Consider the following 70,273-nt stretch of genomic DNA (forward strand, 5'->3'; position numbering starts at 1 on the left):
AACGGAGAGAATATACATATATTTTTTCAAAGAGGCCAGGAGCTCTGTCGGATCATCCAGGAGAAGACGTGAGCAGCCGCGCGACCGCACACGTTGGCTCCCGCCCGCACATGGGGAGCCAACCATCCGAGCTAATGCTCGGTCTCAACAAATATACATGCATGTATACTATTATTTTGGTAGCCATCCCCTATTTGGTAGCTAGGATAGTAAGGGTCCGAGACTGAGAAGGACAATCACTCGTAAATTGCTATGACAGCACGGCTGCATGTCATCTGAAAGGAGGAGATTTCAAATCAGTGATGGCTAGCTTATTACACATTAAAGGGCTAGTGATCAATAATAAGCCGCTGCCTAAATGCTTGTTCGGTTAATCCCCTCTATAAGAGGATCGAGGAAGATTTTGACTTGTTGAGGATTTGATCCCTTTCAACTCTCTCCAATATAATAGTATTCAATTCCCTTCAAACTGAACAAATTCTAAGATAATGGCTGTAGGATCACGTGCACAGCACAGGGATGGATTGGTTGCACGGATCACGCAACAAAAGGGGCGCGAGATCGACGGGGATGGCCGGCCGGCCGGCCGGGCCGGGGTATGCATGATGATGGCCTTATGATTCGAGCCCTAAAAGGGTGGACGCCCGGCCCCTGGCCTGGCCTTGGTCACTGTTTGCCCATCTTCTCTCGCTGTCCTCTCTTTTGTCTCTCGCAAAGCTCTCTGTAGCAAGGAATCCATCCAGCACTAGCTCTCGGAGCCTGTCTTGCATGCATGGACCATGCATGCCATGGCAGGCCCACTGTGGCCCAGTGAGCATCTGCCAGCAGCCAGCTCCTAGTATCCTCTCTCTCACACAGACACACACTACAAAGAAATAAAAAAATAAAGCTTTCTCGATCGCTCCCTTTTGACCCGAGATTTGTAGCGTTGGACCCTTCGTTCAATTCAGTAGTCGTCCTCTCTCTCTCGCCCCCCCTCCCCATTTGCGCGATCTGTCTGCTTGTCCTCCATGGCAATTGGTACATGCATGTGTGTTGTCTGGAATTATTTGTGGGCGGACAAAACGGTCTCCCACCAGCCACCCTACGTGAACTGGGCCGACATTTGTTGCTTTCTTCTCAACTGTTTACACACGAGTACGTACTGGATCGAGTAGTAAATTATTGAACGAAGGCGCGTGAGGAAGGGTACGGTTCTAGCCCATCCATCCGATGTATGCATGGGGATGGTTGTTTCGGCTAGATATTATCTTCTGAAAGGCAGATTGTGGGTTATGAAAATTTTGATTGTAAAAAGAAACTTGAGGTCCAAAATTTGGTAGCTATTTGACAAATCTAATTGTGGATTGTGGCATCTTTCCCTTTTTCCTCACTCTTATAGTTATACAGCTATACGTGGGTTATGCATGCTATCTTTTTCGTCCCATCTCGTCTATTTTTCTCCACATGTAGAGAAAAGCTAAGGTGGCCACCGCATGTAGGGATGAAAATAGAAACGGGGAACACAAACCTAAATACTACTAGCTAGCTAGGCACACCTTCTTTGAAAGGACTCACTGGTGCGCTTAGAGACATGTAACAAAAAAAACACAGAACAAAATGGCATTACTTAAAAAAATTGTAAACTTTTACCTGTCCCCAACAAATTCGTTCTTGTCTCTCTCATATAAATATTCATCTTATAGTAGTTACATCCCATGCGTGCACCGCACTCCTTCCATCATCGAACAAAAAAGCAAGAATACACCCCACAGGTATGGTCCTTGTCGTCCGTATCCATCGAGGCATGCATGTTGTCCCAATCCAGCTGGTGCCCTATTTGGATGCCGTGGTGGTGCGACAAAGAGGCGCCATGGGTGGTTGTGCGGTCCAGACTACAAGCGGCACTAGAGATGCGCAACTCATACCCCAACAGAGCATGGTCTTGGCCCCCTTTTTTTCGATAATGCATGGGTTTTGGCCTTTGAGCTAGGGTAGTCGGAGCCAATGCAAGGGGGTTGTTTTGGCAATCTCAAAACGATGACGACCAGTGGACGTGCATTACAGGCAGAAGCTCTGAATCCCGGTTTATGATCAGTGACCAACTGGCCATAGATCCTCTGATCTTGGTTTATCGCAATGATGAGTTTTCATGGTTTTAGCTCTGGTTTTCCTTATAAAACTACTCCTAGATCAACTCTCATGAAAGAAATGAGCAAGTGTCATTTTCATGAGAGAAATGAGCAACAAAACGGAGATTTCGTGCGAGAAGTGTCATTTTCATAAGAGAAATGAGCAACCCTCATGAAAATATTTATTTTCGTGAAGGTGAGAAAAATACTCTCACGAAAATATATTTTTGTGAACATGTCATATGAACCGTCATGAAAACGTTTATTTTTGTGTAGGTGAGCCCCACACTCTCACAAAAAATATGTATATTTCGTGAAGGTATTACATAACTCTCATAAAAATGATAGGCGAGCCAGTTTCATGAGAGGCGGATCATTTTCATGAGAGGAATAACAGCAGCTCTCACGAGAAGGTATCATAAACTCCTATTTAATGTTGGATTTTAAAGACAAAAAGTAGAAGCACATGGGATTTGAACCAAGGTCTCAAGTTCATATACAAATAACTTACCACTACACCATACATCCAATTGTGACAGCATCTTGTAATAGAAGCTTTTACAATATAAAGGCTCGTAATGAAAAGCAGATGAGTCCTACATCTTTCTTTTTTAATCCGAAATTAAAATTTACAATTGGTATTTCTCCCTCATAAGAACTCCAATTTGATGCCTTTTTCTATTTTTTTTCTAAAATTCATATCTTTCATTTAATGGCATTGTGTTTGTATATATATATCATTATTTCTTGGATCGTTTTCATATGGTTTATTTTCTTACACCTGAGTAGAGAATAGAAAAACAATATTTCTGCATAAAAATTGGTAATATAACTTTATATTTTCTAGTATTATGGTAAACATAAGCTTGAGTCTAAATTTGACGTGCATTCGAGTTTAAAAATATTATGAAGTACTCAAATCTCAAAGTTTCACTTGAGTTATAAGAAATTATGAGAGAGATGTATCCTTTTGTGAACAATGTATGGTCTAACTTTAATAAATTATTTATTTTTTATGGCAAGATTATTGAACAAAGATATGTTGTCATATCAATTTTAAATATAGATATTCTTGTAATTATTGTATGGTAATTTGGAGAAAGAAGTTTAAATTGTACATAGAAGATAATTTAATTTTCCATCTGTCTCCAAGACATAGTCTAGAATGTAATATATGAGTCTAAATATATTGTGACATCCCGGGCTAACAAAGATGAATTTGAGCCCACTAGTGGCCCAAGTGTGAGTGGCATGGCATGTGTGGAGAGTTGTCCCACCTTGCTAGTTGAGGGTGAGCCTCACCAACATATAAACCCAAGTGTCAAGTGCATTTCAACCCCTAGGTTAACCCTTTTAAGCGAAGTGAGGATGAAAGCGTAAGCGGAGTTGGTGCGAGTGTGTGTTTTACTCAATATGCAAGTAGAACTGAGCTATATTTGGAACTGGGGCGTTACATATATTTTGTTTGCAATTTTTTATATCTTTTTCGATGCACGTGTAGTTCAATTTGAAATTAATTTGGATAATTATGTATCCCTCATAAAGTAGCGACTCGTCAGGTTCGAACTGACTATCCGCTTGACCTTTTCTAAGCGGGAACAGAATGAAACGAATTCATTCAATATATAGAAAATATTAAATAAGTTTCTTTTTTGAAACTTCTACAAAAAAAATTTATATAGTCTATTACATATAAAAAATATATTCACATATATGAGATAATTATTTTCATATGTTACTTAATAATGGTGCAATAAATAAAAAAGAAAAACGTTTATCAGAGAAGGAATGAAACAAGGTCCATTTTAACCTAAATGGCCTAACTGCTTCTGGCCATCCAGCACCGATCCAACGACTATGATCGCATCCACATGATATAAAATCCTGCTTATTAAAAACCCTAACAGTTCTCTTCCCCCCTCAGCCCTCCTCCATCCCACTCTCTTCGTACACCGCCAGCCACCGGCTGCCCTTCCCTCCCTGGCTCCCCAGCCCTAGCCCTCACTAACGGCTCCACCAGTCGTCCGCCGCTACCCGTCAGCCGCCCTTTCCTCCCAGGCTTCCCATTCACCTCTCTCCCCCAAACTCCCTCCCCTCCTCAGATCCATGCAACGGCTCATGCTCCTGGCCTCCCGCACCACATTTCGCGGCTCACGCTGCCACCTGCCAGTGCGGCGTGGGGATGCAGGGCCGAGGAGCGGCATGGGCGAGGGGGCTGAGGAGCAGGGTGGGCGAGCGGGGTCCTTTGGCTTGGCAGTTTTTATTGACGGTCTGAATGCATTTCATGATGGTTTCTACTTGGAGAGGAAAATGAATTTTCATGAGGGTTATAGGCCTACACGAAAAATATTTGTGGCGGATTTTTTTGATGTTCATTCTCATAAAAACTATCATGGAGACCTGGTGGCACAATTATTTTCATGGAAATTGCCGCCACAAATTCCCGCCATGAAAAGAGATCCTAGCGGTTGACTCTAACGAAATTGTTATTTTCGTGATGTCTGATTTATGAGCGGACTACCATAAGAGTTAGACGTCACCGATCATTTTCATATCGGTTGTGGCTATTTTCACGAGTGTTTCCGGCTCTCACGAAATTTCCGTTTTCTGGTAGTATCTTCTTGTTGTTCCGGATCTTTTGGGGGAAAAACTAACTTGTAAAAGCAGCACCAGTGAAAATGAGGCGACATCTACACGGACGCAGCCACTTACGCACGCTCCCGCCCCACACGGCCACACCTCCGCTAGGGGGCAGATCGCATGCACACTGCGCTTGTCTGCCGCAGGTGCAAAAGCTGAGATACTCCATCTGCAGTTCACCGGGAAGCAATTTAAACCGCGACAGCAAGGACGACGAGCAACAGTCTTGCACAGCCTATTATTAGCAGCAACAGTTGCTGCTGCTTCAGGTGGCATGCGTTAGCTTGCTTCATCTTTCACGAGCCCAATTGGCTCGTACCCTTGAACGGCGCATCATCCAAGTTGAAAACACAACTGAGCTTGTTCTTGAGCTGGCGACGGGTGATCGTCGTTGGAGCTTGTCCCCTTATTCGATCCTATGGCTACACAATTGCTCATAAGGATAGGAATTTATGAAAACACACTAGGATTCCAGTAGAATAATAATAATAATATAATTTTGTTAATCTATCTGCTTTGAAGAACTATAGAGGTATCAGCTAGACGATTGTCTCTTTGTTCTCCAATTAGCTAGATTTACTACACTCACAAGTCACGTAGCTATAAGGTTTTTATTTCTGGCATTTTAGATAATAGCGACATGGTTGTAAGTTGTATATTCTTTCCTCAGGGCAAGTATAATTATGTTATTGCGGTCCCTGCATTGATACGCAATTTTAAAACAACTTAACATAGAAACTCTATAATACGTTGTTTCTAAGTTGTCTCATGGTGACTTATTAATATGCCAATCTGTGTATCGCAAGAGAAATCCTTGTGAGTTGCATAACAATAAAACTTGTATTACTGAAGCTACAGTATCTAGTCCGACAATTCAGTTTATCAATTAGTTGCCTCATGAAACGACCACTCTCTTTCGCATCCTTTTCTCTCCACATCATAAACAAACAGACTTATGTGTCCATTATTTACGAGAAAATGATAAGCAACCCATAATAGTCATCACCGTTGGTAACTGGTCTTTCACGAGCAAACCAGAGTAAAGACTACCAGCCCTCCTGGACCAGAAAACCTTCTGCCCAAACATAAGCTAGCTATTCAGGGGCGTTAACAGCAAATAGTGCAAATAGTGTGGCGCCATCATTATTATTTATCAAGTTACATGGTTCTCTCCCTCTCTCTGCCCTCGGCTCCAGAGCAGTGGTTTCCCTTAGCATGGGCCGGGTCTAAGGATGTGGTACAACGCGAGAACACCCCTTACAGAAGAGGTGGCAAAAGGAACACACACAAACATGAGGGGGGAACAGATGGTACTTGGGTGTGTTTTTTTTCTTCTAAAACTACTTGGGTGTTACAGAAGTAGTACAGGTTATGCACTATACAAACATTTCTTTGATCTACTATGGAAACAACCAAACTGTTCGTTTCCAGTGTACCTACTCCTTCAGTATCGACGGCCACCGCCAGTTGACAAGAGCACTCTAGTTGGTTTCTTCCCCTTCTTCCCAGCGCCATTTGCTTTCTGCATCTCCGAGTTGTTGTCGGTCGCTGTGGCAGCTCTACTGGAAGATATGATGCTGGCAAATGATAATGCAGGTGCCGCTGATGGCCCTGCATGAACAGAATATATTGTTACATGGAGGCTTAATTAGAAATTAAGTTCTGATATTCTGAGCAGTATTCTAGCTCCAAACAGGTATGGTACCTACCTTGGTCTCTTGCGCTATCATTTTTACCCCTTGCATCCCCAGTTTCAATTCGTAGGGGAGGCGAATCTTGGGCTGATGCAAAACCCAGACGTGTTACATCAGAGAAAAGCTTTCTTTCACTGGCTGGTGGACTCGTGGACGGCCCAGCATTGTTACCTAGAGCTTCAGTGGAAAGAGATGTCAATTCAGTACCAACAGGAAATATACCAAGATGCATGATAAAGCAGACAGGAAAATGGGACAGCAACCAGGTGCAAACAGAAAACTGTAATATAAGGATATCAACAACCAGCAGGGAACTTCCATCAAAGAATTCTGGAACTAAAGCAAGCAGTAAACATTGCAGGCATAGTGCTGCTGTCATTCCAGTTGCAAACTTACCTTCAAAGTCATCTAGAGAGAACATGACATCGTTGTGACTTTGTGAGAAATTTGTAAACTCAAACCGCATAGCTGATGCCTGCACAGCAGCAGCAACTTCAGCTTTCACTCTCTCACTTTCTTCCTACAAAAACACAAAGCAGGAGAGTGAAAAGGAGCCAAAACAAGCCTACTCATATTGTATTATAGTCCCATTTGCGACTAACTTTACAGAAAACGGCTGGGTGCAAAATAACCAATTAGGTCCACAATATGTTGGTAATAAGCATTGTGATTTAAAGTGGATACTGAGTTATCATCCCTGATGATTCTGCGCACTCATCCTTGCTAGACATATACTAGGTTTCATTTGTTTCATTGAAAACAGACAAAGCTGCTAAAAAACAGTTGACAGGGGCTTCACCAATTCCCAGCTGGGATACTTCCCATACACGATCCAGTCCTGCACTTGCCAGGTTACTTTTGGGAAAGAACCAACAAATAGTAAGATAAAAACTCAGCAATAACAGGATCGATTTGCATGTAGGTATTGTACAAACACCATTCTTAAGCAATGAGAAAACCAAGATCCAAACACAGAATCCATCAACTCACTCTTGATACTTTATACATTCAGGGTTTAATCTAGTGCTGGCAAATCCGGACATAAGGGCTTGATTGTTACATAGCGCAGCCAAATCAAAGTGGCATTCTTTTGAGCAGTTATCAATTCTGGATCCAGTTTTCCAAATCCTGACTGGTTTACTCCTAAACAGTTTTCCCATGCATTTACTAACCTGGCTTCTAATTGATGACCGTATTTCAAACACCAAGAAATTTGAATTTGGAATTTTGGTAAACAAAATCTGTAATCATCTGCCTTCCACCAGATAACCACTAACAACCTGGCGGTTTTGACCCCCAGTCTCTACAACCTTTTAATACACAGGATGGTTCTGAATGGTTCAACAAAATAATGTGCAATACAGCCAACAATCTCAGTACCTTCTTGGCAGTTCGTTTTCTTTGCTTCTCACGCTTCTTGATTTCATCCAAGAATGGAGCCAATGAACTAGGAGGCACTATATCACTCAGGTCGATTTCACAGAACTGAATAATGTGTAAAATGTGAGACATGGTCAAGAGCAGAACTTGATTTTCACAATCGATCTGAGTAGCTGTTAATTAGAACACCTAATAATTACCTGAAATGTGGTTGTTAATGAGAAGTGGCTCAAAAACCGATAGCGCTTCCTTATAGCCTCAGACTGTGTTACAGTTTCCAGCTCCAAAATTTTTCCAGTTATTCTGTGCACAAGTTAGCTAAATCAGTAAATTTAACATGATTCAAGCACTAATCAGAAACCACACCAGTATTACAGTGTCCAAGATATCAGCATGGTCATAGCATTTCGAACCATGTTCTTATTCGACGAAGTTTTATGGGGCCGCAACAGGAAAATCCAAGTAAAACTAGATGCTACATATGGTGCAGCACAGAAATTGGCCCTAACAGTTCCTTGGCAGCCAAGTACAAGGCTACAGCAAAATTAACTGGAAACAGGAATGATGGAATGAGAAATTTGATAATTGGCTTAAGACAACTAACATCATACATTCAGTTTAATGATTCACATGCCTTTTGTGAGAACCCTAAGCACAAAAAAAAATTATGACTGGACCAAATATCGCAAAGAGTTATGCAAGCGTCAAGCCCTCCCACTAAAAACTGAACTGTCACAGGTGAAGTGTATGCCGTACAGTATTCTTGGACTGGACATTTAGGTAAATTGGATTGCTAGACTCGATAAGTGCATTCCATGTTCAATATCTTGAGGTCATTGCTCAATTAGAATGAAAGTTACACTATCATACTAGAGTTGCACTTGTATGTAAATAATAGGGCTCAAACTTTCTGGGAATAAACAAAGATCACATTACCTAGGTGGGAGCATATCAGAACCTCCAAAATGGTTTAGAAGACATCTCATGTTTAGTGGATGAAGAATTAGGTGTTGGCCATCCGACACCTGCAACAAGATTTATAACCATCATGAACCCTGAATATATGAAGCTCCAAGCCTTCAACTTGGAAAAATCATTAGCACTAAAGAGTCTGAAAATCTCAGACCTGGTAAAATGTGTACAAGTCGTGTTCATTTGAATCAGTGGTGGTGGTACATTTCTCATTCATCTTGGATAATGCTCCTTTATCAGAGCTTTTGTTTGACTCAGGAGACATAGAGAGTGCCGAAATACCACTGACCATATCTCTATCTGAAACAGGGGAAATCTTGTGCCCATTGTTCTGGTGAGAAGTATTCACATCAAAAGAGTTTCTAGACTTGTAACTAGATCCAGGAGAGAAGCTATCTTTCAGTGGAGGGCTACAACCATAATTTCTGTACTCAGTCCAATATTTCATCCTTTCTTCCAGTTGTTCCAAAGCAGCAGAAACATATGGAAGTTTCTCCAGGTCATCAACCAGGCCCAAGTCGGCCATATGCAACCAATCAGTAAGATCTGATTTTGCCTCTCGAACAGATAACTCCACATCAGATGTCAAAATAAACTTTGAGAAAACATTACATTGAACTTCATCTGCTAAACAACATTCACTGGAGGTGCTTTTAATAGAAGGAGTGAGAGAATTTCTTGACCGGCTCAGAAGTGTAAATGTAGCAGTGTCACCAGCACGGAAATTCTGAACTTGAGTAATATGTATGGTATACAACTCCTTTGTTGACACCATCATGAAACACAGAGGACACTTCTTAAAGCATTCACCTTTGTAATCCTCTTTGCCCATTGTTAGATAACGTAAAATGCATGCAAAGCAGTATATATGTCCACATGATGTGATCTGTGGGCACAATGGGCTCTCCAAGCAAATAGGGCATTGTACCTCAGAAGGGCTATAGAATCTTACACAGATAATATCTTCCCACTGAAGCATCTTATCAGGATCCATTGATTCAATCTGGTAATTCCCAGTATCCAACACAACAAATTTATAGTTTGCTTGGAGGAACAGGTCTTTGTTGTAAGGTTTGATCTTCCTTTGTCTTCTGGGAGGATACGTTCTAGGGCCTCTAGTCTGTGGCCGAGAAATAGGATCATACTGGAAGTTCAGTAGATGATTAGCATTCACGGCTTGACTCTTCCTAGCAGCCATCTGAGTCCCATTACCCTGAAGTCCAGTAGAACCTGAAGCCAAATGGTCAGGCTGAAGAGATCCCACCATTTCGGTTCTCTCAGGATATGTCCTAACTGAGCTGACACTGTCTACAGGGAAACCCAAATTCCCCTGTTCAGAAGAGTGGCATTCTGAAATATTGCCAACCTCTTGAGTACATGTATCATTCTCTTCCCCAGAGATTCTAAATCCAACTACCTGAAAGTTAATGCATTTTATCGATAAGTTAAGAATGTCAACTGGAGTATTTAAAGCCAATATACACAGAAAAGAAGATGAAAATGGCAATAAGCTCCACAGGCACTTCACCTTTTCGGGAGCATTGATAGATTTTCTGATAGCTGGGTCTGCTGGGTCTGCAAAATATGAATTGCATTATAAAGGTTATTCTGGAAACAGGAGAGCTTAAAATTAGCAAGGAATCAACAATGAGAACAGAATATTACGACAAGTTATGCGTACAGCTTGTCTGACAAGCAGACAACGAAAATGATGATTTAAGATTTTAACAACAACCAAGTTGTTAAATTGAAATAACAGAGAAAGCATAATGAAATGCCCAGGAACCATAACAGCATGAATAAAACAACTTTAAAGGAAATTAACAAGCAAATTGAAGCCAAGTGTCTTCATTGTCATAGGAATATTCACAATCACTTCCACTATCAGTACTGCACTAGGTGATATCCATATGAAACAAACCGTTCAAAATTCAAAATGCTAACACTAAAGCTTCAGCAGCATATTGTTTCGCTAGCACTAAAAGAATCGACAGTAGGGTTAAAACCATATCGATTATAAGCCAATGTTGATCAAACCATAAGACAATCAATATGAGTTTGTAACTTGAATGAATCAGGTAAACATTGAATATGAATTTTAGCCAGCAGTGCGCTGATCTGCAAAATATGGTCAGACTTAGACCTCTATGATCTGTACATTAGGTAGACAATCTTATTGTTAGTGCAATGAATTGGATCATGGTCATACATAGAGTTAAGCTCACCAATCTTGACCATATGCATGAACATGAAATATCATGGAGAAACAATGGTTAATTTTCCATCATAAATCATATCTGCGATCATATTTTCTGCCGGATAAGATCGAGTTCCAATGAAAAATACTAACACCTGGGTGCCAGAATCTATCCTATCTTTCAACACAATAGACAGAAACTCAGCAATGTTTTGCATCCGAATTCCATCGAAGCTAGTAGTAGTAGTAACAATCTAGCAACTCTATTACTGTTACGTTTGGCCAAGCTTCCCGAGAGCATTTAGCCATTTAAGCATGCCAAAAAAAATTGGCTCCAGGCTATCAAACCATTCCCAGCTCAGTACGGAACCTAGAATTCATGTCACATGAGCTAAGCCACTGGAAACTCCAATCCCTAAGAATAAAAGAGAAATAGTAAACTTGCTAGGGGGCAAAAATTCCCTCCAAGCTTCAGTTCAGACAACGCACGGGCGGCACCAGCCACTCAACGGCACGTCATCAAACCAAACCCCCAGCAGAGCTGGTGGCTCCCAAACTAACCAACAGAACCTAGATCCAACCTCACCGGGCAATCCATCTGCGGGCGCAGGGGAACGAGAGAGCGAGGCCAGCTGCCCCCGAAGGAAAAGCTCACCGGAGCTCGCGCCACTGCCTCCGGCGCCGGGCGCCGCGGCGGCGCCGGGCGGCGAGACGGTTGCCGGAGGGGAGCGGCGGCCGTGGCGGCGTCGTTCGGTGCCATGCTGCGGGCTAGGGGTAGGGTTGGGCGCGCGCGGGTAATAGGATCCTCCGGTGCGTTCGCGTGGGGAGATGGACATGAACCCGCGCGGGAGCTCGTGGGGGTGGGTGAGCGGCGGCTCGGTCGGTCGGCGGCGACGGGGAGAGCGGTGGCGCGGGGTCGGGGACACGGCGGCGTGGGATTAATACGGTCGATGCGTGGTAGGCTCACCGGGGCTTGGGCGCAAGGCAGGCAAGGCCGCGCTCACGTGGACCAGGACACGTGGAGGGAGACAAGGGGCGGGTATGGACTCCGGGCCCACAAGTTAGTCAACTAGGTGTTGCACAAGTCTATAGACTGGGTCCATGCGCTTGGTGGTAGATGTGAGGATATGGGAGGCAGGTGTAGGATATGCGGTTGGGTCGGGGAATCGAAAACTCCGTGATAGGGCCGCGTGGTTTTGCACGTGACGATGATGTGTGGGCCGGACCGGAGGAGGCGGTGAAGGGCCGAATGGATCAGGCCCATTAGATTTGCTTGCGCTTAACACCCCCTGCATCAGATGTTAGTATATTTTCTACAAAATTGGTTAGAGAGGTATGAGTATATAACAAGATTCTTACATTTTGTGATCCTACATTTTGTAACGGATAGAGTAACATATTTTGTATATGTTTTTAACAATCTCAACATTTTGCATTACAATCGCAGCAGTTCAGATATATTATCTGAACAAATCAGATGTAGGAGTCCCTTTACAAGATGAGAATATAGGATACAGCATTCCCTCAACAAGGTTAGCTCCTGAAGCTGAAAATTTTGCTCACTTCAACTATATGACTTGGTAAGCAACAGGATTGGCATCTCTCATGAGTCTTGACCACTAGTGCTGACAAAGTTGCTCATAGAAGTCAGACAACTAGAATTTATTCTCGAGTACACATCAGATGCACACATGCACAACCACCACCAGAGCTCAACTATACACAATTGCATTGCTGAGAGTAATTACTTCCAAGAATCCACCGCAGATACGCAACTGAATTCTGCTAGTCCAGATCATTCGAATGCTATAAACCTCATCTCCCTATATAACACAGCACCCCCCACCCCACCCCCCCCCCCCCCCCCAATACAGGTTTCTGACATAATTTCCAGAACCAGCCCAAAAAGAATTGAATGCCAATAGCCCTACACCAATCTGTACATTCACTTACAAATGTCATCTTTTTGTAGGGTAAATATACACCTAGGTGATTGACTGATTATAGCTTATCTGCGATCCTGCCAAGGGCGTCTGCAAGCCTGCCGAGCACAAGAACTAGGCTGTTAGCTTGGTCTTTCCTCTGCTCCCTGTCTAGCTCACAGTTCTGGTTCTGCGCCTCCAGCTGTGCCGCCACCATCCGGCTGTTCCGGTCTAGGATCTCAATCAGCTTACTCTGCAGGTCTGTTGTGCCTTCTCCAGCTTCTTCGTCAGTCCGCGGCCTCTTCTGCCCACCCTGCTGAGCCGGTGCATCCCTCTCAGTGCTTTGCACAGGCTGTTTGTCTTTCGACGTGCCTGCTTCAGAGAACCCATTATATCTCAATGTGTTTTAGCTTTTTTAACTCATCCTTACAGATAATAAGTACAATGAGCATGCATGGTTTAAAAGTTTACAAAGTTTACAACCCAGTTACTATCTTTAAAAGAAAGTACAGCGTCCAAAAGTGAAATGAATATAGTTTCTTTGTCATGCATGTTCTGTCGCCATTTGACATTTCAGAGTTGCTCTACGGACAAGAAAAAGCATATAATAATCCATCATTCGCTAATATGACACCTAGGAATGTAACATTGGTATGTCCCATTCACATCATTTCAAAATTTGCAAACAGTGATAGGCCAAACCAATCATCCCAATTTGTCAAAAAAGAAAATGGATCCAGAATAGCAAATCTACACATGTCAGTCACACCATTTCTGATCTGTGCACTTCCACAATTATATGCATAGATGTATGCTATGTCAAAAATTAACATATGTATACCTGCAAAAAATATGTTTATATGTGCGCTATTATAACAAACAAGACATGAGCCTATTCTCCTTTACTTTTATAGAGTATGCATACCACATCTGTAGATATTACCATCATTGTACATATATAAACTTTCTTTGAAAATTAAAATGTGTATGCCTATGACCTTCAGTTCTTTCCTGTTTACATCTCGGCTGCTCAGTGCTCACTCTTTTCTAACATCATTGTGGAAGCTCTTTACCCATTTTAAGCCAGCGCTCCATAGGTTCTCTGTCAGTAGCTTGCCACTAACAACAAACTTTCTCCACATGAGCCAAAATGAAAGAATCTAGTTGAAGTGTCAAAGTATGTACCACATAAAGGTGAGCATTTAAGTGGATGCAAATACAGTAACTAGAACCGCCAATGAAAATATCTAGATCGAACATAACACCATTAAACTCTTCAACAGTTTATGACAAAGCTTAAAGCCAATGATCTGACATAAACTATACCACAATTGAGGTATTTCTTTATGTGCACTAATCAATTATTAAAAAAACTAAAACTGATCATTTTGAATATTTGAATTTGGAAATGTAGACATCAAAGAGAAAGGAACTGATAACCGTGTTCCAGAACTGTCCATACGGAAAAGTTTGATGGACATGGTAACCACCAAAGCCTGCCATTTGCAGTTGCTTGCACTTTCGTATAAGCTGGCACTCTAGCACAGTATCAGATTGGTTTCAGCGACCCCACGGCCATATAGCAACGTGAGTTTGTAATGTCTATTTTAACAATGGTTCGATGATGATACAGTTCACATTAGTTATGCAGACAAGGACATTCTACAGTACCATTCTACTGCAGCCTTGCTGATAAACTTGAAACTTCATGTACAAAGTGAATTTCAATAATGAAAAAGTGTGCATCTGCCGCATGCTGTAGTTATAATTGCTAAATCACAACATTCAGCACTAATGTAACACTCGACTATTCCTAATATGCACACAGTAGGCTAATGAACCCAATGGAACAGTAAAGTATCTTCAGCAATGCTGCAAGTGAGATACAAGGGAATATAAAGGAAACTAGAAACCACTAAATGGAGTAAAAGTCAAAGTACCTTGCTCAGCGCTCTGTTGTTGCCTTGATGCCTCAGGCTTCTCTGAAACGGAGGACACAAGAAATTAATCAAGACAAATCAATGGACCTACCAATGAAATTGACAAGACAAGAAGCAAGTACGCCTAACGAACACAATCAGAACTAAGAGAAGAACCAAAGAAAGTTGCCAAGCTGCGTTCTCGAGTTTATATTCCACTAGACCTAAATGGTTATTAAACTGAAACATCCAGCGCAGAGCAACTGCTGAATTTTTCTGCAGAAAGGAAAAAACAGCACCAAGAACTGAAATTTTGCACCAAGTCAAAGCACCAAAACAAAGAACACAGATACATCTCATAACCAGATAGTACTGAATAGTCTGTCCAATCAGAAGAAAGCTCTTGCGTTTACAAGTTTGGAGCAGTAAACATCAATACCTCAGTTTTAGCGTGGACATGAACCAGATTACCAGAAAGCTTCCCACCTTTTACCTCTAACAAACAGCGGCAAAACGAAGTCGCAATTGAAAAGATTTGATTTATATCATTAAAAAGCAAGATGAACTCGAATTCATGAAAGAGTCAAACACTGCAAGCATGGGGAGGCAGCAAATCGGCGAATAACGCAACTTTATATAGAGGAAAAGCACGCAATTTTAGCACTATGAGTCAACGAGCAGCTCACCTGACACCGGTACAGCGATCACCGGCTGTGGCGGAAGAGGAGGAGGAGCCGCCGCCGGTGCCTCCTCTTCTTCCTCCTCCTCGTCCTCCGAGAACAACGCCTCCTCCGTGGCCGGACGGCCACTGTCAAACACGGCCTCCGCCGGCCCCGCCTCCTTCTCTTCCTCGACGCGAACCGCCGCCACCGCCTCCTCCTCTTCTGCGGCATTCCCGGCGGACCGACTGCCGAGGATCGCCCGCCCCCGGCCCTCGAGTATGTCGTACACCTCGCGGTCGAAGAACCCCGGGAGCCGGCGCTCCCTGCGCGCGTCGTTGCGCATGGCCCAGAACGACGGCTCGCGCGAGGCCGCCGCGGCCCGCTCCCACTCCTTGATCTTCTTGTAGTCGCCGGCAAGGTTGCTCCAGCGCTTCCGGCACTGCACGGGGCCCCGCTCGACGCCGTGCCGCCGGCAGTACTCGGCCACCGCGGCCCACTTGGGCTCCAGCGCCGCCGCCGCCGCGGCCTCCCCCCCGGACGCCGACGCCGCGGCCGCGGCCGCAGCCGCCGCCAGGCGGCCCCTCCCGCCGCGCCCGCCGCGGCCCTCCACCATGCGCTTGCCCTCGATGAGCACCAGTATCTCCTGCCGCGTCCACCGCGGCAGCCTCGGCGCGCGCCCCGATGGGGTGGCCGCGGCCGCCGCCGCGGCGCCGGCGGGGTCGCCGGCGTTGGACATGCCGGGGGCTGGGCACGGGAGGCGCGTGCTTTTGTGGCGGAAGTTGACGTGACGGCGTGAGGCGGGTGGTGTAACGGAGGGTTAACGACGGTAGGAGAGAGAAAGGGAGGAGAGGAGGGAGGGAAGGGACGCGTGGGGAGGGGAAGAGAAAGCAAAGCACAAGGAGCGCGAGGGGAGAGAGAGAGGGCTGTGTCTTACTTAAGCAAGGGATTAGGGAGAAAATGGCGTTTAATTAGGCACTCACTCATGTGAGATGTGACATGAGTATTTCGTGTCGTTTTGATACAGATTTTAGTTTATATGTTGAGTAGTAATTATTGTATGATCTGCAGCTCGTTGTTATACTTGGTTTATATTTTGAACTCTCTGTTGTCGTGACACTACTATTTAAGTAGGATATTATTATTTTTATGGAAATGGAACTATATTTTTTATATTTAGTGTTTTTTGTTATAGTATTTTTGGTTGTCATTTATTTTAAAAAAAATTTGTGTATCAAAGCTTTTGGCTTTGAAATTTTGAGAATTTTTATATTTAAAATTTGTTGATGTAAAGACGTTTCGGTGTCCGAATCGTAGGTAGAATGGATCTTACGTAAATAGTTATATGGATGAATTGTAAAAGCGCTTTGAATTTAAAACTGTAGTATATAATAAAGCTATAGATTTTGAAATTCTTAGCAACTCTTGCATTGAATACATTTTAATTTGAAGACGTTTTGGTGTCCATACCGTAGGTACGACGGATCGCATGCAAGTATTTGTGCAAACGAAATGCCGAAGCATTTTGAATTTTAAAATTTGCTCTACAATGAAGTTGTAGTTTTTGAATTTTTATCAAATTCTATATTGAACAACTTTTGATTTCAACATGTTTTGGTATTCAAATTGTACATATAATATTGCTCGTGTAGAAGTAACGGACGGAACGAATCGTGGTTTGATTTAATTAAAATTCGAGAGTTTTTCTAAAAGTATTTCTGAGAGAGGACCAGAACGGCGAGTTGATTTTCTGAAAACATAAGGTTGTCTTTGCAAATTTTTCTAAACCGGGAAGGTTGGAGTACGGGTTGATTTTGAGAAAAGTTACGAGCTTTTTCATAAAATTACATGAGATCGGACTGCGGGTTGATTTATCTAAAATCTGAGAACTTTTTTACAAATCGATCGGAACTTGCAAGATCTAGGCCACCCGCCTGGCCGATCCGATGGCCGGCAATGTGGCCACGCTGGCCAGCCAGCTTTTGGTGCGTGAATCGTATTAAAGAGATTCCAAATGGCCCCTGGCATTCCCTGTATTTTTTTGTATTTTTCGTGTCATATTTTTTTTTGGCAATTTCACAGATCCAGGAACACCAATAATTTCAGCATTTTTTGTTATTTAAGCAGAGAGGAAACCTTAGTACAGAACAACTAAGTTATAGTGATTATGTATTAGGATTGCATGCATTCACCCTCACACAAAGAGATTGATTACTATAGCCATCCTTAAGGCGTCAACAACTTTGGAGCCACCAGATATAACGGTAGAAAATCCCCAAAAGTCCCACGTGATGTGTAGAGAGAGGTTCTTGAAGGCTTGAAACATGTTGTTCGCCACAAGCCCACAAGGTACAAGTGGCATGCTGTCAAACTAGCCATCGGTGGACATGCATAATGATGGGATTGATTCGAAATGAGCTAATAAAAAGGCAGCAACTTTAAAATTCTTATGATCTTCGAATTCTGCGTGATGTTAGGGTTAAAGCTCTGCCAAACGGATCCTTAATAAAACGCCAAATAAATGACTTTACAACTTTGATCTAGCTTAACCCATTCCTATTTTTTTCTCATATCTATACATACTCAAATAATTTTGTATGAGCTACCTCCATGGGACACGGGAAAAAATGAAAGGAAGATGGAGCTAGAGGCGGCAGGCTACACGAGAGGGTTAGTTGGGGCTGAAGATAGGGAATCGGTGCCCAATACCAAGTGCCCATGCATGATGCATCCTCCTATGTCCACCATGATGTAACAGGCAAAAGGTGCTTCAATTCAAGGGTTTTCCTTCCTGGGTGAGAGAGAGAAAAAAAAAACTTTTTGGATAGAAAGAAGAAACCAATGGTGGGGTGGCCTTGCAATTGCAAGGAGTGGTGGTGCCTTAAGGGAGGTGGATTAATTTATTGTGCGATTAGGACCTGTGATTAGAGCACGACAATAGGCGGCCTCCCAACGGTCTCCATCGCCGTGATGCGATAATTCTTCTCGTTTTTTTTTGTCCCCCGAAGGGTTTTTGGATCCTTTTACAGCAGGCACCTGAAAAGAATTGACAGGACTATTTGTGTCCGCGCTTTGAGATGATTTATCGCGACACGTGTCTATCCGGGAGGGGTGGTTTAGGGGAAGATGCGCTTGGTTATGTGTCGCAAAACACAGGGGTTAAGTGTTTGTTAGCCTCACTTAGTTCTACTGGAACAGTTTACAGTGGTAAGCTAGTAGGCCATTAAGCAAGCTTGCTCGTAGTGCTCGCATAAATGGACGATAGCCATGCAAAGATGCTATATATCCTGGGATACGATGCTAGATTTTTTGTATAAATTGCACTCTTGAAATTAAAAATCAGTGAAAAAGTTTTACAATTGATTTTGAGAAAAGATACATGTAGCCTTGTTGCCTTTATACATGTCAATTATAGGGCAAAAATAGCAAACAAGATGGGCTTTGTGGTGCAAACCTCTGGTTACATTTGTACTGCTAGCTAGACAGAGACAATCAGAAACATGTAGCTGGAAAGCTAGTGAAATTGGGCGATTAGGCTCATCATGAACTGTCCTTTCCGCTGGCCTATGATCATTTTCAGCTAGCCTCAGCGAAAAAGAAAAAAATAGGTCATCAGGCCTGTTGTGGTGCGTGTGGTGACACACAATCGGCGGTATTGCCGAAATTATTGTATTGGGCGACTTGGTGTACTCCATCTCATGCCAAGATACCTGCTAGAGGAAGGCTGGGCCTCACCTATGCAAGTTTATATAATTAGGGCCAGTATTGGTTTAGCTGTCCCTGGCCTGCCCCTTTAAAATTTTTGGGAGGTCCATTTCAATCTTATATGGGGCCGAATTGACCTCACCTACTGCCAGGTTCCTTTCAACATGGCTGTAAACAACTACACCATTTGTATTCTGCTGGTGCCCCTACATCCAGAAAAGATGTGCAGTTTGGTTGGCACCAACATCATATGCTTGCAGCATATAGACCATATTTAGCAGCACAAGGGTAGTTGGTATTGGGAAGAATTCTGTCTCGATTTCCTCTTTTTCAGATAGTAATAAATTTTAGTGTTATGCCATTGCCTGGAAAGTATGCTTGGTAAAAGTTTTCTTTTTCAGATATCAAGCAGTGCCTGTTCTTTAATTTGAATGTATGGTACATAATTATATTCAAACAAACGTTTGGGCAGTTTTCATTTCAGATAGTAGTTGCATTGGTGGCTCTAATCCGAGGTCAAAATATGCTTGGTTGAAGGGTCTTCATTCAGTCAACTTCAACTAGCTGTCCCCGAAGTTCTTCGATTTTGGTCCTTCTCCATGTCCTTGTGACTTGTAAGGATACCACTTGACGTTTAGTAGCCGTTTCTGTACCACTGTAGCCAGGGTCAGAAAAGGAGAGAACTGAATGCAAAGCACCGAGAAGATATGAAAGATGGGGGCATGATCCCAAAAGGACAGCGCCCACGGAGACAGGTCCCAGCGAGAGGTGTGACCTGAGTGATCGGCCTCCTCACATTGGCTGTTGACACAATCCTTGCAGTGTAACTTTCAGTGTCAACTTCTGCTTTTTTGCGTGACCAAAGGGGCCTTTGCCCTTTCAGCCACTAGAAGAGGCTGCTGCGCAACCCCCCTCGTATGGACGCATAGATGTATACAAGCAAGTCCATGGGATTGAGATCATGACCTCTTTCCCTGGATGCCGAGATTCCCATTTGCAGAAAACGCAAGTGCCCCCGTGTGGGGAAGGGTGCTGCATCGCGGGAATAAGTGGGTGATGGAATGGGGCCCCGTTTTTTCTAGAAAAATAGGGTGATCTTGCGGGAGAGGTCGACGCATGGTTAGTGCCTCACTTGTTGGTGTCTTGTAATCCTTTCTTATGTTGACGATGTGAGGATTAACCCCTTGTTTACTTGATCCCGTGAGATGCGTTATGCGTTGACAGGTTAAAAGGAGGGGGGTTTCGAAAGTTATGGTTAACCACCAAACGAGAAATTTCAAAGACTCGCTAGCCAAAACGTTGTGAGATCAATTAAGTATTACAAATTAACAATGCACCCACTTAATTTCGATATATATAATTTGGCAAACAGAAAAAAGAAGATTATTTACTAACATGTCATGTGAGTTTCAGTACAAGATTTAACCACTAAAAGGGGAAAGATTTTTCCACGAATTTCTATGTGTTAGCGCTCTTTCCCATTCTGATGTCGGATCAATTTGGTGAATGTATTAAGAGCCCGTTTGGTAGGGATTTTACTGGCTTCGGCTTCACCTGTTTTGCGCAAATCAAGACAATATAGCGTGAAGTCATTTTGTAAGCTGAGGTAAAAAATAAACTAGAAGCTAGATGAAGTCACTTTTTTTTTTGGCTTGACCGATGAAGTTGTTTTGGGAGTAGCCTTCCCAAACGGTACATGATATGATTCGTTAACTTTGGTGAATGTATGATTTGTCACTCCATTAATAAGCCACCTCTGTTCAGATCAATTTATCGCAAAACTTTCTTCTTTTAAATAGCTAACAAAGACATGTCCTTTGTTGCATCAGTTCTTAAGGTAGAAAAGTAATGTGTAACTTTTTTTGTATGTGAAATCAGGTACTCTCTCCATTGCTAAATAAACGATGTTGTTTTCTAAAAATAATTAGCTTGTTCTGGAATATTGTTTATTTAAGAACGGAAGGAGTAGTTTCCTCAGTTCCACGGTATATACATATATACAATTTATTCCTTGTATACCTGTTTAACTGGAGAGCATAAAGCCGTGGAACCATACATTTAATTTCGAGCGTATTCCTGAAAGAGAAAGGACCTTCCTGATTTTCTTTTTCTAAGGGGAAAAAAGACAAGTCTGCTGAGGAAATACAGCTTGATCCTAGTTGGCTTCTTTTGTGTAAGCTTACGTGTATCTGGCGCTGCTTATCCCTGTACTGACAGTCTGACCTCACGCAACGCTAATGCTAACGGCATAGCGTTCTGGGGCATGCACTTGTTTAATTGTAGTCCCTGCCTGATCACTCTAAAGGAGGCCGGCGGCATCGTGGGGGCAGAGATGGCATTTGGAAGAACCGTCACCAGTGTTGGTGCAGTGTGGCATGTGCATGTGTGGATCAGTGTAGCTGAATGCATGATGCCCCTCGGCCATCAGTCATCACCACCACATTTTGGACAGGAGATGGAAGCAGCAAGTGCTTTAGGGGATCCGGGCATATTTTTAAGGGATGCACTTGGAGTTGGAGCTAGGGATGAACAATGATATCCCAATAGGCATGGATGGGTCTACACACACCCCTGAGCTAACAATACAATGATTGTGCCCTGCGTTGCCTTTGCCTCTGATCCATATTATTAGTGGGTGGATTAGGGCCACCCACAACGCAACACGGTGGTGCAGAGATGCAGTGTCCATGCTTGCCACGTCAATGAAAAGCCAGGTTCCTTGCGAAAAGAAAAACAGAGAATAATAATAATAATCAGAAGAAGAAGAAAAAAAGCGTGAGGGAATGAAAAGGCTGTCCACTTTGAGAAATCCTTGCGCGAGGGTAGGAAGGAATTTATTCAGAAAAGTTCAGCTGCAGCAGTGTGTAGCTACACGGAGCCCGGATTTCGTACTACGAGCTCTGGTTTGCTACTTATTTTATGACCATCCTACCACCCGCCCATGGGCGGCCCATCCACAGTTCGTCCCTGCGCGGCTTCACTACAAGGAAGGATTGTCGGCCAATCGCTCCCAGTGCCCTCAACAGGGTCAGGGCCCAGGGTTATTAACCATGGAGATAGCAATGATCAATGGCTTGGTGCTATGCTTGACTAGAGTTTTGACAAGACTATTATCCCAGGCCCAACCTATTCGGACCCATAACCAGGGGCCCATTTTGCTGGTTCCGAACTCGGCTTTATCGCGAGTCGAGGCCTCCTTGAAGCGTCCGTCAACTAATCATCACCAACAATGCATCAAGTCGTCTTCTACGGTGCGATCTGCAATGGAAGAAACATGCAGCTGCGATCTGTTGCGCGAGACGACTCCAAGGCAGAGTAGCCTCGCCTCCGCGCTCGCTCACTTAGCTTAATTGCTTCATGATCATGACGGCCATGCCCTTTTCTCGCGAAAAGGCAACTTTATTATTCTCCGATCAAAGCTTGATGTGCATGTCATTAGTGTTACGCTAGTCTTAGTTTTACAGTACAGTTACTAAAATTGAAAACTAGATAATTGTGCTACGGGGACGAAACTCTTCTCTCATTCCATGAAAACTTATTCCTGCTCTTTCCTCGTCATATCAGCAAAATTAATAATGTGGTATAGAATTTAATACCATAAAATTTTCATTGGTTTCGTCAATCTTAATATCCGACAATCCGAACTCTTATAGATATTTGTATATTATATGTACATGGTGCGTGCCTATAAATATACTGTTTTTTAAAGAAATCTAAAAGCATCTCCAAGAGTATCTAAAATCTACTTCCAATAACTTAATTTTAGTCGTGATCAATAAAAACAGTCTCTAACCATTTCTAAAATCAACTCTCAATTTATTCGCACGTCCAAAACATACCCCTTCCGTGGCCAGATTTCCACCCACCCTCGGCACTCCCAATCCATGACTTCGCGCCAGTTCAGCACCAAATTGCATCGCGGCGCTTTCCATCGTCCTTGCGCGCCATTTTCCTCGCATCGCAGCCGCAGCGGCGCGTCGCCTGCCGCCGCCGGCTCCCTGCTTGCGATCGCTGCATCTGCTCCCTGCGCTCCAATAATCGCTGTCCCCACCTCCGGTCCCTGTTGCTGTCATTGCTGTGATTCATCGCTTCCGCACGATTGCACCTGGCTGGTTTCGTTCTCTTGCGCCGAGCGGCCGACCACGCGGCTCCGATCTTCTCAGCCGCCGGTGATAACCCGTTCCCAGGGCAGGTGATGAGCTAGTAACAATACGTTGAGAATACAGGTAGATGTAATGTTAAATTTTATATAAAATAAATTATGATGAATATAGGAACCAGTATGCATAAATTTAACGTACTAGACAGCATAATTAGGGACCTTAAGTTCACGTCCCGGATCCATTTCCGGCGAGGCATGGCATGCACGCGCATGTGGTGTTTCTCTTCCCTCCCCCGTCGTATAGATTGGAGCAGTGGAGACAACCTCCATATTTATGTTGGTCATCCCACTCCTCCATTAGTAAGATGGGACTAAATTTGAACTATTTTCTCTTATACACATAAGCTTTGAGATTTGTTAATCTAAATTTATTAACGGTCAAGTCCACTAAAATTCCAGCACAACCGGAGGAAATAACGGATACAGTACTAAATAGACAGTTGGGATTCTTCCCGTGAAAAAAAAATCAAGATATGGGCCCGCATCTTGATGTGTGGCATCATTTAAACTTTTGTGGGCTAGTTTTTTAGGAACCGTTGGCTGGGTGGTTTTTCTACTCCCAATAATTTTTAATATGATACTAAAACTAGTTTTTTAGACTGTATTTTTTAGACGCTCTTGGAGATGCTATAAGAGGCTAAGAATCATGAACAAATGACAAAAAGTTAATGAAACTGCTTTGGACCCCCTAATCTTTTTTTTTGCCTTTGAAATGTTGGAGCCCTTTAATCCTCCTCCAAAGATTAAAATAAATTCCCGCAGATAAACGGAGTTGCGATTGCTTAGCTATTGCTGCTCTCGCCACTTGTTGGGATCGAGAACATTTTGGCGTGTGCTCGACCAGAGGTCGTAAAATGGCGACAGGTTTCCTTGGCCTTTTTGACTCGCTCTTTTGGAAAGCTCGATCGGGATCCACCTTATCTTGTTCCGGCGGCAACGACGGAGCACGAACACCAGTAGTAGGGGCCAAACATGCGTCGTCAGTCGTCGTCACGGGCACCGGGCAACTGCTCTGCAAGAAGAACGGTGGTGTTCTGCTGCGGCCGGCCATCGCCGCCGCTCGCCTTCTTGCCTCGCGGCACACGGACCGGGCCAGAGAATCGAACGCGGGACTGGAATTTATAGCGCTAGGGACTGATTAGGAACAGAACAGTTCTCTCCTTTTGCATGAGGATTGATTGGATTTCGTTTGGCTGCCTCCTGTTTTTTTTTTCCTTTCTGTGACACGAGACATGAGTATGTGATTGTCGCTGTTTCAAAGCGGTCCAACCCAACACGGCCTCGTATGGCAGGCCCAAGCCCAGCTTTGCTGAACCGTCTGGGGCTCAACTACACGTTCTATGTACCCCTCCAAAAGACTGCACGTTTTATATTGCTATTGTCCATCTTTCTTTCTTTCTTTCTTTCTTTCTTTGAGATTGGATCATGCTGTTATTTTCAACTGTGTAATTACTCCCAAACCTTTCCTTTTGTTTATCCACCCTAAAAAAACTTTTTCTTTATATAACAGTGATTCTTACAACATCACTGCTAGGCTCTGGGCCCTAGGCATGTTGAGTAAAAAAAGAGAGATTGTCTTTCTTACGAATCGGATTCAGCTCTTACAATTATTCATCTAAAAAAAAATCTGATGTCGCATTTCTGATTTGAAAGTCCCAAATGACTCAAGAGGAGAATATTGTACTGTGAATTAGCAATAAATCACTTTAGGGTGTGTGTTTGTTTGCATGTACCATTTGATTCATGCATGGAATGGCTCAAACTAGATGGTCTTTGGTTGGGTAAATTATACCAACTCATCCAGAATGAAGACATTCTACTTGATATAATTTTTCTACAAAGAATGATGAACCAAATGGTTCAAGAAAATTGGTTGAACCACACCATCCTGGATCATCTGCGTAGGTAACATTTGGACAAGCAACCCAAACACATTCAGCCATCTCCCTCCGTTCTAAGTCACAATGTTTTCTTGACTTTACATAGGCAAGAAATTGAAACGTTTAGCATGCTCTCGTCATGATTGACGACTTCGCTTCAAGAATTCGGAGGTGCCCACTGTCTCTGTCAACCATGGATCTTAAGGAAGTTAGGAATCCTCATTAAGATCTGAATTTTTTTTTTTCTTTTTCATGATGACTACGACATTGCTAGATCCTTTGGCGTGAATAAGCGAGCGATAGGATTTCTAGTTGGTCCAGTCCATCAAAGCCTCATGAGTCATGATGGAAATAGTGACTAGTCAGACCAGAAGCCCCGTTGCTACGCTACTTGTTGTGTCGCATATGGGGTGCTCTCACACGAGCGGTGGCGTCACGGCTACAGATGGCACTTACTACTAATTTTTTTCCCCCCTGAAAAAACAGAACTCCCGTAATCATAGTTGCCATGTCATTTGTTGAACTAGCCACCGATTAGCTCAGCCTCCATGGATTTTATCTGCACCTCCTGAGACGCGCGCACACGAGAAAAAGGACTCGCCAGATCGAAATAAATCCAGCACGGCAGCTGCGGCATCAACCGTGAGACGTCGCCGGCCAAGATATTTACGAGGGGATTATCTAATGAGCAAACGGTGACGCCACACCAACTCACGAACACTTCACATCAGGGGGGTGTTTTGATCGCAAATGTTTATAACATTTGGAACTTTTTGCTACTGTAGCGTTTTCGTTTGTATTTGACAAATTTTATCTAATCATGGTCTAACTAGGCTTAAAAGATTCGTCTCGTGATGTACAATTAAACTGTGTAATTAGTTATTTTTTTACATACATTTACTGCTCCATGCATGTGTTCCAAAATTGATGTGATGGAGAGAGAGTGTAAAAATTTGGAACTTTGAATGCATCTAAACGGGCCCAGGTTAAATTCTCTGAAAACTTTACGGTACTTTTACACCATCGCACAGGTCACAGGTGTAAGGTTCTGACCGGACAATGATTGGACGAGGAATTAAGACAAAAAGAAAGGCAGGCTGGCTGGATGGCTGGCAGCTACCGCAGCAACTCGCAACCTGGATCATTCCGTGCTCGCGCTGCTCGTCAGATAATTTGATCATCTGCTCATCGGTCACAGCCATGCGTGGTTTGTCAGGTGTTCATCTCGGAAAGATGAGTAGATCTTGCCGATCGATCACCTCGCTGCCGGTTGTTCGTTTCACGGGCCTCGATGGTGGGGAAAAGAACAAAAGGGTTAGGTCAATCATGCATGGTGATAGTTTTCTGATGCCCCTCTTTGCCTTGAGCCAATCAGCAGTTCCTTTTCTTAATTAACAAAAGGAAAGAAAGCGGAACGCCCTTGAGCCTCCCGTTCGAAAGCCAGCAGTACGGTTAGGATGGTCCTAGCCGTCACCTTTAAATTACTCTTCCTTTTACTTTATTACCTCATCCTCCAAGTACCCTGTTGATCAACCCGGGCGACCTGGCTACGCTGCAAATCTGAAAGGGGACCCGGGCGCCAGTGACTGGTCAGCAATGGTTTGAGCTAGCGTTAATAGTAGGATAGTGTGCTCAGATCTGTGATGTGCCTGCTACGCTGCATGACAAATGTTGGGTGACTCCTAGGAAGCAAGGCGGCCGTCAGCTTTGTCCGTTCCTTCTCCTCGGTACTTTAATTTTTCCTTGACAGACCCGGCCCCTTCGTCAGTTTCTTAATCTCCAAAGCTCGTAGTACGTACGTTCCAATCTGAAATTAGTAAATTGATTGGAAACCGCTGACATGACCGCAAGTTCAGTTTAGCTCTGCCCTGCTGTCGTCCCTCACGTGCTGCTGCCATTGTAAAAGAAATCATCCAGCTACACAAATAGCTGCTCCTCCGGCATCCATGTGGGCTCCTGTCCTGGCAGAAGAGAAATGAGCAGCATGCCGTAGAGACGCCCTGTCGTGGTTGCAGGATGAGATGTCCGGTCAGTTGAGATGCCACTTCTATTCCCAATGTTTCAGGGCTCTACCCTCCGGGCCGTTCCCACGCAGCCCGATCAGACCGCGTGCGTGCTCGCTCGCGGCCTCTCCCTCCCAGTCCCAGATGGGTTCGGTCCGGTCCGGTGGGAAACGCAATCATCCCTGTTCCTCCGAAAGCGGATATACAAGACGGACGAGAGGCAGAGGCGAGCTTTTTTTTTTTTTTTCCTTCTCTTTCTTTCGTACGCCAAGTTTTTGTTCCCATGTGGTGTGGCGATGAGGAATGGAGGGCCCACCGCGACGGCGGGAGGCGCCGGGCTTGGGCCCACGCGCGGTACTGGACAGCCGTACCGTGTCCGCGTGTGGTTGCTTTTTTTTTTCTTTTGAAAGAAACGCGTGTGGTTGCTGTCACGCACGGGGTTTGCATCGCCATCCTCTGTTGGGGATTCACAAGGTTTCCATTGACCCATCGTTCTAAGGCGAGCTCGGGATCATGATGGTTACCCGGAATCAGTGCTGGTGTGAGCCCAGCTGGTAGGCGACTGTGTAATGTTCCTGCTGGCGCTGGCAGCATATAGCTAGTTCTCTGCATTAGCAGCGCTCAATAATGCAGCAAATCATTCAGGCTTTAATTCGGGCGAGACAGATTAAGCGCGCAGTGACGCACATGCACATTCCGATCCGGAGGAGGGGCATAGCATCGCTTGTTTCTGCTGCTGGGTCGCCTTCAGCGAGTTATGGCCCAGAGCAGGGGGCCAACCGGAAATATGAACTGCGAGGCAGGCCAACGAACCACCCTTGATGAGAAAAGGTCTGTGATGTTTGGGCATTATTATCGGGGCGAGTACAGTGCAATGGATGAGGCTAGCTAGCTAGGGCGCCAGCACACGGTCGAAGGCCCCTCAGCTCGCCCGTGCGATCAGTCTTGTGTCATGATCGGCGCGTGTGGCTTTGCTGCTTGTCGCAGCCACAGCCAATAATATATTGACCGTGATCGAGAACAACCATCTACCCATCTGGTCCTCTTTCAGACCGGCCTTGGTCACCGGCTCGCATCGCCGATTCGCCGCACACCGCCGAGCAAGGAGAACGAGAGGGCCCAACGGATGGAGAAACACTTGCGAGTCAGCTCGGCTTGGTGAGAACTCGGCTCAGCTCGCCTTAAATATTGTTCAGTTTACACTCTCAAACTATTGTAAAAATCTGATTTTCAACCTTCAACTATAAAACCGGATAATAAGGACCATCCAATTATCAAAATTAGACAAGTTTGACGTTTTGGGTGGTTTAGAAGGTGGTTTTTTTAAAAAAAATAAAAAATTTAATTAGATAAAAAATTAAAACTAATTTATTTTAAATCAAAAAATATGAAACTAGTACTAGCTTTTTTAAAAAAATATAACATATCTATTAGTGCTCTATTTGAATCTTATTTGTTTAAAAATAATAGGCATCACTACAACCAACCAAATACTAGAAACATAAAAAATTAGATCCACCAACTAAATACTAGGAACATAAAAAATTAGATCTGAATAACTGACAGGTAGAGTTTCAATAGATAGATTACATTTTTAGAAAACTTTTGATACACATTTCATAAATTTTTTATTTAAAATATATTACTCATGAATTTTTTAGTTTAAATTTGAATATTTTTAGTTTTCACAAAATGAAAAACCACCTAAAGGGACAAATTTGCCCGGTTTCGACAGTTAGATGGTCTATGTTATCCAGTTTTATAGTTAAAGTTTGAAAATCATACTTTTATAATAATTTTATTAACAAGTGAAGCAAAGCTTTGTATATGTCTAGTTTGTTTGATGAGTCGAGCTAAGGCCAAGCTATGGCTCGTTAGCTGCTTACATGCATCCTTACGAGACGAGAAGGACAAAAGAAGGCGGGCAAACAAACTAGCATCCAATTCTGGCCCAACAAGCAACAACTAACGCGCAACTGTACCAGTACTAGCCGAATTAGTTTCTTTAACTAGGTATGTGCCCATAAGTTACTACGGGCAAAACAAATATCAAATCTCATGATATGATGGAAAGAACCTCAATGATACAATGTATAAAGAAAATGAATATATTTCGAAGAATATCCTTTATACTTGATGCGAGATCATTCAAACAGCTATGTCAACAACACTTATCATGATTCTAGAATGACAATCAATAGGAACACCAACACAATTAGCAATACGCTCCTTAAACAACAGCCTTTTAGAACTGATGATCAATTGTTCAATTCCAAAGATAGAAAAATATACAGATATCATAAATAATATTTGAATGACTCTTGCATCAATAGTCGTGTTTTACAGGCAATGCTCATCACCACCGTATCATCTTACTTATGAAACCAACATATTGAATCAAGTTATTTATGTATGCCATGTAAATGTAAGCATATTCAACCTTTGCTTGGCAACAAATAAAAACTTAAAAATTGGCGTGAATCTGCAAGAGCCAACTGTATTATATAAGAAAGATAGTTTTATTTATGACAACATATAGATGCAATCGTATTATATCAAGAATGTAACCTTAAAAGCTTGCATGAAAGGAAGGGCCTAATAGTGCAATGGCAAGAGGATTGTTCATGAACAAAGGACAACCAAATAATATGAGTACTACAAAATAAACTATAAACAAATACCAATAGTTTGCAAATCCAAATTATGCAATAGTTTTACCAGTCCAAACTGTGATAAAGCTAAGGCTGACAAATCCATAAACGGCACACGTAACTTACGTTCAGCAAACTACTTATTGATAGCTTAAGTAGTTATACTATGAAATGATGAAAATAGTTTCACAAGTGCGATAATACCTATGTTAATAATCAACGTAGAAGCATCACTTGCATGAGTAGTCTAGATGTTGTGGCAGTGGTTTCCCAGCGGATAATTCTGTACAATAAAGGCATGTTTCTGCAAAATTTTCAAAAGAAAATATATACTTATAGTAACAAAGGGTGAAAATGGTTATCTTGAAACCCATATAACTAATTTGAAAAACTATATGCAACCAGTTTGGGGAAACCAAGAGTCATACATTGGAAGGTCAAAGGTCACCCACACCACTGTGACAGTGATCCTTATGGCATCAAGCACTGGCTGAGAGCAGAAACCTGGACAAATACAATAATGCATCATCATTAATCATTAAGTAGGATATGTATCAGACAATTATAAAAAATATCATAAATAGGTACACTAAGCATGATTGACCTGGTGCTGCAGGTAGTACTTTTTTCAAGGGTACCTGCTGCTTGGTGCCCTACAAGCATCATTTGAGATTATTCATCTATGCATTGAAGAACAAGTCTACATTGCCTATTGCCCGGTATAAAGACCATTACAAAATGTCCATACCATAAGTTTACATAATTCCAGGAGAAAAATATTAGAGGTTTAAGCTTACTTTTCAAATCTAATTGGTGTTTTTGATATTTTCTACCACAGTTTATGACTTGCCTTTGGTTATATGATCACTGGCACACTATCTCTATCTTCTTTCGCTTTTCCTGTAAAACTATAGGGCAGTTGCAATGTACAGTTTTGTTGTTTCCTTTCATGAGAAAAGAATAAAAGCTGAGAGTATATAATGGTTGTCTAAATCAGATCACAAATAATTAACTTTATCAACTGTTAACATATGGCAAGACTAACAGGTAGAATCTATAAAATTTGGCTGCAAAAGCTACACATTTTCTGATAAAAACACAGTCCTATCGAGGCAAGCCATGGGCGCTTGAATCACCGACCTCACCACCACCCAGGAGATGTGGAGCTATCAGTAAGCAATTTATTCATACAAGATTGAGATAACATTCACACCAAAAATATGCCAAAAATTATAGTGTTAATACCAGTAAACTATTTATTTGCCTAGCATCAAGACCCCATATTGCTATTGTACTGAGCCCTAAAGAACCGAGATTTTGGGGAGCTTCAATCAAAGAAGCACGGCGAACATCATCACCTACTGATTTTTCTCTGAAGAAACAAACTGCACACAACAAAGATAAGCAAAAAATCCCCCCAAAGGCTATGCATTGCTGCTGTAGGGCAGGCATAGTGTGATAAGAAATAAGAACACACAGCCCATCTACACATGTGCAGAGGCTATGCATTGCTGCTCTAGGGCCATCTACACCATGAGTTCTTTTAAGTGACATTATCAAAGAATCAACTCAACCGCCTTGACAGTTAATTGTTTAAAATTATAGCATAGCTTTTACTGATTGATTGATGGTCTGAAATTATAGCTACCTTTTACCAACCGATGGTTTATTAAGATTCTTATTTAAATAAATTAAAAATAGTTGTAATTAACATATAGTACAAAGATACACTCGGACGATGTCCCAAATTACATAAGGCAAAAGACCATGGGAGCCTTTTGAAATTGCATACATACCTCAATGATTATGATCAGTAGCAGTTGCACAATATCAATCCAACAAATATTTATGTTTATGTTTATAACTATACGAGCACATGCCTAGATAAGGTGCTCACAATAATTTAAACTACAAAATAGGCACAAAGAGGAATTAAAAACCTGTGCTTAGCTTGAGGACGTCTTCAATCATCCACTCATTCTTGCCTACTTGCAGATAGAAAGCAAGCCAACAACTAAGCAGCAGGACCAATCTCAATTGTCAGATAATATAGAGACATTTGAAACCAATCAATCTCCATCCTGATGTAAAGAGCCATTTTGATCAAACAAAATGAAAGCTGAAAGAGAACGACAATATAAGCTATGGTTGTAGAAATTGCCATGTGGACCAAATAGCAAAATATTATAAATTGAATTGCAGGAAAACATGTTTCACTCGCAAATAGGCTGAGAGTCTTATATAAAATATAAAGGTTCAAATTGACAAGATTCTAACCTTTGAGAACCTCCAAAAGTGCACTTGATATGATTTTCATGGAGTCCACATATACACTGCACGTGTCTTTAATCAATCACTATTTTACATTGTGATAGTCTACATTCCACTATTGCTAATATGCAGTGTTAATTATCACATAGAAAATAGCCTAAGCAGATCAGATAAGCACAACCAATGGCATTAAGAACTTTTCAAGATGAATAAGAATTAGGACTCATATGATTGCTTATCTTCATCAAATTGAGTTTCAGTAGTAGTATCCCAAGTTTGTTTACCTGCCAAAAAAAAAAGATAGTTTGTTAAATCACAGTACTTTCATCTGTGAGTTAAATTTATGTTTTCCCTAACACCAGATGGTCCTAAATTCTTCGAGCAAGGTGGGGATTTCTAAGTAGAGCTCCATACAAATACAATCTATAAATCTTTAGTCATATGAATCCTAGCACAAGGTGATCAGGACATATAGATCAAGACACATGGATCACAAATCAAAGCAACACGGATCCTACCTGAACCAAAATGGACGGACCAGGAGGTAATGGGGTCAACGTCGATGATTACTACTACCCTCGCCAAGGTCGCCTTGCTAATTGTGCAACTTGTGCCAGCATCTCCAAGGAAGCCCTGTCTCCAGATCGATGGTGACGACGCCGGGCACGATCCATATCTTGTCAGCATCCACGAGGAACCCCTGCTCCAGAATCGGTAGCCACCATCTTTGTGGATCCATCCTCCGCCGCAGCCTTGAGGTGCAGTGCGCGGAGACGGAGAGGAGGGTGGCCGGAGGCAGGGTGGAGCGAGGGAGCGAGGGGGAGGGTGGCTAGGAGGGGTGGTGTCGTTGTGCGGCGTCCCGAGGGCCGCACTTTGGGGCGGAGCAGCGGGGCCTAGCGCGCGACAGCGCCGCGGGGTGCAGCGCGTGAAGATGGAGAGGAGGGTGGCCGGCGGTGGGGCGGAGCGAGGGAGCGAGGGGGAGGACGGCGCCGTTGTATCGCGAACTCTCGAGGAAAGGCAGGGGTGGCTAGGGTTGGGACGGAGGGGTGGAGAGGGTGCGGGGTGTGAGGCGTGGATTGCACCGGGACGAGCCGCTAACCGTGGATGCAATGAAGGATTGATTGGACGGCGCAAGATGATTAGCGGCGGTCTATTAGCGCGGAGGTCGCACGGAGGCACACCACGGAAGAAAACACCCCTCTTACTCTCTCTTTTTAGTAGTAGAGATATGTGTGCGCTTGGTACATGAGAACGAAGTTAATAACAGGCGAGGAAGCGATAACAAGGTCGAGGAATACTTAATTAATCATTTAGCCAGCCCACATGCTATTCTACATTTTAGATGTATTAGCTACATCTAACTAATTACTGAATAATTTTTCAGTAATAACCAACCGCTGCGCGTGATTACTGGCATCCTTTTACTGAATGTGATTTTGTAATACGGCAACTCGGTTCAATAATTTCTAGTCAGTTCGTTCAGTAATTTCACTGATGTGTGTAGAATAAACACTACGCCTAAGGTATGGAATTGTATTACCGTTTGGCTAGTATCTATTTTATATTTTTTAGGAAATTATCTATTCCATATTACGTGAAATATAGATATGTTAGTACCTGCATCTCATAGAGAATGCAATTTAGCATTCAGAAAAATCCCACGCTACACGGATTGCTTGTGGCAGATTGTTGATTGATTATTAGAAGGTTACTTGATTAATTGTATATGGGAGGCACCAAGCTTATTTTAATGCACTACCAATCTGTCAGGAAAAACTTGCAATCACAATTTTTTACGAGACAGATTGAGAAGATAAGTCTAAGAATTAGTTTCATAGCTTGAACCACACTTGAGCACTCGTCATATTCCACCATTACTTGCAACAACCTGCAGCGATCGATCACTTGGGAAAGAGCGGCAGGCACCGCGTCTCGTTCCGGTTCTGACCTGTGAGACCGTGGAGAAGCGCCGCCTCATCCCCAGCCGCGGATTAGAATTAGGAAGACGGGATCCCTTGCCTCGGCCGGCTTTCCGCATAGAGACCTACCCTGCTCTACTTTAACCGAAAGAGACGAGGGGACAAGTGCTTATCCTGCCCTGGACGTGTATTTAAGGCAGGTTTAGCGCCAGTAGGTGAGAAGACAGTTTTTGGCGTGCATCCAGGTGGGGCTGGTGGTTGGGTTGTCACTTTGTTTTTAGTGCTGGAGTCAAAATGTCCTAATCTTCCATTATATATCCTCCTATAGTTAAGAGAAAGGGCGGATTAATAACCATAGATAGATGTTGGGATCACTATGCAAGAGAGGTGGACAACTTAAAGATGCACACAACCATTACTTACTTTTAGAACGTGGACATTGCATTGGGATATCGAAACCATTATATATCCATTGCAATCGTGCAGTGGAAAAGCCGTAGTCAATGTTGTATTATGTTTCAAACCAAGAGCGGTGTTTAGGAGAGGACAATAACACGACCTCCAACATTACAATTTCTTGGTCATTTAGTGAAAATTATTTTTTTGTTAAAATATTATACCATTCTAAATAGCGAGAATTGTATGTCATAAAGTGTTTTCATGATAAACCTAGTAACTCAACTAACTGTGTGTTGTGAATCCATGATGGATAAGCAGCAGCACCGTTGCGGATGAGTGCCAATTGTTCGCTCGAGCTATGTATCACATTATTCGGCTAGGCCTGACCTGACCTAATCCTACAATATGAAACACGATGATAAATGATAAATATATATATATATACACATGTTGGTTGAGAGAAATCCGAGAGAGAGAGAGAGAGAGAGAGAGAGAGAGAGAGAGAGAGAGAGAGAGACGTATAGGTGGATAGGAGCACGTACAAGACGATGGCGTTGCGCTTTCCGGACCACACACACGGGTCACGCTCACGCCGATGCGTACGCTTCCAACTAGGACGAGGCATGAGCGTCACGCGGGGTTGATTACCCCGTCCCGCACGGAATGCTAAACTTGCCAGCCGCCTGATCAGGACCTGCCGAGCGCCCAAGAGCCGGAGGGTGATCAATTATACACGCTAGCTGAACGGAACGGCGTCACGCCGGAAGCGTTCCCACGCGCACGCGGATGCTGCTGCTGCCGCCGCCCCCCGCGGCAGAACGCTGCTTCTTTTCCGCCACCGAAAACCTTGCGTGGTGCGGTTCAGAACACTTCATTTTATCCTTCTTCTCCTTTTCATTTCAGGCTTACTTCGTATGCGTTTGCGACCACAACATCAGTCTGAATTTTACGGCCGGTCTGGATTCTACAGGGACGTCAATGTGAGCTTTTCACGGTCCTTTTCTTTTAACCTGGTTGAGACTTGCTTGCTCCAGTGGACGGCAGGGGAGTTCGTCACTGCACTAGTTTTCTCGGTCCGTGCTGTGCTGGACTGCTGGCGTACAAAGAGTACAGCATAATCTAGCCACAGTACTACTACTGAATGGCTGGTTCATCCAGCATATATAATACAATCTCAAAAGTCACTGTCGATGGGCAACTTCATTTTTGTTCAACAAAAACAAGGAAGAAAGACGAGGAGGGACTTTCAGGGGAATGGCGTTTCTCGGAGGCCGGTGGCCGGACATGGCGTCCTTTTCTCTCCCGCCCTTTATTCGCGGCCTTTCTTGACCCGACGCTGCACCGCACGGCAGCATCTCAGCAACAATAAACAAAGCTGCCTGCGGGAATGTTCATTGTTCTTCGCGCGCAGCTGCTCCTAACCTGACGCTCATGTGCCTCCCAGATGCTGCATGCATATCTTTACCACGATGTCGAGATGGTTCACCGGTGCTCCTTTTTTCTAATCCTAACCGGGTATGCTTCGGTTCACATCACAAACCTAGGAGCAAGGCATACTGAAAGGAGGCAGCAGCTGTTTGCATCCTAAGAGCTAAACTTTAGCCCCGTCACGTAAAAAAGTCACTTAGAAGTATTAAATAAAATTGGTCTATTTTTTCTCACAGATAGGTGCTAATTCGTGAGACGAATTTAATGAGCCTAATTAATCCATAATTTGCAACAGTGATGCTACAGTAACCATCCGCTGATCGTGGATTAATATAGCTTATTAGATTCGTCTCGCAAATTAGCTCAGGAGTTCTGCAATTAATTTTATAATTAGACTTTCTTTAATACTTTTAAATGATAAGATTCTTTTTTTAATATACCAGAACTAAAGTTTAGCCCTCAGAAACCAAACACCCTGAAAGCCACAACTCGCATTTTTCCCAACCCTTTGTTTCTAATTGGTCAGTAATACTTAGTATTATCTTGACAGCTCTGGTGGATCAATCTTCTTTGTAAGTAGATAAATAGAGGAATGGAAAAGGAGCAGCTCTGGATCAACCAACCTGCTGGTCCAACCCAAGAAACACAAAGAGTCAAAAGGGTGGTGAGTCTGTCCAGCTCGGATGGATGGATGCGAAGACGATGGCGATCAAACGCGAGGGATAGGGATAATCCTAAAAAATCCGCGCGGGTGACAGTGTGCGCGGGCGGCACCAGCAACGAGGCTGTGGATAGCGGGCAGCATCTTTGATCTTTATTCCGATAGGTTCATGTGTGTGGGGGCCGAGCCAGCCGAGCCCACCCCCATGCTGCCTGCCCATCAGCCATCGCCATCCATGATCCATGCACAGCAGGACAGGCACAGTAGTGAGTCGTGACGGTGGGAGAGAGAAGGAAAGGAAGGGAGGAGTAGGAAAGGGAGGTGGTGAGGCACGGTGTCAGATGCCTTTCCCTGGGCTCGCTCAATGAGTGGGCCGGCGAAATTATGCAAACCTGACACAGCTTCCTGCCATTTTTTAATATATACACAAATATTATGCTTGCACTGTATACCGTCAGCAGCAGTGCAGGTCAGGGCTCGCAACAGAGGAAATGAGCCCCCGGTTCCCCTGTTGGGACGCCCCGGCCCTGCTGTCTGGTCCCCCGGTGGCCCAGCATGACATGACATATCCACACTAATCTCACCGCTGCTCACTTGCATTGCGTTGCATCGGTACAGAGTAGCTAGCACTGAGCCTATGAATGGAGGCTAATTCGCAACATGAATCCACTAAATCTAATTAATCCATAATTTGATAATGTTATGCTATAATAAATATGAGCTAATGATGGATTAATTAAGCTTAATAGATTCATCTTGTGATTAGTCTCCATCTGTGCAATTGGTTTACAGTTAGTTCATGTTTAGTCCTTTTAATTATCATCCAAATATCTGACTAAAAATTACTCATGCACAGCCAAGAAAGGGCGTGTGAGCTCAGCAGATTACTGAACGCCAGGGCCGCAGGCTGCAGAAAGAAATGAGCCTGCAGAAAGAAATGATGCGGTTGATTGCAGAGGGGGGAAGGGGGGCGGGGGTTTGAGCCGATCGATGTGACGTGGTGCTCATGCTAGGAGCACATCAATCGGTTGCTGGATTAGCATAAGGTACGATGGAGTTGGGCTGCTTCTGCTTGGACGGCAACATTGAATCGTGTCCGGCCTCTTTTCATGTCCGGTCGTCAGGGCGTGACCTGACCCGCACCGCGCCACTGAAAAAAAAGTTCGGTCAGGCTACTAGGTACGGAGAGCCATCAAGCGACCCTGTTGAGCAATAAGTATAACGTAATTAACCTTTTCTGATTGGTCAGTTTGGCTACTGCAAGGTGTAGCATTGGCACGATTGCAAGCGTGCTCCTGGCACTCCAGCGAATCGTGCGGGGGACAGGTACTCGGAGAAAACAGAGGTGCTGACACGGAACGGCGCGGGTTTCACTGTACCTGCCAAGACCATGCTACAGGCAGCTATCTCGGCTAGGTTAAAGAAGACGAAAGGAGCGGGTACCAGCTCGTGCGTAGCCTTTCTTTCTCACGGAGGTGTTGTATTGCCAGAGGTGAAAAGTTTTCATTTGCGTGGCTAAGTTTGGTACTCTCTTGTGACACCCGAAGATTCCATCCACAAGCCTCCTTCGAAACAAACCACCCCAGCTTAGGTTAAGTCGATGACCCTGAGGGAACCTGTCAAGATCTCGTGGATGCGCGTGAGCTCCCGGCCGGCTGGTTTACAAAGAGCTAGCACTGCAAGCCACCCACGGCTGTCAGCTTTGCAAGGTCCAGACTGACGTGCACGAAACAGTAGCCGGCTCGCCGTCTCGCGGAACAGTCCTGTCTACCCCTGCACGGCAGTGTGCGCCTACTTGGCCACGCGCAGCAGCCGTAACGGGCACAGCGGAGGAAGCGTAAACGGACGCGGCACGCGACCGGTCGCGCGTCACGGGGGCGTCATCCGGCCCGCCCGCCCGGCCGGCAAGTGGGCCCACCGGACCGTAACGTGCGGCCGCGTCGCCCGTCGCGTACGCTGCACACCACGCCGTCGCGCGCCGTCCATACGCTAGGGGCTACTACTACTACTACAAGGCCGCGGTGAGCCGTGGTAGGCTGGCGAGGGGTATCCTTTCAGCGCGGTGCGGAAAGACACGCGAGCCCTTCCCGCGCGCGCACCCGGCGTCGGGAGGCGCGGAATCCCCTGCGAGTGACCCCGAGGGTTTTCGGGCCTCCTCACCCCGCGCCCAGGATTTCGATCCCTCCGAATCTTCCGCGCGCGCCTGCCCCCACCCCACGCGCGCGGCGCCTAACCCACGTGGCTGCGCGGCGGGGCCCGGAGGGAGGGGAGCCAGTAGGAAGGAAGAGGAAGGGGAGGGGGCGTGAGCGCGAGGGAAGGATGCTGCTGCGGGGACGGGTGGGTCTTTATCCTCGGCGGGGGGTCGGGTCCGTCCGTCCGGCCGTCGTCGTCCTGACGCACGCTGGGACAGGTCCGGTTCGGGGTTCGCACCCCCCCCGGCGGCCGTTCGACTTCGAACTGGGAGGCGCGGTAAATGACGGGGCCCGGCTGGGATCCTCTGCGGCCCGTCGCGCTCCTGCCGCGGTCGGTCTTTGGGTTCAGCCCGCACTGCCTCGTGTTGCTTCGGGGCAGACGCGCGCTACAGTCCCTTGGTGATCTTCTCTGCACTCGCGTTCCATGGGTTAAACAGCTAGGTAGCTAGCTTCGCTGCCGGCATAGCTTATCATCAGACTTTTTTTTTACGACGTTGGCATCATCAGCGTTTGGTAAATACAGTGTGTATGTAGCATGTCGATAGATAGTACTGCTCGTTTGTTTCCCTGAACCACCGAAGCACAAGGAAGAACGTACGAGTGTACATGGAGGGGCATTAATTATTCTTCTCATCTTCTCAAAAGAAACATGGCACGGTGGATCCTAACCAACAACATGTAGGAAGGGCAATTGCGTACTAATTGTAGCAAGGTGTGGTGGAAGAGGTTACCAGGAGATTAGATGTCATGATCCCTTAGAACCTCATAGCTACGAGAAAGGCAGTGCCACAGCCCTTTTAGGAAACATGCTTTTTGCGCAAAACTTGTGTGCTAAGTAACTTATTCCATTTGGTACTCGTTTTCATTATGGCAGGACATTCTATTTCCAGCCACAGTGGTAGCAAAAGATGCACGCTTCATGACATTAGCGTTGAACATAACCACCTCCAGTGCTAAAAAAGATGAGATGAAGTATGCCATTGTTCAATCATCAGCGCATGATGAACAGCATGTTTGTAGATCATTTTGTGTTTAGCAAGAGGTCCAAGAAAGAACATTTATATGGATCAGCGATAGTTAGTTTCTCATCCAGAGTAGTGTAAGATAATAAGAGACCACAAGCAACACACGGGAATAGAAAAAAGAATGGACAAAGAAGTTACCAAAAGATAAGATGTGATAAATATCCTAAGAAAACGTGATAACAAAAAAAAATGTAGGATCATATTCCGCTCTAGTCAATACACTTGTTGCGCAATAAATTGGTGAAAACCTACAAAATTTAGTGGCCCAAGAACCTTATCCCATCCGATACTCAAGACGATACGGCTGGACATCTCTAATTTTACCCACGACTACAGCTGAGCGTGCTCCGTAGAAGACCGTCAATCAATGACTGAGGGACGCATCAATTTGAGGAAATATTCCAGCCACTATCAAAGGCCAAAAAGGATATTGCCATGCATGGTGCTCTTAATGCAACTTTTAATACAATAAGTAGAGCCTATCTATCGTTCAATCCCAAACTGTTTGCGAATAAAATAGATCGCCCAATCCTAAGCTGGGTTTAGGGGGGTTAAAAGTATCGTCAACCAAAGCCGGCAATCGAAATGGGAAAAAAGCAACCCAATCCAACCAGAGAAGAGAACCATCTAAATCTCCGGCGCAAGCAACTCGACTCGAGGCCCGCCCGAGGCCGATCGATCGATGCCTTGTCCTAACCAACTCAGCCCAAATCCGTCGCCTCCCCCAAACTCCCACCACCCAAATTTAAACCCACCTCCCTCCCCCGCACCGCCCTCTCCCCACGCTCCCACTGCCACCCTGGACCCACCTCCGTCTCAACCCACTGACAGGTCAACCCGTCCATGCGTGGGCCGCATTTGTCAGCGAGTGAGGTAGGGCAAGGCCCGGGGCCGGCGCGTGCGCCGCGGTCCCGTGCTCCGCGGTTGCGGTCACCGGGCGTCACCGCTGGGTACGGTATAAAACGTGCGCCCCCCTGTCTCGCCGCCCGCATTCGGGGTAGGTAGTTGTTGTTCCCCTGTCCCTGAGGCCCGCGTCTCTGCTTCGTCTCACCACCCACCACCACCTCGCCGGGACCCCTCGCCGGAGCCAGCGAGCCTCCGGCGAAGAACTCCGGCGGGCACACCACAAGGGGGCGGAGCGGGGCGACGTGGGCGAGCGCCGGAATGGGGGCCAGCGGCCGGGGGCGGGCCGTCGTCGTCGTCGTCGTCGCCGCTGGTGTCGCGTCGCTCTAGGGTTAGGTAGGTGTTCGTAGCTTTCTCCTTCCCTCGCCCCCGCGGGCGGGGCTCCGCAGCCCAGGCATCGCATTGGGGTCCCCGGCCGCCCGTCGGGCCGCGTGATCCACCCGTGCTTGAGCTCGGAGAGGGGCCCGGCTGCGGGGCATGGGGGCATCTCTTCCGCTTGCTGCCGCCGCTTGCGAATTAGGCCCCAGCTTTTCGCTCTGAGGAAGAGGAGGTGGCCGCAGGCGCCGATCTGGTGAGCACTCGCTCGCTTCCTGCTGTTTTCGTGGCTGCTCTCGCTTGGGGATGTTTGAATTTTGGGAAATTTCGGAAGCTCGCCTTGTTTTCTTGCTTGTTTTCTGTGATCTGAGCTTGAATTCGGGGGGCGGCAAGGTAATTTGGCTTGGGCGGCGCGGAATTCTTCGTTTTGTTTTTGCGGTTTCTTTGATCACAGGATACTTGCGTGTTTGGGGCTCGTGGAGCCCGAGGCGCATTAAATTCCACATCTTCTGTGCTGTTTTATAGGGGAAATTAAACATTTCCAGCACAGCTTCTGGGATTCCCACTCTGATTTGTCAAATCTACTGGTTCTGGTTCAAAAGTGGTATTGACTTTCGAAGCTTGCACGAACTAAATTCCACATTTTTTCTGCCGCCCCTTGGGCTCGGTTGTTGCCCCGAATTTCCGCCCGCAAAATCGCTCTGATTTATCATGTTTGCCCCCCGACGCTTCATCATTTCTGCAAAATTTGACCAATTTTGCCTTGATCCCGTGCAATCGTGCTACTTTTCTGTTGTCAGGGTATTGTGTCTTAACACTTTACATGGTCTTGGCTCCTGCAGGATGCCATCTCAAATTATGGATCAGAGGCGCCACCTCTCCCAGTTCAGCAATCCCACCATGGCTGCGTCCTCCTTCTCTGAGGAGCTTCGCCTTCCAACAGAGGTAATCATCTGCAATTGCAAAATTGCTGATCCAGTTCCTATTTTTCCATTTTTGGCTTGTTTAGTATGGCCAATGATGACTTATTTGAGTTCTTCATGTTTGACACCTTTCATTTTGTCGCCTGATTATTGTTCTTGACTATGGCATTTACTAATTGTTGATCTATATTTGCAGAGGCAGGTCGGATTTTGGAAGCCAGAGTCATTGCCTCATCACATTGGTTAGTATTGTTTTGATGCAGTCTCCCTTAGCTTTTTTCTCATGTACGTGTTAAGTATGCCTTTTAGCTGCAAAATTCACATGTTATTGGGGGCATTTTGTGAATTTAACGAGTCGCAACTTTTTATGCATGACTAAATAACAGATAAGGATTGGAATGCTTTCCTACCGACACACAAAGAATTTGTTTGCATGTGATGGATGTGATTTTAGCCTAGCACAACTGGCTTGAGATTAAAAGGTTTTGTTGTTCTTGCTGTGATGGATATGATTTATTGCAAGATTCATTTGTTTTCTTTCTATATTTAGGTCAACATTGTTTTTTGTTCACCTTGGTTTGCCAAAGATAGTTGACAAATGTGCTGTACATGTTATCCCCTGATAAGCAGTTGGTTGCTGCTAACTTTTCCTTTTATTATTCATTTTTTTCTTTGGCACTGGTGTCAGTCTCTATTTGTTTGTATCGTGATGGCTCGTGCAATTTGTTGTTCATTATCATGATGCCTTCTCAAAACGAGATATTTCTATTGTTTCCAGGAAGCAAGTCAGTAGCATCATCTCCAATTGAAAAGCCCCAACCTATTGGGACAAAAACTGTGGGTCGAGTAGATCTACAAGCATATAAGCTGAGGGAACAGAAGGCTGCATTTAGCCTTGAGCACAAGATTTTTGGTCAAGAGAGACATGTTAACTTGCCACCATCTCTGTGGAGAGCTGATCAAGACCCTAACCGCCAATCTGATTCATCTTTATTTCTTGATGGAAGGAGGACTAATCCAAATGAGGCATACAACGAGAATGGGCTTTTCTCAAGCTCTCTATCTGAAATTTTTGATAAAAAACGTGAGACACTTTACTTTAGCACTTGTATTTACTTATTTTGTTTTCTCGAATACGCAAGAGAACTGTCTATCATTGCATTAAGAAGAGCAAAACTTTTACGAGACACCACACCAATTGATTACGGCAATTGATTGGACTGTGCGAACCTGAACCACAAGAACTGTTCACTTTGTTATAGCTAAGGCAATGAATTGTATCACATCTATTGGCAATTGTACCATTCCATAGCATCATTTCTGTATGGTTGCCTCCTTGAATTTAAGAGAAAGGAATAAAAAGTACAGCGAAGGATATGAGCGAGTATGAAAGGGAAGAAAAAAAATGAAAAGACTTTCCATCTTAGTTTTTGTTTTGAAAGAATCCTGCTTACTTTACCCGCTTTCTTTGGCCAAAAGAATCCTTTCACTCTAGTTTAGTAATTGTTATTCTTTTACTTTGCTGGTACATCTTGTGCAGGAATCAAGCAGTCAGACACTCTAATTCAAGCATTGCTATCATAGTAAGCAATATATTGTTCCTATTTATTGCTTTCTAACCAGTTCTTCAATCTGCAGTGAGACTGGGATCCAAGAATGTCCTTGTACGCCAGCCTGTTGAAAAGGTTGATCCAACTCATGTTGATGATGAGCCCTTTGAATTAACAGAGGAAATTGAGGCCCAAATAATAGGAAACATACTTCCTGATGACGATGACCTGCTATCAGGTGTTATTGATGAAGTTGGGTACACAGCCCATGCTAACAATGGTGATGATGTTGATGATGATATATTCTACACTGGCGGCGGGATGGAACTGGAAATCGATGAAAATAAAAAAATTACGGAGCCTAATGGTGGAGCTATTGAGGGTCTTGGGTTGCTAAATTGCACATTGAATGGTGAACATCCTTATGGGGAACACCCTTCCAGAACTCTTTTTGTCCGGAACATTAATAGCAATGTTGAGGATTCTGAATTGAAGCTCCTATTTGAGGTTTGTTCCTTTTTTCCAATTTTTGCTCAACCTATTATTCTTGCAGACCATATTTGTTTCTCAAAGCCATTTACTCTTTCTCCACAGCGTTACGGAGACATCAATAATCTTTACACTGCCTGTAAACATCGCGGTTTTGTGATGATATCTTACTATGACATAAGGTCAGCACGAAATGCCATGAGGGCACTTCAGAACAAGCCACTCAGGCGTAGAAAACTTGACATACATTACTCCATTCCGAAGGTATTCACAAGTTTTTGTCTTCCTGGCTTGATTTGGAGACATAATTTTGCCCTTGATAACAAGAATGCCATTCGTTGGGCTTGTGCTAATTGTTACTTTTTTTCCCCTTAGGACAATCCTTCGGAGAAGGATATTAACCAGGGAATGCTTGTAGTATTTAATGTTGACCCATCTGTAACAATTGATGATATCCACCAGATATTTAGCGACTATGGTGAAATCAAGGAGGTATGCTATGCTCTAACATCAACTTACTCGTGCTCCATATTGACTAGAACTATAATGTCTTTAATTTTAATTGCAGATTCGCGATGCTCCGCAAAAGGGTCATCACAAAATTATAGAATTTTACGATGTCAGAGCAGCCGAAGCTGCTGTTCGTGCTCTAAACAGGAGCGATCTTGCTGGCAAGAAAATAAAATTGGAGACCAGCCGTCTGGGTGGTACTAGACGGTATGTCTTAAAATGTCAAACCATAATGTTCTGAATCATATTTCATTATCCGTTCTTATTACTTTCAACAGTTCATATTCAATCATTGCCCATTTGATTGCATTTTGAGTGACCCCCCACCCCGTTTTTTCTTCAACATGCTGAATGATTCTTGCTTAGGCATAACTGACACTCATTCTGTATTACGGTACCACTGAGGATAGTATTCACGTTCCTTATATGCTAAGTGGATAAGTGGATTTTCGTTTTCTTTTGTCAAGAGGAAAATCTCTTCTAGGAGATGTAAACATGTGTTGCTTCCTTTTCTGTGTATGGGCTCTTATGTTCTAATAAAAACATATTTCTGTTATATTTAGGTGTGTTGGTATAAAATGCGCGTTAGTGATTTAATTTGTCCAGAAAAATAGCAATTATTATATGATGTAGTGTTCTAGTCCTGGTTCCATTGTACAAACTTTCGAACATGGTGGTATGATTACATTGGATTTAGTCACTGCTCTAACCCTGATTTTAATGTTGTTTTATAACAGCTTAATGCAGCACACGTCTCCAGAGCTTGGGCAGGAAGAATTTGGTGTATGCAAACTGGGCAGTCCAAGCACAAATAGCCCTCCAATGCCTTCATTAGGTATGTCATTTCTTTTTTTGTCTTATTATATGCTTATCTTTAGCTGAATTTCCTGACATGGAGGCTTACTCTACATGGTTCGTCAAATATGGCAGCAATGACATCTTCTGGCCGTGAAAATGGTAGTATTCATGGTTTGCATTCTGGACTTCTCACATCCATGAGCCCATTCAGAGAGGCATCTTTTCCGGGCCTATCCTCTACCATTCCACAGAGCCTGTCCTCTCCCATTGGAATTTCATCTGCTGCTACTCATAGTAACCAGGCTTCCCTGGCTGAGCTCAGCCACTCACTTGGTCGGATGAATGGGCAGATGAATTATGGTTTTCAAGGCATGGGTGCTCTACATCCCCATTCCCTGCCTGAAGTTCACAATGGAGCAACTAATGGCGTCCCTTACAATATAAACACCATGGCACCAGGTGGTATCAATAGCAACTCGAGAACAGCTGAAGCAGTGGACAGCAGACATCTTCATAAAGTGGGTTCTGGCAACCTCAATGGTCATTCGTTTGATCGTGCTGGTGAAGGAGGTAAATTTCCATCCTAATATCCATTGTTTAATGGCGCCACTAGGATTTATCACACTTTTATGTCTCAACCCATTCTCTCTCAATTCCATCCCTTCAGCATTGCGTTTTGTAATAATAAAGCTGATAGGTTTATCAGGATTTGAAAGCAATACTGTGAAAACATGATCAATTAATGTATGTTGTTTAACCACTCTCTGCATGGATTTTTTGCAGCTCTAGGATTTTCAAGAAGTGGAAGTGGTCCTCTCCGTGGTCACCAGTTAATGTGGAATAATTCAAATAACTTCCACCGTCATCCAAACTCTCCTGTGCTGTGGCAAAATCCAGGATCATATGTAAACAACGTTCCATCTCGCCCCCCTGCACAAATGCATGGAGTTCCAAGAGCACCATCGCACATGCTTGAGAGTGTTGTTCCCATGCATCATCACCATGTGGGCTCTGCGCCAGCAATCAATCCATCACTATGGGACAGGCGGCATGGCTATGCAGGGGAATTGACAGAGGCATCAAGCTTTCATCCTGGCAGTGTTGGGAGCATGGGATTTCCTGGTAGTCCTCAGCTTCATGGTCTGGAGCTAAATAGCATATTTTCTCACACTGCTGGAAATCGCATGGATCCAACTGTGTCTCCAGCTCAGATTGGTGCACCATCTCCTCAGCAGAGGGGTCCTATGTTCCATGGAAGGAACCCTATGGTTCCCCTTCCGTCATTTGATTCACCTGGTGAGCGGATGAGAAGCCGGAGAAATGACTCAGGTGCTAATCAGTCTGATAATAAACGGCAGTACGAGCTTGATGTTGACCGCATTATGCGGGGGGAAGACTCACGAACAACACTGATGATAAAGAATATCCCAAATAAGTAAGTTTTTAAGATGACCTAATTTTATTACATTTATGTTCCATCTCAACAATATTTGTTGTTCTAATTGCCTCATCTGGGTTTCAGGTACACCTCAAAGATGCTCTTGGCTGCTATTGATGAAAGTCATAAGGGAACTTACGATTTTATTTACTTGCCGATTGATTTTAAGGTACTTTGAGTCTAATTCATATGCAACCTTGCTTCGTATTCTATCATACTGTGCTTGCCTGTTCATGTTACTAAATGAGATGTATCTCCTACTTTTCAGAATAAATGTAACGTTGGCTATGCTTTCATCAACATGACCAATCCTCAGCATATCATTCCGTTTTATCAGGTGAGAGAAAATTACCGAATGGGCTAAGTTCTGTTCTAGTGTACTGCTTCTAGACAATAATGGCTATTTTAGCCATTGGTCAATTTATACGGCTTGCCAAATTCATACTTTGATAAAATATGAAGCTTGAATATCAACATGCCATCCTGAGCTATTTTATCTTCCTTTTCAGACTTTTAATGGCAAAAAGTGGGAAAAATTTAACAGTGAGAAGGTGGCATCACTCGCTTATGCCAGAATCCAAGGGAAAACAGCCTTGATTGCTCATTTCCAGAACTCTAGTTTGATGAATGAGGACAAGCGCTGCCGCCCCATACTCTTCCACTCTGATGGTCCTAATGCAGGAGATCAGGTATGTTTTTTTTCTTTCCTACCTTGTTTTTTTCCTGGTTATTTTCCCTGCCCATCTTCATTGTTCTCCAGTTACATTATGTATTGCTGCCATGTGACAAGTTTTTTCTCTATACCATCCTTGTCATCTGCATATACCTTCATGGCTGCTAAACACAGTCATGTTTTGTGCAAATAAAAAAGAGGGAGGTAAACACCATATGCCATTTGCTGAATTAACTTTATGGTAGTGACTCCACAATTATAGAAAATGGAAATATCTGTGGTTGCCTTATCGTCTTCATTTTCGTATTGTGCACCAATGAGCAAAGATACATTTCACATGTGGGGTGAGCATTCTTTGCACGCCATATCTTGGTCACTGTTTTCTTCGTATTGTAAAGCAAGCTTGGTACGTAGTTTGCAACCATACCATTCTTATTTGGTCTCAGCATCTTCCTTATAATTTCAGAACTTGCACTATAATTGTCCCTGCTATGCTTGTAAGCATATGATTACGATTTTGACATTTTGTCGTGATCATCTCTCTCAGGAACCATTCCCTATGGGTACAAATATCCGTGCCAGGTCTGGGAGATCCCGAACTTCCTCTGGTGAAGAAAATAACCATGATGTCCAGACAGCCTTGACCAATGGTGACACTTCTTCCAATGGAGTTGACAGTTCAGGCCCCAGCAAGGATGCTGAGTAACTGAGCCACAGCTTGCTGGATCGCTAACCAAAATGGCCCCAAGCTATAACTTTTTGCAACCTGAATTTGAGTTACTAGTTTTTGCCCCTTTTCCATTTTGGTTTTGGTTGGTACATCCCTGATCTGTATTTATTAACTTCCATGATGTGGGGTCACCGAAGACTTAGATTGCTGCAAAAATTTTGTCTCTGGTGGGAAGCTATATGCAAGAGGGTGCTACTGGTTTCCCCAGAAGCTGTTAACCTGAAGGCCGAGGAAGGTGAAAGGCGCAGGGAGAGCCTCCAGATTTTGGTCGCTGTAAGAATTAACCCCATGTTGTACAGCAGGTCCCAGTAACTTGTGCTGAGGGGAGAGCGGAGACGACATTCTCATCAATTTTTAGTGGTGGTGTGTGTGTGGAGAGGAAGAGTCTTGCCTGCATTTTCTTTTGGAACCTTCTCTTGTGCCTTCACCTGTGTTGCATTTCGAGTCGAGGGCTCCTCTTAAGTTGTGTGCAGAGGAGCTCGATTTTGTTAACCGGAACAGACGCCTGTGCGTCTGGGTTGACCCCTGTCTCTTTGGCTTCACGGCACTGTCACCGTATTTATCAACCTTATGTACATCTACATCTATATAGTATGAGTTTTTCTGTCATCTATTCTGTGGCTGTCGTCCAACAAGGGCTTATATCTATTACCAACGTGCCTTTTGTGATGTCATACTTGCGCTGTGTGTAAACCCGCTAATGAACCTTGTCCTTGTTTGTAAAAAAGCTTGAGAATGCAAATTCTATAAGTGTGCAAATTTGTAAAAAGCCTGAGAATGCAAATTCTGTAAGTGTGCAAATTTGTAAAAAGCCTGAGAATGCAAATCCTTTAGGTGTGCAACCCTCGTTCAAATCTTTGGGAGTGCAAACAAATATGTAAGGTGATTTCATAAATCGCAGCTCTTTGGCTTCGCTTAAGTAACTATCCCAAGGCTACAGCAGTGACACACAGGAAGACTATCAAAGTGGACATGTGACTTGTATCGGAGGCCACACATAAACCTACGATTTGGAAAGCGGATAGCTCTAGGCGGCGAAGGCATGGCTTCACCACATCCTAAATCTCTCGCAACCTATTTTCAGTTAAACTACATGTGCAGGGCAAACAACAGAAACATAACCACAAGACACCCATAGCTAGATAGTTGCACACGGATCATATATGAAATGACTGCATCTATAATTCACAAATGCAATTGCAGGGAAATGTGGTACTGCATCCGACTGTACGCACATGAAAACCATACAGACCAGAACAAGTTTCCACGCCAGAATCATACAGGTTCATCTTCCATTTGTATTGCAATATCAGGCCAAACAACGTCTGAGGTGGTCATACAAGTTCAGCCAGAAAACATAATGACAAGCTGAGAGCAGCCAGATAACATAATGATAGGCTGAGAGCTAGAGAAGATAGGGAAATAATTACAAAGGGAACAGAATAGAAACACAAGCTCGTCGGAACAGAACTAATCATACAAGAAAATACACAAGAATGATTTAATCTCTATATACACAATAATATTATGAGGCAAAATTATCTCAAGAAGCTAGGTAATAGAATGTGATCACAATTCATGAAAGAACCAACGTAATAAGTCTAGACTTTAACTGCGCTATATCACAAACAACGTTCTCATCCTTGTCAGAGTTTTCAGACAAGGGAGGAGCAGCTACTGATCATCCTATTGGCACCAGCAGTTATCTCGTCAGTGTATGCCTATTTCTCCATCTATCTCTTTAAAAACTCGGGGTGGGTGGGTGGGGGTGTGGCGGGTGGGGGGACCTCTTACGCATGCCCCTGCCCTACCCAGCTAGAGACCCGTTCGCCCATCTCTCTCTCACTCAGTGTTGCTCATCATACTGGTGGGCAGCAGTCGGACTCATTTGAATTCTCACTAGTGGGGCTCTACCGGGGCAATCTGTTCTTCACCTGATTTGGGACCTCAAGCTGCCAGCCTTCCTTATAGATCCAAATCCAAAAATCTGAAAAAGGGTGGCAGCATGGTGGCATCCATGATGAGAGATGAATGCCCTTCCAGGCTCTCACGGTGCATATGGGGCACTGTCATTCTCCAATTATGCCTATGGCCATATTGCTGGACTACGCCCCTAGCTGCGCTGCCCTGCAGCAACGTCAATGGACACCATGCCAGAAAATCCATCTCTTGGGATACAAAGTAGACCCCCAGGTGCTCCAACCCACGATTAGAATCAATTTCAGAAATTGGGAACTCTATTTTGTAAGGGCAAGACCAGGCCTCATTATCATCATCTTCACTTTGCAGCAAGCCAGCAACCATATGTTCACTGAACTCATTGTTTCACTGCCCACTGCCATTTCCAGGCCGCCATTCACCGGCTCAAATACTTGATAGGCAAACAGCCTTTCCACTTCAGGTGTGTGTAAGAGCATGAATTTTTCTTTTTGCGTGTCAAAGGCCACCAGAAAATTTCTGCTTGGCTGGGAGACATGAACTGGCAATAGCCGGTGAAGCTTCCCATTAACCATTAACCACATTTCCTATATTCAATAGAAATACAATGCTGCTTAAGCTCCCATCACAATCCAATACTACCAATCAGAAAAAGGCATATGAATAGTATATGGACTCAAACCTGGTGATTCACATGAGGCACTATTACTCAGAAATTCAGAATGCAGGCAGGGCTAGTTGCGGCCAGCCGCAAACCCGCAAAGCTTGCCGCAAACGATTTTTTGGGTTCGAGGCTGCCTACAAGCTTGATCATGCGTGCAACAAATAGTTTGCGGACTTTATGGATGGACACTATCTCCTGCATGGATAGGGAGCTGCCTTGCTTGCCCACTACTACTCCATAAGGTTGACTAAACAAGTAATAACAAGCATAGTTGCTAGAAAATACAATAAAAACTGAAAAACAATAGAATTAGTTCAGAACAGCTGTGTCCTTCTATAGTCAAACCAGTATATATTACATCAATTTATCATGGATAAAAAAGAATCCACCCGAAGTCAAAATAGATTTCACAGCTCGTATAAAAACCCACCCGAATTCAACAACATGCTTATATCCCTAGAACTCCTTCCATGAAAGAAATATTAAGACAAAACTGCTGCGGATGCCACTTCATGATCCAATCTTCATCTTCATGATCAGTGGTGGAGGTCCCTCATCGACTTCACCACAAGCACGTTGATGTCCCTAAAGTAACCAGTCTAAACACAAAGGCAGACTTGGCTCTTTGTGCTAAGTCGGCATTTTCCACACGGTTCCTAGCCCTGTCAGAAGGGAGGAGGTTCCTGATGAGTTTTGTGGTAAGCGAATTGTACAGATAAAAATACTTCAAAAAGATAGTTCAGTAAAATGTTAAATGCTGCCATGAAAAATGAAATTATGATTCTTCCTTTGAATACCTCAAAGCAGTGATTTCTATTCCTAGGACATTATTTCTCTTCAAATGTTGATTAATCTCTCCAAGTTTGTACTCCTTAGATAACACAATATGACTGGCAGTTCTCAGAATATATTGTGAACGGTAGTGCAATAACCAACAGCCCTTAAAATGAGCATTGTCTCAACTCCATTTGTTTTATAAACTTGGCTGTACACGAACCCGTTGTCAAATGTGTGCATACTCCTTTATGTGTGCAAACGTGAATGTTTTATCAGAAATAATAAAAAATAGGATTTCTTCATAATTTTCTAAGGTTTTATGCATAACAAGTATATCAACATGCTAAAGTGATATATTATTGCAGGTGGGATTTTTCATCAACGCCAAACAGATTTCATTAAATAATAAGCGGAAAAAACACAGAATCAAAATAATGGCTCTACAACATGAATGAAACCAACAATGTTACCGCTGCCACCACATACGCAGAGCACCCTCAGCTTTGACAGAAGGGTCCCTACCGTCAGTAGAGAAACGACGCCAGCTCTGCAAAAACATGCACTATGGTTAAAGACTAAAGCAAATAAAAAATAAATGATGGAATCCTAACCAGAACATTCACATCCATTTCGAAACAGTTTTGCATGTCAAAGATGATGATAGATAAATTATTTAAAAATTAAACCTATCATGCTACAACCTTGTGTTATTCGTGGTAAAAAATATTTCACCTCTATACAATCTCATGATTGTGTTAAACTCTATAAGAATGAAGACAACCCATTGAGATAAAATGGGAAAATGGTGTAGTCCCCAAGTCATGAGATGGTTAACCAAGTGAAACTGAAAACAGAAAAACTTGAAACAACAATATTAGGGCCACCACAAAGACAACTCCCGCTCCTGTTGGTGGAATTGTCACAAGGAGGTGTATCAAGTGTCAAAAGTGTCAACATACAGTGGACGCCAAAGGGCCACAACGTTAAGGATGCACCAACTACTTCAGCAAAAACACATTTTGCAACTAGATGTAATCCACACGCCACAGAATTAAGCAGCAGGAAGAATGGTTTAAAAACGAGACTAACATCTGCATCGTTCAAAATTCGGACTTGATTATCATGTCAAGTCGAAATTACTTTGAGAGCTACACAACTGATAAAATGAGCCTAGTTAGCTCTCAAGACAAGTGCCAACACAACGCACTCCACTAAAGCCCAAAATACCGCAATGGTTGAGACTCGATCCAATATACAATCCCCAAGCAAAGAAAAACACCACAGAGCCGATCAAGGTAATCGGTACCAAATGTCATATAAAATATGAATCAAATTCCATTTTACCCAGCTGAAAGTCATCAGACATCAGAAGATCATTTGCACTAACTAAAGTTGTCAGATTGGAACATCACACCCATAGCAATAAATTCAGTGCACTTGTCCTTTCATAAGCCTTGAGGAACAGCCTCCCACTGTTCGAGGACTAAAACAGGCCCTATGAATGAAGCATAGGTCAAGGGATGGGAGAGCGCGTGGTTAACTCTAACGAAACCCCATGTATTGAAAAAGGTGAGAGTGATGGACCAATAAGGGTGTATTTGGATAGTGGTGGTTAGCTCCCATGTATTGCAACTGATAGGAAGTAATTGAACAAGAGGGGATTACTTGCTAAAAATAATAAAAAATATTGAAGATACTAGTTTGTCCGAACTAACCCTAAAGAGCAAAAATTCCAGATTAAAAATTTACTTGCGCAAAAGAACGGCCTATCGAGGGATTGTTTGCATAAACAGCGCAAGATTACTGATCAGATTTGAGGGTTGGTTTACGCATGGATGCTTAGGTTTTCACATGGTTTACACATGGATTCTCTCAACATATGCAAAGATCAAAGCTTTTATTCCACCAAAACTAAACACTTGAGATGTGACGTCTCCTCACCTCAAGGTTCCGGACGGAGCGGCGTCACCACGGGGCAGAAAACTTGGTGTATCTCCCGCCCTCTTCCACGCATAGACGCGTTTGCCGAGGATCCAGATGACCTGCAAAGACGGCGGCCGAGCATCGTCAAGCCCGATCTCATCGCCGCCATCCCAATCCCTTCTCGTTCGCTCTCGCGTGGAAGCCAAAATACGACTAGGCCTTTTGGTGGGCGGGTTCCTTTGTGTTTAGGCTTCAGGCTAAGCCTTGCGAGATTGCCTCTGTTTACGTAGAAGTAGAACGTGGCCCGCCCGCCCGTAGCTCGGTTCGGTTCCCTCATCCACACGTTCTCCCACGAAAATCGATCTTGAACCGCTTGTTTTCTCTCCTTTGAAAAAAAAGAGACAATAAAAATAAATGCTGCCTTTCTTTTTAAGACATACACGTACAACACGCGTTCCTTTCACTCTTACTAAAACATACACGCAATCCTAGTCCTATGAGCATATTCAAAAGATTGAACCGTCAAATTTCAAGATTAACGAAGTCACCGCAGGTGTATCGCTATTGACGGGCACGTTGCTTACAAAGAATAACGCTGATTAAATTTTAGAATAAATATAGAAAAATACGAGCACCCATACGAGTCGAGTACTCGAACCCAGAGGTGTCAGCTAACCTTACCAGTTGAGCTCGCTCAGTTCGCAAATAAATATTGCCCTTATAATGAGACTGCAATATCTAAGGTATGGTAAGGTAAGATAGAGGTATATTTTCTGCACATATATATCACTTTCCGAGATGTCCGTCCTATACGCTCCTATAAAAACCACGATTGTTACCTGTTTCTTTTACAATGAGAATTTCCTAGTAGAGCCCTGTACAAATTACTCTGCATGGCGCATATCTATGCGTTGAGCCTTATCAAGGTGTGCATCCTTATGAAATCTGGTCCTTCAAAGCAAACTATTTTCTATGCATTATCTCTGAGTGCTAGAATTTTCATGTTTGATTATGCTGAATTCTACTTTATGATGAAATCTTGATTTTATCCACATCATTGGTAACAAATAATGTGTTCTTCCAATTTTTCATCTTCATATTCCTACAGATAGAGACATGGGAGCTAGATAAGAATAAAGAAGTGAAAAAATCTTTGAAAAAATGAGGGAAAAAGATTAAAAATAGGATAAAGATATAATAAAATTACCTCATATGTCATAGTTCAAGGCATTCAACGAGTAAGAACACAAGGAGACTGTTGTTCCTTTACGGCATCATCAGTGGCGTATCGACATATTATTAGAAAAAGATGCCACATAAGTATTGTAAAGACTTCAGTAGGGAGTGTCATCGCACAGTTACCAAGACTGTGAACTAGGTAACCGAGCCGGGGGAGTGTTATGGTGATGACACTCCTCTCACGTCCCATGAAACTCTCGCTCCTCTATTTTCGTAATGACTCTACCATATCAGCAAATTTAATGCTCATAACACTATTATGACACTTCCGTTAAGATTGGCCTAAGTATTTGCTTGAGTCGAATCCTAGTCCAAACCGAGATATGGGTCCCACACTCCAATAAATGAAACACAAGAGAAAGGAAAATGGCTTAGCAGGTGGGACTGGTTCATTTTTATTTGGCAGGAATCAACTTTCAAAGACAAATTCGACAGCACCGCCCCCCCCCCCCTCCCCCCGCGCCCGATGGTCTGCTTTCTCCGGTGGTGAATCCGACTCATGCATGCACAGGGCTGGATGAAGATTCGCTTTCAGCTTCTCACAGGAGAAGCCCTTAACATAACATCCTAGTGGACATATTGTACCCCTAATACAATCAAATGGGCTACTGCTTGTGCTTTCCTTGATGCTGATGAGCTTCGCTCACTTCTTAAGCACACCGTTCCTAAAGCTCTTAGGTATTAGAATTTTTTTGCATAGAGTTGGCAAAAGAGTTCATAAAAGATTGAGCTCAATGTCACATGATCATTTTACTTTCACAAAATAATTGGTGTTGGATGTAGAAATCATAGATAGCATGTCTTTTATGTTTATCATTTTATCAAAATATTATAATGCTTATCTCTAAAATCCAATTACCCTTTTTCCTAGTTTCAAGGATATCCGAATGAATGGTTTCAGAACATCGACTCATCATGCATTCAAAACATCGGATCTAAGGGAACCAAAAAAAACTTATGTCACTACCTTCAGATTTGTATTACACGTTCATCAAGATGAAGGCATCGTTATGGTGTGCATACAAACCAAAGTAACCGAATGGCTCATATTGTGGCAGGAACGTAGAACAGGTTTGGTGCACCAAATCATAAGAAATTCTATCGGACATTGTCTAAAATTGAAAAAGATTCTTGACATAGGTGAATTAATTTGCTAGGCATCCGCAACGGGCAAATTGACTACCGTTCCTTTGTATTATGAAGTCAAGTAAAAGCCTTAATTCCAGCCAAATTTATAATATTTTCTAAAGAATAAAATGGGTGCTAAGTTACAAGTATTTTTGCAGACTAGGGTTCCAATCCTAACAGCATGGATCAGGGGTGGAGCCAGGAACCAGTCAAGCCCCGGGCTGAACAAGCTAATAAACGCTTGGCTTCTTGCTAGCTTTCATAGTTTATCAATTTCTAAATTCCATGTAGCACTACGTTGCATGCGCATGACCCGGGCTGCAGCATGGGCCCGGCTCCGCCACTGGCATGGACACCCTTATTTTTCTATTATATATGCTTTCAGCGTTGCCGCCTTACAACTAAAGAGTCTTATCCTCCTTGAGCATATTCATGTCAATTACTTGTGTGCGAAGTAAAAACTTGATGGACCTTTGAGGCACAGATTGCCTCATGGCACCTGGGTGGCGCCATACAGTGCTAGTTCTTTCTTGGGCCTGGTAACTTCATCTTTGATGAGCAAGGGATTTTGAACGTCCTGATTTTTCAAAAGTTTCAAAATGACCTTGTTGTACTTGACTTTACCTAATTTTGAAACATGCCATGAAAACAATACAACTTTATCAAAACCATTAGTTCATAGGTAAGAATCAATAGATATGCGTCCAGTTAAGCATAAGATCTGTTTGGAGCACTCCACTCCTAAAAGAAAATAGATTACACTCTAATAACTCTACCATGTAGCAGCTCCACTATGGATTTGGAATAGAGAAAGATGTTTGGCTTAGAGGTCAGCTCCAGCTCAAAAAGTAATGGGAATAGTCAATTGTGCCCTTGCACTTTGTTATGTATAAAGTATGGATGCAACTAAAATTTTTTTTTTTGAGTGATTAGTTTAAGTTAAGTCCAGGCAAAAAAGTATGTCCTTTTAGGATTTCTATTTTTATATTAAACCTTTAAAAATTTGACATTAATATATAAATAATTTTCAAATTCAAGTTAGTATGTAAAGAAACACAATCAGTTGTACTTTCTCTGTCCCAAATTACTTGAAACTTTAGCTTTGTTCTCAGTCAATATTTGACCAAGTTTATAATATTGATAGCGTGTTTATTTGATATTATGGACATTTTTTTATAAACTAGGTTAAAATTATAGATGATTGATTTAGAATAATGGTGTGTTTGGTTAAGCTGTAGCTGTGAAAAAAACTGTTGTACGCTGTGAGCTGTGAAAAAGCCGATGGATCGAAGCTAATTTGTAATGAAAGGAGTAATTAAGAAAGGGAGCGTATCCAGTGCAACCCGATTGGGGGTGCAATCGGTGCAACCCTTCAACGGTAGCGCTTCGATTAAAATTGAACGGACCAACTCAATCCCGCAAATGATTTTGCAATTAACCCCCCGCGCCCTGGCAATTGCTCCCAACGCGGCCCTTCCTTCCCGAGGAAGCGAACCGGTACGCTCAGATCGATTGGAGGCAGAGGGGAACGACGCAGCGGAGAAAGAAACCGGCAGCCGCCCCCAAATCGCGCGCGCTCTCCGGCGGCCGCGCGCGCCGCAGGACTCCGGGGGCCGCGCCGCTCTCCGGCGGCCGCGCGCGCCGCAGCTCTCCGGCGGTCCGGCGGCCGCGCGCTTCGCAGCTCTCCGGGGGCCGCGCCGCTCTCCGGCGGCCGCGCGCGTCGCAGCTCTCCGGCGGTCCGGCGGCCTCGCGCTTCGCAGCTCTCCGGGGGCCGCGCCGCTCTCCGGCGGCCGCGCGCATCGCAGCTCTCCGGGGGCCGCGCGCGTCGCAGCTCTCCGGGCGCCGCTAGCCTTGCCGTTGTGCATCCCGAGGTTGCCCTCCGTCGAATCCACGCGCCGCCCCTAGCTAGCTGCGCGCGACGTACAGCTTCCTCGCCGAGTGGCTCTCGGTTCGCTCGGCTCGGACCACCATCCCCTGGCGAGCCTCGCGCCTACAGCAAGAGCCAAGAGTGACGTTTTTAGCTGTGGAGTCATGCTCCTGGCCGCGCCGCTCTCCGGCGGCCACGCGCGCCGCTAGCCTCGCCGTTGTGCATCCCGAGGTTGCCCTCCGTCGAATCCACGCGCCGCCCCTAGCTAGCTGCGCGCGACGTCAAGCGCCTAGCTTGCCTCTGTTCTGGACAACCGACTGCTGCAAGCTGAAGCACTTTCTATCCGTGATCTGAATGTCACTCTTTCATCGATATTTGAACTGGGTTTGCAATTTCTCAAGTGACTCACCTAACCAAAGGATCACAATGAGGGATGTGATGGTAGCACTGAAGAAGATCAAGAAGGACTACGCCAACTTGATATCAGCAAGCACGCAGAGCGCCACTCTGTGAGAACCGATTTGCGATTATCCTTAAAGTATTCATCTGCAGGCGTATCTCTTCAGAAGTAGAACATCATCAGCTATCTTTTACTTCTCCTGGTCGTGTCCGAAATTAGTCTGTGTCCTGCGAAATGTAGAATTTAGTATTCACTTGAGTACACACCAATAAGCAGTGCTGATTCTGTGTCATATTCGACTAGGAGCACATCAGCCTTTCTAGGTAATTGAAGAAAGCAGAGCAAAGCATGCAGCCCCTGAACAACTGGAGAATGATGCAGAGAGATTGTACGGACTAAGGAGTGATTCGGGCTGGGTTTGATCTGCTAAGGTGATTCAGCTGACAAAAGGATGAGACGTTGTCGACTTCGTCGTGACACTGAAGAAGATAAAAAGGGATTACCTGAAATCGAGATCAGCAATACTGAATAATTGATGTTTGATAAAGAGTCAGCACATACACATAATATTGATAAGTGAAACCAATCTTTGATCATACCATTGTTAGCACAAAATAAAGCACAGAATACACCATTGTTAGCACAAAATACAACATTGCTAGCACTAAATACATCAGTTTCATAATGAAGCATTGCTTATCACTTTGTTTGGGCAAGTACGTGCATCATGATGGCCTAGTTGCTTGCAGTTTCCACACGTGCGTTTTTTATTTCCTTGCTTCATCTCCTTGCTTTTCTTGATCCTCTTGCATCTCCCCTTGGACTTGACATCGTTGGGAAGGTGTATATTGATTTCATTTGGAATCTTTGTACCAATGAAAGCTTCGAATTCATCTTGCTTGGAAGTACTTGCATGAGGGACAATCTTTTGGAGGGGATCATGTAGATTGCACATACTAGAAAACAAATAGTCCAAGCCTTGCTCGGATTGCTTGGCCATTTGGAGAAGATCTTCAAACTTGTTACGGGAATCTGAAATTTTTTTCTTCATTGACAACTCCATAGGATCTATAGGTTTTTCATCTAGTATGTTACCTTCCTCATCAAAGAAAATTTTCCTACACAATAAAAACCTATATCAGGAATCTTACATATAAATCACCGGCATAATGGTATAACAAATAGGCAAAAAGACATGTACCTTTTACATCGTTTCTCCCATCTCTTCATAATATAAATCACCGGTATCTCATCTTTCTTCTCAGTTCTTAGCGCTTGTATGATATGACGGCATGGGATGCCATAGGACTCTTCAAATTTACATGAGCACTTCCAAAACATGGTTGATTTATCCAAAGTAACCACTCGTTCCTTTCTAGAACGGCTGCTAACTATCACACTTTTCATCTCTTCATTGTCGGTAATGCCTTGAATGAAACAATGGTCTCTAGCAGCTAGCAATTGAGATTGAAATTCGGCAAACACTTCATGTGTATATATCGTGCTGCACTGCTTCTCCATGGCCCATGATGTCTTCAAAGTCGGCTCACTATGCATGCTTTTGTTGTCAGCTATCAATTCTTCTTGACGTTGACACTCCAAAGCTGTATCAAACCTTAACCAAAACTCGACCAAAGACAATTTTCGACAAATGAAACGATTAAAAAATGAATTTGCACTCTCTGAGCGTGATGTAGTCCTAAGGACTCCTGCCAGGGGTACGTCCATAAAATACGCCGGAATCCAAGATGCACGAATCAAATACCTTGTGGAGAACCACTCATTTCCAGTGAGTTGAAAATCATTGATAAAAGAAGGCCAACTACTCTCAAACTCCTCCGGAGTTTCAGATCCCCAAACACACAAGTTCAATCTATCCCAAAATTCGCGGTCCTCTGTCAAAGATGGGCTGACCTTCTCAGGTACTTTGTCCATGATATGCCACATGCAAAGTCTGTGGGTTGTATCTGGTAGAATCTTACTAATAGCGGCCTTCATGCTCGCATCTTCATCTGTTATGATTAGATGAGGTGGCACTCCACCCATGGCTTTAAGGAAAGTCTCAAACAACCACACATATGACTCGATCTTTTCATTCGACAAGAAAGCTGCTCCTACAAAAACACTTTGCAAGTGATGATTGACTCCAGTGATTGGTACAAAAATCATGTTGTATTGGTTGGTGGTATACGTCGAATCCAGAGATACCACATCACCAAAATGCTTATAATTTTTTCTACTCGTTGGATCCGCCCAAAACACACGCATCAGCCTTCCTTGCGCGTCCACCTCAAACTCATAAAAAAAAGCAGAATTCACTTCCTTTTTTCTTTCAAGTTGAGCCACAAACATCTGCGCATCCGCATCCTTGATTCGTGACCTAAGGTCACGATAATAGTTCTTCAAATCCCTCAATGTGCACCCAACATTCTGAAATCCACCCTCACTCACATGGAGAAGTCGATATGCCTGTGAGGTTCCAATGCTAGCTTTATGACAGCTGAACAATGTACTCTTGACCCTCTCATTAACATGGCGGTTCGATCTAAGCAAATGCCTCTTACTTGGGGAAACAAGACCATGATTATGATGCTCAACCATGGAAGTTATCCGGTACTTCTTGTCAGTACCAAGCTTGACATAAATATGTGCCTCACACCCACACCTTGTTTCCAGCACACTAGGTGGCTTCCTCTTTTTTCCAGCTTGATCAACAATTTTTGTTTTCCTCTCCTTCCTATAGCCTTCTCTTGAGCAATAAAAATACTTCGCTATTATTTCCTCATTCTCTTTTCTTTGCTGACCAATACGAATCGAAAAGCCAGCATCATGCGCATAGTCTTTGTAAAAATTTTGCACATCCTCAATGCTATCAAATGTCATCCCAATCACAGGATTTGAACTTGAATCAACATCGCGAACATATGACAAACCCTACAAAATAACAACACAGGAAACATGATGAAAATGTTTTGTAATGAACATATAATATTTGAAGAAAAACTCAAGCGGTTGCCCATTACATTTGTTACTGTTAGCCTAACGGAGGTGCCGTCCATGGCTGCCACAGGCACATCGGAGGCGTCGTCTATGGCTGCCACAGGCATATGGGAGGCGTCGTCCATGGCGCAGGGAGTCGAGGCAGAGCCAGCGGCGAGCCTTGGGGTGCAAGAGGACGCCCAGGCGGCGGCCGGCGCGTCGCTCGCTTCTGTCACTCGCGCGCGCGATTTGGGGGCGGCTGCCGGAGATTACAGAGATTTGGGGGCTTCATGCACCCACTGCCTAATGCTCAGCTCTCCTGTGAACATAGGACCTATGGGTCGCCTTGCAGTGAAGACTTCCAGGAGCATGACTCCACAGCTAAAAACGTCACTATTGGCTCTTGCTGTAGGCGCGAGGCTCGCCAGGGGATGGTGGTCCGAGCCGAGCGAACCGAGAGCCACTCGGCGAGGAAGCTGTAGGCGCTTGACGTCGCGCGCAGCTAGCTAGGGGCGGCGCGTGGATTCGACGGAGGGCAACCTCGGGATGCACAACGGCAAGGCTAGCGGCGCCCGGAGAGCTGCGACGCGCGCGGCCCCCGGAGAGCTGCGATGCGCGCGGCCGCCGGAGAGCGGCGCGACCCCCGGAGAGCTGCGAAGCGCGAGGCCGCCGGACCGCCGGAGAGCTGCGACGCGCGCGGCCGCCGGAGAGCGGCGCGGCCCCCGGAGAGCTGCGAAGCGCGCGGCCGCCGGACCGCCGGAGAGCTGCGGCGCGCGCGGCCGCCGGAGAGCGGCGCGGCCCCCGGAGTCCTGCGGCGCGCGCGGCCGCCGGAGAGCGCGCGCGATTTGGGGGCGGCTGCCGGTTTCTTTCTCCGCTGCGTCGTTCCCCTCTGCCTCCAATCGATCTGAGCGTACCGGTTCGCTTCCTCGGGAAGGAAGGGCCGCGTTGGGAGCAATTGCCAGGGCGCGGGGGGTTAATTGCAAAATCATTTGCGGGATTGAGTTGGTCCGTTCAATTTTAATCGAAGCGCTACCGTTGAAGGGTTGCACCGATTGCACCCCCTGTCGGGTTGCACTGGATACGCTCCCATTAAGAAAAGCCGCCGGCTTCCTACCATTGAGTTATAGGCTTCGTCCCAAAAATATGGAAACAAATAAAGCTAGCTATCGTCCACGGTCATAGTAGAATTGCGTAACAGAATTGCGCTCTTGTATCATCGAAGTCAAGCATGGATGATGGATCTCGTGTGCACGCAGGGTCGGTGAAGGGGCCACCCTCAAAGATATACTATGAAAGAGCACCGCTGCACCGGAGCGCGACCTCGATTGACCACGTACATCACACAGTGACGATCGGTATTCATTTTCTAATGCAGTGGTGTCTGTTTGCTACTGCTAATATATATTTTATCCGAACTTATATCAGATCGCTAATTTTATACTCTTTCATTCTATGTACAAGTTGTGCCGTGATCGCGTGAGGCATTGATTGTTGAGGTTCCGATTAAGATTCCGATTAGAATTCCGATTGAATTGTCCGAATTCCGATTAGGATTCTGATTGTCGGACAAAAAGTTATTATCTGCTTTAGAAATAGTAGAGATAGAGATATGCGGTGGGTGAGATCCAGTTCGATCACGTACGCGAGCGATACCATGTATAAGTAAGTCGATCAGCCACATATGCGATTATATATTACCCAATATAATACCCAAAATAAGACTTTATATAGCCTTTAGATCGCGTACATATATTCATCGCCAAGCCGCCGGCCGACCGCTGCAGTTGATCGCAGCACAAGCTAGCGCGGCCGCCAATCACGATCGCCGATCGGCATGGTCAAACCCCGGGATCCGCTTGGTCTGCTGCGCTCGTCACTACTACAAAGCACAGATATAGTAACACCGACTTGTGTTACTATGGACCGATAAAAGTGTTACTAGCTCCCATAGTAACACATCTTGTTAGTGTTACTATTTCCTATGTTACTACTGTCTAAATTATAGGAATACAAAAATAGGAACACAAGACATGTGTTATTGTACATAAAAAGTGTTACTACTCAGTACTTGTGGAACATTTATAAAGTGTTACCATGATTCTCTTTTGTAACACATGTTTAAAGCTCTAGTAATACTTCACTTTGAGGTAGAACACCTAAATATAGATTGCAACACATGGTTTGCAACACATATTTTGCCTATTGTAACACATTTAAATTTAAAATAATTATTTATTTTACACTTGCTTATGACATATAACGTGCCATGAAATTTTCGAAGTGAATGTGATAAAGTGCAGAATCACACGAACCATAAATTTTAATAATCATAGCAAGCTGCATTAATTGTAGGAAGGTTACAAACATAGTACTTGTTCACATGGTGTAATAATATGATTCTAGTGAGAAAATGTACATGTTGCTGCAAAATCTTATGGATCCTGCGTTAACCAACACGAGGATCTGAGAGATCTGCTTAACTTCAGTGCAGAATCCAAATCCGCGCGTGGTGTGCATGGGCGTGCCAGTCAATTTAACTCTGCAGCCGACAAGGAGAGGATAATCAGTAATTTAAGGTGGAACATATCGGTGTTGCACCAGATAGTTCCAGTATGTGGCTAAATAGCCGATTGATATGGCCATCGACTACGGAGTCGATATCCAACAATAAAGTGATAAATTTGTGTTACTAAAACAGTTATCTGTAACACATTTCATAAAGTAAGTGCAATATGATACAACCTTCATTTGTATCACACAACATTGCGTTCCTATAAAATTTTACTGTAACACATTTATGGATGTGTTACAAGATTATGTTACAGAATTTATGTTTTGTAGCAATGCGTGTTCCTTCTTTTCCGGGCGCAAGCAGGAGCCGAGGACAACATCATCGGCGGTGATGCCGGGCTCTCCGTCTCCCTGCCTGAGGACATCAGCATCGACGGCGATGGCGGCGTCTCGGTCTCCCTGCCGGAGGACATCATCTTCGACGTGCTAGCCAGGCTGCCGGTGAAGACCCTGTGCCGGCTCCAGTGCGTGTCCAAGGGGTGGCGCGCGCTCATCTCGGACCCGGCCTTCGCCGCCACGCACCGATCCCGCGCCGCCGCCGCTCCCGTCGGCGGCGGCGTGTTCAAGAAAACAAGCCCACTCCCTCCAGGCTCCCCCATCCCTCGCCGTATGAGCTGCGGGTGATCGACACGGCCAGTGGCGACGTCCTCAGGGTGGTTGAGGATGTCAGGAGGCCAGACCTGGTGCGCACGCGTCTCGACCTCGTCTTCATCGCCCAAGGGGATCTCGGTGCCTGCTGGGTAATCGACTCGGAAACCGGAGGAGTGCTGACGTTCAACAGAGAGAAGCGCGGCGAATATCCCAGAACCAACTACAACAGAACCATGAATACCGTCGGCGTCGGCGTCCACAACCGCCACTACAGCTTCGGCCGGGAATGCCACCACAGCTTCGCCCGTGCCACTCCGTCCGGCACCTACAAGGTTCTTCATCTTCGTTGCATGAGGTTGGCGAACGGAGATGGTGCTGACATCTGCCAGATTGCCACGATTGGCAACGGCGTTGCCGTGGAGCCGCCCACGTGGAGGCAAAGGCCAGAACCCCCTATCCTTACCTGCCACTGTTATACTTGCGTAGCCGGTGTTGATGGTGTTCTCCATTACTTCATGGATCGTCGAAGACGCACTCCCAACGATCATGGCCGAAGATGTCCAGGATACCCCCGCATAGCCTCTTTCGACCTGGAGAGCGAGGAGTGGAGGAAGATGGTGATCGATGCCCCACGAACCGGGTGGTCAGATGAGGTCTCCGGATGCCACATGAGACTAGCTGAGCTCAAGGGCACCTTGAGCGTGCTTCAAACGTAGGTGCCAGCTACGACAACTCTGACGACCGTGACACAAACATATGGCTCCTTTTTGAAAACTCAACATATGGCTCCTTGTTGATCCCAAGAAGAGCATATGGGTCAAGGGGTACACCATACGAATGCCCGAAAGTTGGGGCTTAGAGCACTGAACATCTTGGTTAGATGGAAGAATACTGATGTTGAACTACTACCTCACTGCCTCAGGGAAAGATAACCAAGATTTATGCGGTGCTCACCTACAATTTTACAACACAAGCACAGGAGCTCTTACAAACTTAATGGAGATGGGTCAGGGTTTTATTGGAAGCTCATTAACACTTTACACTAGGAATTTCCTGGCTTAACAATCACACTTACGCCTGGCAAGGAAAGATAGTGTATGGGAATGAATAGTGCTGTTTGAATCCTTAAATTCTAGTGCTGTTTTGAATCTCCTGGATTATGAATAAAATTTGAATAGTGCTGTTTGAATCCTTAAATTCTAGTAGCTGGTTTTATGGATTTTGGTTCATATACGTCCCTCCAAAGTTGATTTTGTTTCACTTTACCAAACGCACGCACAAAGCCGCCGGCCTGGCCACGGCCAGACGCAGCAGTCAAACAAAAGGCAACGGGAAGGGACAGGGTCAAACCTCGCGCAGCCGTCCAGGGACAAAGCCGTAAATTCCGCCCTGCCCCCCGTGCCCGGCCCCCACCTCCCCCCTCCCTCCCTCTCTCTCTCTGCCTGTGCTGCTGCGCCTGCGTTGGGTAAGGTTGGGTCCAAGTCTCCGTGTCGTCTCCACGACTCCACTTGCTCCCTCTTCGCTGGCTGCTTGCGGCAACTCCCATCCCCACGCGCTCCCCGATATTTGAGATCTCGCCGGCGAGCGGCTGACGGGGAGGGAGAGGCCCGCCGGCGATGGGGAACTGCTGCTCCGACGAGGCGGGCCACGGCGGCGCCCACCCCGTCGGCCCCGCCGCCGCCAAGGCCGCCTCCGCAGCGGCCGATCGCTTCCTCCGCTCCCGCGGCGCCGGCGCGTCCACGCAGATCGAGGTACGGAGCGCACCTCGCAACCCCGCGGCTTCTGTACTCCTACCTCCAGCGGTAGGCCAGTGGGGTACTCGGCGCGGGCGCAGGAGCTCGGGCGCAGGAGCTCGGGCGCCGGCATTGCGCGCGGCGGTGGCGACGGTTAGGTCCCGCTGCGTGTTGCCCCTTTGCCTGTTTTGGGATCGGTGTTGCGCTTTTATGCCGTCCGCGGAGAACGCATGGGGGTACCGGGGACTACTGGTTTCTGATTGGAGCGATGGGAATTCGCTTCGGTTCATGCTAGCTATCTGGTCCCCCCTTAGGCTTGTGGAGTATCTAGGTGCTACCATTTGGTGCACGCGATCTAATAAAAGTGGCAGTGCGCGGAAATGAACTGTGGCTGGGGATGGGATACCGTCACATTACTACATTAAGCTATGGTGGTTGGGCGCGGACCTGATTTTACTGTGCTTCACCACTGGTTTGGTGCTGCACCCCTGGTTCTGGTGGCTGCAGCCAGCGGCTTGTGTGCCATAGCCATGGAGATGCTAGTGTAAAAGATGGTGGAGTCCTATATGGTTTTATGACATCCATATTGATATTTTTGGATATTTAATCTTCATTGAATTTGTGTATAGCATAGTTGAAGCTGTAGCTACCTGTAGTTGTAGCCACTTATTCAGTAATGCTATGTTCCAGGCACAACTACATGGAATCCTTTGAGTAGGGTACCTTGGCATTTCATATCCCTGTTGTAGTTTGATTTTATAAGGGTTTGGTACTTTAGTTTTGCTCCATGCGAGGACTATGTTCATTTATGTTAGGCGTTTTTTACCGTATTGCGCTATCTGTTGCTTGTAGCAGTACAATTTAAGTAACTGCATATATGGTGCTTGTTTAGTTGTTTAGTGTTTTGATTCTGACAGTATAGCATGTTGCAGTTATCTCTCTCTGCATCAAATTTGGGTGATCAAGAATATTTTCCCAAGGTATTCTTCTTATTGCACCTATTGCATTTATGACTTTACTATTGTTCTTTTCCGTGCATCTTATAGCTGCACGATCTATCTATACACACATGCGTACGTGTTCTTTATTACGCGCAGGTGCACACGACCTTTATCTCATTTCATTTTTTGCAAAGAAAAAACAAACAGTCAGGAGAGTTGAGGTCATCGTACGTGTTAAATTATGCTCCCGTGTCTTTCACTGGCATCTATATTTACTGCTATGTCATGCCACTACTGAGTAGCATGTTGAGGTCTTCTTTTTTTGGTTAAACACGTAAACTGATATTAGTGTAACAGTTATCATTAATTCCATGTGATGTGAAGTCTGGAAAGCATAGAAGCGAAGTAGGAAGCTAATTATAGCAGAAATCCCTTTCCTACCTTATAGCTCATGTATGATATTTATCCACTACTTTAGCTTAGAAATGAGGTTCTAGATTTTAAACATAGCTCCTTAAGTTTCTTTTTTTTTTCATTTTGAAACGTCATGTCATGTTCGCCATGATCCCAGATCCCTTGATATGCTGCATAAAATATTTATACAAGGCTGGTATTTGGTACTAGGAAGCGCAATTTCTCAGTAAAGTTGCATTTATTAGTAAGGTGTCTATACACATGATTTAGTTTGTTAAGCACACGGTTATGTCAGTCCTGGTGAGCTTGTAATAGAAGCTTGAGAAGCTAACTTGTATTTCAGATGATACTTTACCATTTAACTATATCACCAAACTTTGCAGCATATTCTTATACCCCTAATATAGTAATATTAAAGTGAGATCGGAAAACAGTAAGGAAAACTCCACTTTAGTTCCCTTGACTCGGGCCTTGGTTCACGCCCTCAGTTGTACTACCATTTAATTTGCATCCCACAAATGTTAAAACCAGCGCACAATAATCCTCATGTGCCTGAATCACCTTGTTTTGTCCTACACGGTTGTCAAGTCATATTCTCACTGATGATATACACTGATTCAACTCCACTTTCTACACTTTTTTTTTCTTCCCTTCTCTTTCCACTCTCCACCAAACTAGCCACCCTTGCGGTAGGACGCGGTAGCCATGTCCTACATCCACCACCTCATCCGTCCTACCACGCACAGAACTACTTACCCTTCTACTCTCTCATGTGCTCTGCCGCGCACCGAAGTCTTACTGTCTCTTCTTTCACCTTATATTGCCTCTTCCTCAATGCTACACCTCTTCTCCAGCTTCATTTTCGTCGTTTTTTCCATGCCCTTTCTTGAGAGTGATTCCGAAATACAAAACAAAATTGGCTTTTTGGGTTGATAAATTTGTTCTCCTTTCCAGCACCTGTGCTTGCCCACTGCTGTAAGGAAAATAGCTGCAGCAACCTTTCTTTCTGCATCCATGCTACTTTATCTGAATATTTGTTGAGTTCTTATGTTGCCACTCTTTCTTAATTTCTCTGTCCCTTTTCCCTCCAGAGTAACCCCATGGTGGTTGTGTACTCCAAAAGGAAAGATGGACCACTTGAAGAAATCGGGCGTAGTGAAGTAACTTTAAATTCTCTGAACCCATCTTGGATGACAAAAATCAGTGTGCAGTACCAGTTTGAGGTTCTTCAGCCATTGGTGTAAGCTTCTGTCATAGTATACTTCAAATTTCTCCACTCCTTTTATCTTATATTGATTGTCAAGAGTGAATGTTACCTCTTAACCATATTCTGGCCTAAACAGATAAGTTTATTTGCAGGTTTCAGGTTTTTGACATTGACCCACAGTTACATGATGTCAGTGAAAAGGTGACTGTTGTTGCAATTCTATTTACTTCAATTCCATTTGCTTTTGCACTGAGTCTGCTATTGCTAACAGTAAATCACACTCAATACTATTAACTAGGATGTTCCAAGCTGACAAAAGCTGAAATGTCTCCTCCCTTCAGGACCTTGTGATTCATTTACTGTTTCGCATGGGTAAAATGGTTTATGGAAATAAATTTTCAGATAGTTTTCATTGCAACATTTAGAATTTGTTTCTTTTTGTGCTAGGAAATATTTGTTATTTCAAATGCATAGAGAATAATACATACTTATTTTGAGCCTAAAATCTCCACATTAAAATTCATTTCGTTAACACCTCCAGATAGCTTGAAAAGCTTGACTATATATATAGAATTCCCAAACGAAAAAGAATCATAAGCATATACTTGGTTCTGAGAATAAGGAGTTCCTGCCCACTCGAAGCATATAACTCACTCACAGCTTCAGCCTGTTTATTAATTGTTCCATAAATCTTATATTAGTAGCCAGATTTCGATGGCCCTGTTAGATTCTGCCAGTATGCTAGGGGATGTGATTTATTAAGCAAGCATACATCCATCATAGCTCTTTGCAGCCGCTTTGCGATCTTATGCCAATCTGCTCTGCTATACAGATGCTTAAGCTAGAGGAGCAACAGTTTCTTGGAGAGGCTACCTGTCTTTTGTCAGAGGTATGCTTCTTCAGCTTATGAAAATTGCTATGTTTTTCCTGGCTCTATATTCTTCTCCTGAGTAATGTGCACTTGGTGCACACTGTACAACATACCTTATTTGTAGCAAGAATAATTGTTCTGAATTTCCAACATGGATAGAACTTCAAGTAAGTTGGGAAGGATAAAGTAAATAAACTAGAAAACACTATGACAATGCATAATGCATATACATACTCATGTTTATTATGTTTCCCTGGCTGTGTAACTTGGCTAGTGTTGAGTCATGCGATTATCCATAGTGATCAATAAACAGCTGGTATGCTCTGAAGCTGAACGTCATAAGGCAAACTTAAGCTAATTTTATGTTTGTTTGCTTGCACAATTCAAACTTGTGATAACATGAACTTATCATAGGAGTTTGTTGAGTAAATTGCATTACATTTGATTGAGGTCTAAGTACGTCACTGAAATCCTAAATTGCACATTTAGGCCACTGAAGGAGTTTAAGTGAGTTTCTAATGTGCTTAGCGGGCCATCTAGGCACTGACTGATGATATCGACCAGCCAACATGGTAAATGGCACATTGGCACAAATTTCCCAACCCATGCTTGGTGCATTTTTTTTTTGGCAAAGTAGTCCTATAACTAGATGAGGTACTCAACTCCTCTTTGCGATGTTTCAAGCCCTTTCTGAGTCTGCTATTTCAATTTCCAGCACCTACAACCAAAAATTCATTGAATTGTTGATCCACACTCTCTGCCAGTTGACCGCACCCATCAGGAATGCCCCCAGATTTCCCTCCTGCTGCTCCAGAGTTCCCAACTCCACCTCCCTCAGTATGCCATGGTACAATTGGCCTATTCTTTCGAGTATTGACCCCAAAACTGAAGTTGTGATAGCCATGGATATG

General features: G+C 44.3%; 5 protein-coding genes and 1 long non-coding RNA gene across 8 annotated transcripts in view; 2 read left to right on the forward strand and 4 right to left on the reverse strand.

Annotated features, from left to right (window-relative positions):
- Positions 1-5,858: 5,858 nt before the first annotated feature.
- On the reverse strand, positions 5,859-11,925 carry LOC112886352 (RING finger protein 10). 2 transcript variants are annotated; one of them, XM_025952243.1, is made up of 9 exons: positions 11,650-11,925; positions 10,326-10,372; positions 8,952-10,214; positions 8,762-8,850; positions 8,026-8,128; positions 7,826-7,930; positions 6,842-6,965; positions 6,461-6,622; positions 5,859-6,362 (listed from the first exon to the last, which is right to left on the reverse strand). In XM_025952243.1, exons 1-9 carry the CDS (start codon positions 11,828-11,830, stop codon positions 6,196-6,198), a joined length of 2,241 nt encoding a protein of 746 aa, XP_025808028.1. In that variant the 5' UTR covers positions 11,831-11,925; the 3' UTR covers positions 5,859-6,195. The 2 variants fall into 2 exon arrangements, with proteins under 2 accessions (XP_025808028.1, XP_025808020.1); XM_025952235.1 differs by having other exon boundaries at positions 11,581-11,925.
- A 519-nt stretch (positions 11,926-12,444) lies between these two features.
- On the reverse strand, positions 12,445-16,352 carry LOC112877899 (trihelix transcription factor ASR3-like). 2 transcript variants are annotated; one of them, XM_025942275.1, is made up of 3 exons: positions 15,522-16,352; positions 14,857-14,898; positions 12,445-13,291 (listed from the first exon to the last, which is right to left on the reverse strand). In XM_025942275.1, exons 1-3 carry the CDS (start codon positions 16,231-16,233, stop codon positions 12,996-12,998), a joined length of 1,050 nt encoding a protein of 349 aa, XP_025798060.1. In that variant the 5' UTR covers positions 16,234-16,352; the 3' UTR covers positions 12,445-12,995. The 2 variants fall into 2 exon arrangements, with proteins under 2 accessions (XP_025798060.1, XP_025798066.1); XM_025942281.1 differs by having other exon boundaries at positions 12,445-13,288; positions 15,522-16,341.
- Positions 16,353-40,795: 24,443 nt separating this feature from the next.
- LOC112880423 (protein MEI2-like 4) lies at positions 40,796-48,732 on the forward strand. Its single transcript, XM_025945044.1, has 15 exons — positions 40,796-41,264; positions 41,851-41,953; positions 42,128-42,173; positions 42,710-43,015; positions 43,570-43,988; positions 44,076-44,234; positions 44,346-44,462; positions 44,539-44,687; positions 45,218-45,315; positions 45,411-45,848; positions 46,062-46,713; positions 46,801-46,885; positions 46,985-47,053; positions 47,226-47,405; positions 47,937-48,732. The coding sequence occupies exons 2-15, from the start codon at positions 41,852-41,854 to the stop codon at positions 48,093-48,095; spliced, it is 2,979 nt and encodes a 992-aa protein (XP_025800829.1). The 5' UTR covers positions 40,796-41,264; position 41,851; the 3' UTR covers positions 48,096-48,732.
- Positions 48,733-51,050: 2,318 nt separating this feature from the next.
- Positions 51,051-53,707, reverse strand: LOC112880429. Its single transcript, XR_003226321.1, has 3 exons — positions 53,440-53,707; positions 51,969-52,045; positions 51,051-51,383 (listed from the first exon to the last, which is right to left on the reverse strand). It is a non-coding gene; the product is annotated as an uncharacterized LOC112880429 (long non-coding RNA).
- Positions 53,708-58,122: 4,415 nt separating this feature from the next.
- LOC112897270 (protein FAR1-RELATED SEQUENCE 5-like) lies at positions 58,123-61,180 on the reverse strand. Its single transcript, XM_025965541.1, has 4 exons — positions 61,079-61,180; positions 59,821-60,989; positions 58,559-58,579; positions 58,123-58,162 (listed from the first exon to the last, which is right to left on the reverse strand). The coding sequence occupies exons 1-4, from the start codon at positions 61,178-61,180 to the stop codon at positions 58,123-58,125; spliced, it is 1,332 nt and encodes a 443-aa protein (XP_025821326.1).
- Positions 61,181-65,645: 4,465 nt separating this feature from the next.
- The window catches only part of LOC112891561 (protein BONZAI 1-like), an 8,717-nt gene continuing 4,089 nt past the window's right edge, over positions 65,646-70,273 (forward strand). The window contains exons 1-5 of the mRNA XM_025958459.1: positions 65,646-65,947; positions 66,862-66,909; positions 68,376-68,524; positions 68,644-68,692; positions 69,324-69,380. Of these exons, the coding sequence (XP_025814244.1) occupies positions 65,813-65,947; positions 66,862-66,909; positions 68,376-68,524; positions 68,644-68,692; positions 69,324-69,380 (438 nt within the window). The 5' untranslated portion in view covers positions 65,646-65,812. The remainder of the gene's footprint in view (positions 65,948-66,861; positions 66,910-68,375; positions 68,525-68,643; positions 68,693-69,323; positions 69,381-70,273) is intronic.

The sequence above is a fragment of the Panicum hallii genome, chromosome 1 (assembly GCF_002211085.1).
Source record: "Panicum hallii strain FIL2 chromosome 1, PHallii_v3.1, whole genome shotgun sequence".
In the NCBI taxonomy this organism is placed as follows: Eukaryota; Viridiplantae; Streptophyta; class Magnoliopsida; order Poales; family Poaceae; genus Panicum; species Panicum hallii.

What these genes read in the sequence shown, in the direction of transcription:
- LOC112886352 (XM_025952235.1), bottom strand. Translation starts at nt 11,830, where the DNA reads ATGTCCATCTCCCCACGCGAACGCACCGGAGGATCCTATTACCCGCGC. An exon ending in ACTTGTACACATTTTACCAG is followed by an intron (nt 8,851 to 8,951) that starts GTCTGAGATTTT and finishes ATCTTGTTGCAG; the next exon opens with GTGTCGGATGGCCAACACCT. An exon ending in TGATAGCGCAAGAGACCAAG is followed by an intron (nt 6,363 to 6,460) that starts GTAGGTACCATA and finishes CTGTTCATGCAG; the next exon opens with GGCCATCAGCGGCACCTGCA.
- LOC112877899 (XM_025942275.1), bottom strand. Translation starts at nt 16,233, where the DNA reads ATGTCCAACGCCGGCGACCCCGCCGGCGCCGCGGCGGCGGCCGCGGCC. An exon ending in GATCGCTGTACCGGTGTCAG is followed by an intron (nt 14,899 to 15,521) that starts GTGAGCTGCTCG and finishes CCTCCGTTTCAG; the next exon opens with AGAAGCCTGAGGCATCAAGG. An exon ending in ACAACAGAGCGCTGAGCAAG is followed by an intron (nt 13,292 to 14,856) that starts GTACTTTGACTT and finishes GGTTCTCTGAAG; the next exon opens with CAGGCACGTCGAAAGACAAA.
- LOC112880423 (XM_025945044.1), top strand. Translation starts at nt 41,852, where the DNA reads ATGCCATCTCAAATTATGGATCAGAGGCGCCACCTCTCCCAGTTCAGC. An exon ending in AATTGAAGCTCCTATTTGAG is followed by an intron (nt 43,989 to 44,075) that starts GTTTGTTCCTTT and finishes CTTTCTCCACAG; the next exon opens with CGTTACGGAGACATCAATAA. An exon ending in ATAAAGAATATCCCAAATAA is followed by an intron (nt 46,714 to 46,800) that starts GTAAGTTTTTAA and finishes TCTGGGTTTCAG; the next exon opens with GTACACCTCAAAGATGCTCT.
- LOC112897270 (XM_025965541.1), bottom strand. Translation starts at nt 61,180, where the DNA reads ATGGACGACGCCTCCCATATGCCTGTGGCAGCCATAGACGACGCCTCC. An exon ending in AATGAGTGGTTCTCCACAAG is followed by an intron (nt 58,580 to 59,820) that starts GTATTTGATTCG and finishes TCAATTATTCAG; the next exon opens with TATTGCTGATCTCGATTTCA. An exon ending in ATTGCTGATCTCGATTTCAG is followed by an intron (nt 58,163 to 58,558) that starts GTAATCCCTTTT and finishes CGGTTCTCACAG; the next exon opens with AGTGGCGCTCTGCGTGCTTG.